The sequence below is a fragment of the Telmatherina bonti genome (genome assembly GCF_933228915.1).
Source record: "Telmatherina bonti genome assembly, chromosome: 18".
Taxonomy (NCBI): Eukaryota; Metazoa; Chordata; class Actinopteri; order Atheriniformes; family Telmatherinidae; genus Telmatherina; species Telmatherina bonti.
Genome location: NC_136616.1, coordinates 26,891,381 through 26,953,734, shown reverse-complemented (window position 1 = coordinate 26,953,734; position 62,354 = coordinate 26,891,381). Strand labels below are relative to the sequence as shown.

The 62,354-nt window shown below is 38.4% G+C and overlaps 4 protein-coding genes across 6 annotated transcripts; 1 reads left to right on the top strand and 3 right to left on the bottom strand.

The window, feature by feature from the left end:
• Positions 1-2,736: 2,736 nt before the first annotated feature.
• LOC306769154 (dynactin subunit 1-like) lies at positions 2,737-17,412 on the top strand. Of its 3 annotated transcripts, none has more exons than XM_079257716.1 (30): positions 2,737-2,855; positions 4,735-4,800; positions 4,907-5,101; positions 5,299-5,380; positions 5,485-5,516; positions 5,728-5,748; positions 7,279-7,419; positions 7,527-7,550; positions 7,920-8,117; positions 8,249-8,453; positions 8,822-8,900; positions 9,092-9,251; positions 9,424-9,528; positions 10,721-10,912; positions 10,999-11,115; positions 11,195-11,347; positions 11,427-11,587; positions 11,720-11,888; positions 12,824-12,892; positions 13,070-13,282; positions 13,380-13,541; positions 14,648-14,779; positions 14,869-14,994; positions 15,073-15,215; positions 15,305-15,471; positions 15,595-15,713; positions 15,809-16,004; positions 16,596-16,669; positions 16,746-16,835; positions 16,931-17,412. In XM_079257716.1, exons 2-30 carry the CDS (start codon positions 4,759-4,761, stop codon positions 17,066-17,068), a joined length of 3,705 nt encoding a protein of 1,234 aa, XP_079113842.1. In that variant the 5' UTR covers positions 2,737-2,855; positions 4,735-4,758; the 3' UTR covers positions 17,069-17,412. The 3 variants fall into 3 exon arrangements, with proteins under 3 accessions (XP_079113842.1, XP_079113840.1, XP_079113841.1); XM_079257714.1 differs by lacking the exon at positions 2,737-2,855 and adding an exon at positions 3,692-3,809; XM_079257715.1 differs by lacking the exons at positions 2,737-2,855; positions 7,527-7,550 and adding an exon at positions 3,692-3,809.
• A 454-nt stretch (positions 17,413-17,866) lies between these two features.
• On the bottom strand, positions 17,867-22,429 carry fam113 (family with sequence similarity 113; the record flags this gene model as incomplete). The annotated part of the gene is made up of 7 exons (XM_079257812.1): positions 17,867-18,003; positions 19,067-19,177; positions 19,551-19,803; positions 20,418-20,568; positions 21,734-21,966; positions 22,172-22,251; positions 22,357-22,429. The coding sequence occupies 7 exons, from the start codon at positions 22,427-22,429 to the stop codon at positions 17,867-17,869; spliced, it is 1,038 nt and encodes a 345-aa protein (XP_079113938.1).
• A 1,780-nt stretch (positions 22,430-24,209) lies between these two features.
• On the bottom strand, positions 24,210-33,471 carry rpgrip1 (RPGR interacting protein 1; the record flags this gene model as incomplete). Its single annotated transcript, XM_079257811.1, has 30 exons — positions 24,210-24,457; positions 24,651-24,778; positions 24,914-24,998; positions 25,085-25,274; positions 25,370-25,455; positions 25,589-25,652; positions 25,789-25,864; positions 26,073-26,266; positions 26,346-26,402; positions 26,545-26,759; positions 26,961-27,076; positions 27,164-27,396; positions 27,802-27,962; positions 28,068-28,413; positions 28,507-28,670; positions 28,857-28,974; positions 29,073-29,252; positions 29,329-29,379; positions 29,472-29,578; positions 29,703-29,920; positions 30,060-30,133; positions 30,238-30,384; positions 30,475-30,498; positions 30,606-30,711; positions 31,424-31,564; positions 31,710-31,812; positions 31,900-32,105; positions 32,271-32,388; positions 32,486-32,539; positions 33,384-33,471. 30 exons carry the CDS (start codon positions 33,469-33,471, stop codon positions 24,210-24,212), a joined length of 4,098 nt encoding a protein of 1,365 aa, XP_079113937.1.
• Positions 33,472-34,735: 1,264 nt separating this feature from the next.
• Positions 34,736-40,340, bottom strand: LOC306769451 (E3 ubiquitin-protein ligase TRIM39-like; the record flags this gene model as incomplete). The annotated part of the gene is made up of 8 exons (XM_079258060.1): positions 40,302-40,340; positions 37,973-38,545; positions 37,756-37,851; positions 37,376-37,609; positions 35,785-35,932; positions 35,623-35,649; positions 35,243-35,388; positions 34,736-35,167 (listed from the first exon to the last, which is right to left on the bottom strand). The coding sequence occupies exons 2-8, from the start codon at positions 38,540-38,542 to the stop codon at positions 34,736-34,738; spliced, it is 1,653 nt and encodes a 550-aa protein (XP_079114186.1). The 5' UTR covers positions 38,543-38,545; positions 40,302-40,340.
• Between the last annotated feature and the right edge of the window lie 22,014 nt (positions 40,341-62,354).

Genomic DNA, 62,354 nt, shown 5'->3' with positions numbered 1-62,354 from the left:
CAAAGTTCATTTTTAAGTGAAAGTAAAATAGTTTCATTTTGTTGCTTGTCTGCAGACAATCCAACTTCCCTGCTCTTGAAAAAAAAGAAAAGAAAAAAACACTCCAAGTACAAACTGTGTCACTTTAGCTGTTCAAACTGTGTATAAATGCATACATTTGTGATTGGACCTAATCCCTATTCTGGTGGAGGTGGAGACACACCCCGAACAAGCAACCTTCACCTTTACGGGTCTGTTCCGGATCTTGAAGGAAATGAAATAAACGAATGACAAACCTGTTCAGAATCCAGACTAAACATGGAGAAGCAGCATTTAGCTGTTACGCTATAAACAAGTGGAATAAACTGCCAGTGGAGATTAAACTCTCACCAAATGTGGAAACTTTTAAATCAAGGTTAAAAACATTTCTTTTCTCATGCGCCTATGCATGCAATCTGCACAGTAACTTTTAATAAATTCTGATTGTAATTATAATTATGATTAATTATAATTATAATAATAATAATAATAATTATTATTATTATTATTATTAATAATAATTATAATTTATGATTTTATTGTGATTTTGTTATTTGTATTTTCTTTTATGTTTTTTTTCTGTAATGCTTTAAATGTTTCATGTAATGCACTTTGAATTGCCTTGTACATGAAAGGTGCAGTACAAATAAACTTGCCTTTGTCTTCATTCAAAAGTTTTAAACTATAAAAAATTTACCGTAATGCGTGCTGCAAAGAAAATCCATCACGAGATTTAACAAGAAATACTATGAGAGAAACACCTTGTACTGTCTAATGCAATGCCTTTGAAGAAAAAAAAGACTATCAGAGGTGCTTCCAGTGTTAGAGGAACCACTGGAAAAAAGTGAAAATAGATAAACAGCAATAATATATAGAAATGAAATGAAAAATACTTCATTAATCCCCAAAGGGAAATTCAATATTGTAGTATATAATATATACTATTATATATATATATATATATATATATATATATATATATATATATATATATATATATATATATATATATATATATACATATAGCAATAAGTTCTCATTTACGTGGATTTTCACGTCACTTGTTGATACTGTCACTTCTTGCAGCGCAGCCACCAGACAGGACAGTGAAACTATGAATGACGTAACGTGTCACTCAAGGCTCCACACCCTCCATCGGGACCAAACTATGTAACTCTAACTTAACTGAACTTTTATCGTTTTCTTGGCATAAATAAAATCTAAATACCTCTAATACATTAAAATAAGACCGGCCAAACCTACAGGACCCAGTACATATTCAACTTACACAATAGTACTGCATAGACTTAAATCCTCACACCATCTAGGCTAGTTAAGTTAGCTAAAACATGCTAACACAAAACCGGAAACAGAGAAAACACCGCCTTCAGTATAAAACTACACAGGTCCAAAAAAACGCCTTTATTGTGTATTTTGAAAGCCTTAGCCGGAAGTTCACGTATTTGTCCGCGCAAAACTGAAGGTTTTCGAGTTGTCGCAGCCGGGATCAAAACAGGCTTAATAAACACCCGGCAAAACTTCACAGAAATTAGTGTTTTAAAGGTTTTTCCAAGTCGTTATGAAGAACAATAAATAATTCTACCTTGTTCTTAACGCACGAGGATGTGAAGTTGAGACTTGGTCCGGTCGCTGTCAGAGCTGTCACCGCCACCGGGCTGAGCTGCGGCCGGAGCTCTCTCCCGGAGGTGTCTGGCAGCCAGCCGGTCCAGGCACAGCCTCTCCTCCACCACATGATTGGTTGGCTGTGGCTGGGCCTCTGGCTAATTACACGTCAATTAAACATTCCCTATAGATTCCAGAGGCCATATCATCTATCCGCTGAGGATTATGCACTGGTTTTGCGTTCAAATAAAGCTACATTTTCTTAAATTAAAAGATTAATTAAATCTAAAAAAGAAGAAGAAAAAGTTATTCTAAATAAGCTTCCATAGCTATTTCCTTTAAACTCTATTTTATTACAAGTTACCAATGTAAATATTGTGATGTATATGTATTTTAAATGGGGAAACCTTTTATTTCACATTTTGCCTAAATCTGAACAAGACGACAATATTAGATTATATTACATTTTAAAACAGTTTATTATTACATGAAAAAGAACTTTTCCAAATCAATCCAGTCCGTCTTCAAATGTTTTAGTATTCCGGTGAGTGAACTAGTATTGGAATTCATTATTCATTCCTTAAATATTTTAATAAATAAATTTAATACATTTAAATTAAATATATGTATTCTAGTCTAAGTTGACTAAACAATAACACAAAAAACACACGAAGTCACGTTTCATGCTATGCTGAGGAATTTCATGTATAGATTTGTGTCGATTAAGAGAGTCAACAATTGCAATTGAAATGGTTATAAATGAGCCACAATTAAGCGCCACAAGGTATTTCTCCTGTTTTTGGAAGCAGTGGAATGAATGCCTGTCTTTACGCATGTTTTTTATAATTATGTGTGTGTGTATAAATAGGCTATGTATTTTTTTTTCTTTTCTTATTAATTGCTGATATGGACCGATGTGTGTGGAATAAAGAATAAATTAAATAAAAAGTACAGAGACAAACATAATCGAAAATGAACATCAACATAAGTAGGAATATTAATGTTCCAGCGCATTAAACAGATGTCATTACCGTACATAACGCATAGGGGCGCTGTAACTTATTTTTCTTCTTCGTGTCTTTGTGCGGTCTAGGTCCCGGAAGTGACATGTCAAAAGCCGGAAATTGCTAACGGATTACTAAACTACCAGAAAAAGTGTTGTATGAGCATTTAAAAGATCTTTATTTAAAGACAGGGATCTCTGTGTATGCCAGGTGAGCCACAATACAAAATACGTAACTTGAATGCTAGGTTCTATGTAGCATTTGTCTGTCACGCTAACCTTATAAACCAAATTAATCAGTGTTTACGCTAACTATTGATACATCTGATCAACCTGATTAACTATTTTAAAATCCACCTGTGTGTATTTATGAATTATGTTAGTCTGAATAATGTGAATGAATGATGTTTGACTGACGGTGTTACATTACATTTATCCTGATTCTACTGCACTAGCCAAAGCTTGCAAATGGTGGTTAAGTATTACAATCCGTTTCTTGTTATTGTTTTGTTGTTTGCATGCTGAATTTGTTTTACGATTGAGTGAAATTGTATCTTTAAAAGACCTATTATTACATTCGCCCTTCTTTGTAGCAGCTCAAAGTGAACAATAAATTAGCTACCATTTTTATGTCAGCTGGTAACTGATCGGATCATAACACGATCATATTGAACGTTTGCTATATCATAAGTAGGGTTGATACCTAAATGCATACCTACTATGTATACCTGGGAGATTGAGTCAATCTGTTGGTTTCCTTATATAGGCTATTACGAATTGCCTTTATTATGTTTTTTTTCCTGTCTGTAAAGCATATTGAGATGAATACTTGAATATTTTAAGAAAAACTTTTATTTATTTTTCTTTGTGTTTTAAATAAAACTACAGCTAGATAAAGAAAAATGTAATCTACATTTTTCCTTTAAAAAGAAAATTTGCTCACTATTTTCCTCTGTCAGCTATGACGTGTTGTGATGCAGCAGTAAGACCCGCCCTGAATTCAGACCCCTTTTCTCTCCTTCCTTTCTTTGGGAAAGAGGAACAGATGAAAGATGATAAAGTAGAGGAGAAAAAAAACATACGGAGCTTTCTCTTTGCATTTGAGTTGAAATCAGAATAGCTTTTAATAATGGCTTTGAGCAGACGACATTCTTATACTCCCAGGGTGAGTAAGATATAATTATTTCATGTAATACAATTTGGTTTGATTAAGTCACACGATAAATAACAAAAAAATATTGCTTTAAAGTAGAGGTACATATGAACGAGTTAGTGTCACTTACCATGCAGTGGATGTAGGATATGCCTCTTTGCATATTATGTCTTCATCTGATCATATACGGTGATAATTTAGCTTTAAGTGAAGGTTAACCTGTGAAGAAGATAAAGTTACTCTCTTTACATAGAACTCATTTTCAAGCTTTCCTCAGCTACCAAAGTTTTTATGAATCTTGAAAAATATCTCCAGGTTGTCATGAAATGATAGGAGGAAACAAAAGTGTTGCAGCTACAGTAAAAAAAACCAACCCAAAAACAAAACCTTTTCTATTAGATTTTCTGCTGGATGGTTTAAAAATATGAGGCAATGTGAACTCACGTGTGTCTAGAGCGCCATATAAGGAACGAGTCCTTACTGCGGTCCTAGTCCATCTTGAATGAGCAGCTTTGTTTGAGTTGTTGTTTGTTTATTAAGACATCAATTTTGTCCTGGGACATATGACTGGGTATGAGTGTGCTTCTGTGCTCTGCACCCTCAGGACTCCCTTGTTATTTAAGCATTTTGACTCATAAGACCAAGTTGTGGGTGTTATGGGATATTACCTGTTTTTTTTTAGCCTGTATTTATACAAAATCTTGGTCCTATTAAGATATGCTTATAGGACTATGATTAACACACAGAAAAGAGCAATGTGTAAAGAATATTGATTATTAAAAAAGAAACTCCTATGTAATGGCCTTGCTTTCTTCCTCTACTTTTTGCCCTTCTCACAACATGCCCATCACTCCAATTGGTGATCAAATTCCCTTTGCTTTTTTTCCCCTTGCATTAAAAAAATAATCTTTTCTGCTTTTCTACTCCCATCTTTTAGCTGACCAGCCCTCTGATTAGCAAAATGAGCGGCGCAGGAACAGTGGAGAGTGGGAAACCTCCAAAGGTAGGTCACACTTTCAGAACAAAAGCCAAAAGTGGATCGACATCAGATTAGATAATCCTGCATAAATTTATGATTTATGGTTTCTTATAATCTCTTTATCACCCAGATTGGCTCCATCGTAGAGGTGACAGGGAAGGGGCAGCGAGGCACTGTCGCCTACATTGGAGCCACCCTTTTCGCTTCAGGTAAATGGGTGGGTGTCATACTGGATGAGCCCAAAGGCAAGAATGATGGAACTGTGCAAGGGAAGCGCTACTTCACGTGTGAGGAAAACCATGGGATATTTGTCAGGCAATCGCAGGTTTGTGAATATTCTCTGATGTACTGTCAAATGTGATCATTGGCATTTGGTGACAATGTTACAGTATTACTGATGATCATTTCTGTCTGTGGTAAATTACCAGCGCCTCTCAGTACCTGCTCATTGTTTCACTTAGATATGATGATTTCTTTGCCTGGTTTTGTTGCTCTGATTTTACTTCTGTGTGACTCGAGCAGATCCAGGTGGTGGAGGACGGCTCCGCTGCCACATCACCAGATACTCCTGAGTCCAACCTTGCAAAGATACTCAAACAAAAAGGTGAGCAGTGACTACAAGTGTCTCTGACTATCATGTTTCTGACCCATCAAATGAAAAGGTTTTCAGTAATAATGGTAAATAATGATTTTTTTTTTCTTGTATAGAGATTCCTGAGACTCCCAAAACATCCAAGCAAGTAAGTAGTGTTTGTCATTTTTGTTGTTATCACTGACAGTGTGTTTGTTTTAAAGCCAAGTCTCAGAAACACCATATAACTAGATAGATTTGTGGTATGTTTCTAACTGCCCAGGTTTCAACTTTTTTTAAAATTTCATGTATTTTCATAAAAAGTGTTTAACCTGTCAGCTTCTGTGCTTACTTGTTATTTTTCTCAATACCTTTTGCAGACACCTGCCAACATTAAGAAGGTAGAAACATTTGAAATCTAGTACTTTTTGCTTGGCCTGGGTTGTTCATTGCACAAATGTAACATCTCATCTTTTTCTTTGAAGTTCTTTTTTTTTTTTGCTTCATCTGCTGGCATTTTGGATGGAACGTAAAGCTATTCTTTGATGTCTGCCATTTCCTCGTTATTTGTCTTCAAAGTCATCATGGTGGATTGTTATTCCTCAGTTCAAAGTTTGCATGAAGTAATGTCCGGTCTCAAGTCATAATGAGTTTTCTTTAAATGGTGCATGCAGCCATGAATGTTAAGTCGGTCTAAAACAACAGTGATTAAAATGCTTCTTAATTGCTGCTAATCTCTAATTATCTTTCACTTCTGGTGTGTGTGTGTGTGTGTTTTGCTGGGGTGTGTGTGCCCATCCTTCTCTCCAACTAACCTCCTCCCCTCCAGTCCTCTACCCGTCGTTCTGCCAAGGTGAGCGCGTAGACAGGACAGCAGAGGACAAATAGCTTTTTTCCCCTCTCTTTTTAGGAAGGACATTTATGAAAATGCATTCTTGAACTAAAGCAACATAGAAGCCCCGAGGTTGTACACATTTGACAAATTCCAGATGAGTTGATGCACTTTAGTCATTAAGTTTTTGAACATTAAGCTTTTTGTTTTATTCCATGCTTTTGGGTTTTTATTGTTACGTAAAAAAATTAATAGATGCAACAGTAAAATCAGAGTTAAAGTAGGTTTACCAAAGTGTTGTTTAAACTTCTGTAAAGGAAAAAAAAAAGTCAACAAGGTAAAGGATCACAATACTTTTAAATTACATGCTGTGGACAATATGTAGCTGTTTAAGCAAAAGCCTGCACAGAAAGACAAAGGATGACAGCAAATATATTTTCTTAACAATCAATCAGGTCCTCAAAGTATACAGAAGTATACAGTATAAATGTCAGACATCTTTAGGGTCAAATGCTTCCAGCCATGTCTTCAAACTCTTTATCTTATTTGATGTTTTTTTTTTTTTTTTTTTTTTTTTTAAAAGCTGGTACTTCTCAGATATTGTACAAGTGTGAGCTTACTGAGGACAGCATGCTTGGTGGAATTGACATGATAGACTTGAGGTTTTGGCATGTAATCTGTAAGTCCTAACACAGACTTTATGATCACCTTGTGGCAGCTGAGTACACCCCATCTCACACCAGCTACCTCCCTCCCCTCCCTTTTGGTGCGCCCCTATGGTCGCCTCAGCCTGCCGCTCAGGGTATGCTATGTTGTGTCAGAATTTTGTGTTACCTCACTGAGTTTGGTGTGAAAACGGTTGAATTCCTCGTCCTCTATGGAACAGGGGCACTGGTGTCTATAAGAACTGGTGGGATACTGGAAGGTGATTCCTGTAATATACAACACAATAAATTTCAGAAATGTAGCAGTTCACTGGGTTCATCCGGGTTGCATGTTCGCTTTGCTTTGATTTTCTTCTTTTTCCCTTTCTTGCTTTGTTTGATCAACTTTTCCAAACTTTCACCACTTTCTGAAACATACCTGCTTTTGTCAACAGGCTTCTCGCGAGAGCCTTGCATCCTCTCTGTCTGACGTCAGCGAGGTGAGCCCGTCCTCCCAGCAGGCTGCACTCGGGGCTCCCGTCGTGCCTCAGCCCAGCGGATCGCCTGCAGCTCCGGTTCCAGCTACTCCAAGCAAGGTAGGTCGCTGCCTGTTGGAAGAATGCATTCTTCCCTTTTATTTCCCATCATAATAATCATGTTCATCATTTGTTCCATTTCATCCCTGCTGTAACTGTTTAACCAGGTGGAGCCTGTCATATCCAAGCAGGTAGTGTTTTCTAATGGCTACATGCATGCTGAAGACACCCAGCATGAGTTTACTAACTTGGCAACACAGAGAAAAGAATGACTCTCAGACCACAATCATGGTGCTTCACTCTGTTTTTGTTCATGTCCTCACGAATGTGGTGGTGATGATAAACGGTTTCACACTCTAATTCACTGAAATGAAACTCTACAGATTCCATCTTCTTTGAGGAAACGAGTCAATCTTGTTTTTGCATTTGTGTTATATGCAGAGGCGGATTTTTCCTTTTTTTTTTTAAAATTCAATTTGTTGCTCAACTTTTTTTTTTTAATAAGCCAGTTATTGAACTAGACTAATTCTGTACCTTCTTCTTGGCTGTCACCATTTCAGGAAGAAGAGTCGCTGCGAGCGCAAGTCAAGGACCTGGAGGAGAAGCTGGAGACTCTGAAGATGAAGCGAACAGAGGACAAAGCCAAGCTGAAGGAGCTGGAGAAACACAAGATCCAGCTGGAACAGCTGCAGGAGTGGAAGACCAAAATGCAGGAGCAGCAGGCCGACCTGCAGAAGCAGCTCAAAGAGGCGAAAAAGGTACCCAGAAATAAATGTGAATTTAATTTTCAGTTCCAAAATAGAAAATGATGCTATGAGCTTGTAAGAATGAAATAAGTCATCATGGTAACCTTTCCGACTGTTTTTTGTTGGGTTTTGTCATCGTGCAGGAAGCTCGGGAGGCACAGGAGGCCAAAGACCGCTACATGGAAGAGATGGCAGACACAGCAGATGCCATAGAGATGGCCACGCTGGACAAAGAGATGGCTGAAGAGCGAGCAGAGTCGCTCCAAGTGGAGGTAGACACCCTGAAAGAGAAAGTAGAAGAACTTTCCATGGACTTGGAGATCATCAGGCATGAGATTTCAGAGAAAGGTGAGTGAGATTCAATTTAATTCAAATTTATTTATACAGCACATTTAAAAACAGCCCCTGCTGACCAAAGTGCTTCACAGAACAGAAAACACAGAGAAAATGATCTCAAATATGATAAAAATAGAAAAATAAACTGAAAAATAAACCTACCAATAAAATGCAAGTAAATGTACAAAGTATGAAACGATATAAAAGCAGTAGGAAAAGCGAATGTGTAACCAAAAAAAGTTATTCTAAATGAAAGTAGAAAATGAAAGATATGAGGCTTAACAGGATATTTCTCCTGTATGTTAACAGTCTTCCTGTTTGTTCTTTCCTCACTTTCTTTTCATGCTTCCTCTTCATTTTTTCTTTCTTCTCTAATGTAGGTTCAGATGGAGCCGCCTCCAGTTATCAAGTTAAACAGCTGGAGGAGCAGAACAGCAGACTGAAGGAGGCCTTGGTCAGGTGTGAAAATGACTCGTAAAGGTTTCAGTCAACCAAAGGAATACATTTCCAAAACACAAATACTTAACTCCAATGTTAAAAAAATCCAGTATAAATAAAGTTGTGTTAAGTTTAAAGAGAAAAAAAAAGAGGCAGTAAAATGCTCCATAAAACAATCCCACATCAACAAGGATCTCCGGCCTCCTCTGCAGGATGCGGGATCTGTCGACCTCAGAGAAACAGGAACATGTGAAGCTGCAGAAGCAGATGGAGAAGAAGAACACTGAGCTGGAGACACTGAGGACTCAGAAGGAAAAACTGCAGGAGGAGGTGAAACAAGCAGAGGCCACAATCGATGAACTGAAGGAGCAGGTAGGAAGTGCCAGGGAAGAAGGATTTATCTTTAGAACCTGTGCTTTCGAGTCTCTGCTGGTGCTTAGAAATAAATGAACATTAACATATAAAACTATTTTTAACAGGATGTTTAAAGAAAAGAAATCCAGAGTTGTTTTTCTTAGAGCTAAAGTTGTGACTTTGTCTTCAGGTGGATGCTGCTCTGGGGTCAGAGGAGATGGTCGAGACCCTGACGGAGAGGAACCTTGACCTGGAGGAGAAAGTCCGAGAGCTTAGAGAAACGGTCACCGATTTGGTCAGTTCAGATATGTTTCTGTCTCTTTTGTCTAGCTTCCCCCCTTCTAAACAATATTTTTATTTATTTTTTAAGATGTTGAATAATGTTCATTGACATTGAAAGGTCAAAGCACAATGAGGTCTTTTTTTATTTATTTATTTATTTATTTAAATATTTTTTATATTTTTCGACCCAGATTGGGAAACCCAAAATAAGAAATCAAGAATTCCAACTTTTATCCAAATATTTTCAAGATATCAGGCCAGTATTTCTGCATCTTGTGGCATGAATAATCATAGCAACTTCCATCTATTTAAAACTCATGGGTGAAAGAGCTGCGTAAAGCACGTTTTTGTTTACACCTTGGAGAAATGTGTATCTTCTGTATGATCTTCAGCTGTAATGATTTGGCAAGAATACCAATTTAATTTAATTTGGCTTGTTTCCAAATAATCTTCCAAACTTCACAATAAATCATAAAGGCTCGTTCATTTTCTCATGTCTCATGGAAACAGGATGGAGAAAACGGGACATTATAAAACAGTAGGGCTGTGACGATATGCTTTAGTCTTGATTCGATTCTGATTTTTTTTTTGGGTGCCGATTTGATTTAAATTGCGATTCTCACAATTCCTCGATATTACAGATTTTTGTAGACTAAAAACAGAAAAAAATGTAAAAAAAAACTTTTTTTGCTCGTCATTTTTCTTAATTTCAATTAGGAAAAAACAACACAGTAGCCAGACCATCATTCTGCTGCAATAATGCCCATGGAGACAAGTAAAAAGATCAATAAAAACAATAAAAATTACTAATTTTTATCATGGATTATTTTTCTGAATTAGAAAAAAAAAATCTTTTCAACAAAATTTAATCTATTTTAAATTTGTAAAGCAAAGAAAAATCCCAATATTCAATTTTCCCACCCCTATAAAACAGCCTGATAAAAACAGGGTTATTCAGAAAAGGGGTAGAGATAGAAGTTAATTTTGATCTTCTATGAAAACGTCACAATAATAACCTTGATTGTGTTATTACAGGCGTGTCACAGCTCTCATCAATATCCTTAAAGCTTTTACTGAACAAGAAATGACTGTATGCAAAGCGAGGCCTCCACAGTCACCCAGTCTGGACTGTTTGCAATCCCATCAAAAACATACACATGAGCAAAAAGCTAATATACTGTCATATCTGGTGGATATTAAAACAGGAAGCCATCAATGAGATGAACGATGAGCTTCAGGAGAATGCCAGAGAGACGGAAATGGAGCTGAGGGAGCAGTTAGACCTGAGTGCTGCAAAGGTCAGAGAGGCAGGAAAAAAGGTGGAAGCTGCTCAGGAGACTGTAGCTGATTACCAGCAGACCATCAACAAGTACAGAGAGCTCACAGCCTCACTTCAGGTCAGTAAACACAAGAGAAATGCACCTGCGTTGGGATGGGAAGAAAGAAAATGGCACTGTACGAGTTTTTTTTTTCTGTACATCAGGAGGCCAACAGGGAGCTGATCAGTCAGCAGAGTGCAAACACTGAGCAAGTTCAACAACCTCCTGCAGAGCTGTTCGATTTCAAGATTAAGTTTGCGGAAACCAAGGCTTATGCCAAGGTAGGAGATGCATGACTGGGCAAAGATGACCAGCGCTGGCTGTTATGCTCATTTAAAACCCCTCCCACCGTGTCTCCAGGCCATTGAGATGGAGCTGAGGAAAATGGAAGTGGCTCAAGCAAACAGACAGGTGTCCCTCCTCACCTCCTTTATGCCAGACTCCTTCCTTCGTCACGGGGGAGACCAGGACTGTATTCTGGTGTTGCTGCTCATTCCCAGACTCATCTTCAAGGTATGAAGCAGTGAGATAGTCTCTCTGAACTGCACTGCTGACTGTTTATAAACTAAATTTTGTGCCATCTTGCTGGAAGGCTGAGCTGATCAGTAAACAAGCCCAGGAGAAGTTTGACTTGAACGGGAACCTGGTCCAGGGAGCAGGGCTCAGAGGACCTCCTGGAGAACAGCGTAGTTTTGCTGCAGGACTGGTGTACTCCCTCAGCCTCCTTCAGGCTACTCTACACAAATATGAACAGTAAGAACTCTAAATACATCAAATTGAGGATTTTAAGTTTAAGTAGTGAAATTAAACAAACTGTTGCGTTAAAATGATAAACCTGATTTACTAATGGACCGTTTTCTGTCCTTGTTCCTTCCTTGGTTGCAGGGCTCTGAATACCTGCAGCGTGGAGGTTTTTAAGCGGATGGGTACACTCTACTCCGAGATGAGTTTCCATGAGCGATCTTTGGATTATTTCATTGATCTGCTTCACAAGGACCAGCTAGATGAGACCGTACAGGTGGAACCTCTCACGAAAGCAATTAAATACTATCAGGTAATTAAATTTAGTGTATTAGGTCAAAATGCCTGAGTGACTTGTTTGTCCAAGCTGACAGTCGACCAGATCCACTGATTTTATCGTATTCTTTCCAGAAAAATGGTTCAATCCAATTTCTTCATGTTAAGATTCTCCAGAATCCATTTTATAAAGTAAAAATAAGCCACAAGACTCTTAGGAGGAAATTACGCAGCTTTAGGATGGAATTATAAAACCATAAATATTCATCATTCATCTTTAAATTGAGCTGCTAAAAACCTTTCAGCAGTGACACCAACAGTTTCTCCTCGGGTAGTCCACACCATATCATACTCCACTTTTAGTCAATTTAGCGTCATTGCAAACATTTGAACAGTAAGTAAATTAAATGGCATGCAACGTATGACCTCTAATGTCAACCAAATGTAAACAAAATAAATGACATTATGTGATCACTAACAATCATAGAACACACCACAAATCACAATTTGGTATCCTGTAAAATTATTACCGATTGTAGGATCTGTTATTGGTTTTCTGAAAACATTTTTGTGCTCCGAGTCTCTGTCATTTTTTCTGTATGTAAAATCTTTTTTTATGCTCAATACATGTGTCATAATTCCTAACACTGCTTAATATTGGTAAAGTAGCTACATTTGTGCCTCCATATTGAGCACTTCAAATGTCTCGTGAAGCTATGTTACGTTTTACTATTTATGCTTACATGTATACAACATTAAACAACAGCGTATACACACAGCCCATCTGGTAAGGGAAATAAAAGAACTCAGCTTCCGATTATGATTCTGATTGACCTCCTCAAGTTAATTATATACTACAATATTGAACTTCCCTTTGGGGATTAATAAAGTATTTTTCATTTAATTTCATTTTTCATTTCATTATAATCAGATATTTATTGTCAAACACCTCACTGTTGTTTTGTCTCTTAGCAACTGTACAGTGTCCATCTGACAGATCAAAGTGAAGACTGCACCGTTCAGCTGGCTGACCACATTAAGGTACTGTAAGCTTTAAAACGGTTCGAATTAAATTATAAATCTCAATACCTGCCAAACAAATGTTTTCTCCCTAAATCTTTACCTGCAGCACCAGTAAACACATCTATATGTCACAACTAGATGAGAATAGTTAAAACTGTAGAACTATAACCAGTTTATGCCTCCCTCTCACCTCAGTTTACCCAGAGTGCTCTGGACTGCATGGCAGTAGAGGTAGTTCGTCTGCGGGCGTTCCTGGCAGCAGGACAGGAGAGCTCCAGCCTTGCTGTTCTTCTAAAGGACCTCGACACTTCCTGCTCTGATATCAGACAATTCTGTAAGAAGATCCGCCGTCGAATGCCTGGAACGGACGTGGCAGGAGTCCCTGCTGCTCTCAACTTTGGACATCCGGTACAGAAAAGAAGCATGGATGTTGGGTTACTGGCTCTAAACTAAATTCACAGATTGACTTTTTTTTAATCAAAAATACCTGGCATGCATTTGGCAGGTGTCGGAGATGCTGACAGAGTGCAGGCGGCAGCTGACCCGTGTGGTTGCAGTACTCCAGGAGGTGGCTGCAGCTGGAGCTCAGATGATTGCTCCACTGGGAGAACAAGAAGGTCTCAATGCTCTAAAATTGGAGGATATTGCATGCAAAGTTGTGGAGCAGGTAAGAGTCAATATGTGGCTTAAATCATATCAACATACAGCTTTTTTTTCTTTGACATTCAACAATTCACTTCCCAGTCGAAGTTTTAACACTAAAGATATATATACTGTATATTCAGGACTATAAGTCACTCCAGAGTATAAGTCGCACTAGTCTTAATATACATAATTAGGTAGGAAAAAACATACATCAGTTGCACTCGAGTATAAGTCAAATTTTTTTGTGTGTAATTTATTTTGCAAAAACAGACATCACGTCATCTTGGAAGGCAAGTTATAACTTTAATAAAAGAATAGAGAAGAACCTGAATAGCTGTAAGATATGCTAACACCATGAAGGTTATTCAGCTACAAGAAAATAAACATGAAACATGTTCAGTGTTTATGTAACAAACAGTTTTACAGAACTATAGCCTAAAGAACAAAACACGTGTACCTTTACTGTAATTAATAACACGCAATCTAACTCCGCATCACTAAGTCAGTTGAATTCTTCGTCCTCTGTGTCACTTCTGAATAACTCTCAGCGTGAAGACGTAACTGTACCGTTGACAAACCTCTCCCTGCAGCACGTTGCTGAAGCACCCACTGGTGAACTTGTTCCTCTAGCTGTGGCCATCAAGCTTTGAGCCCGCTATTAAGTCTCTTTTGTTTTCTTTATCCCAGTAAGAGTAGCCTCCGCTTTACGCCAGTATCTAACAAGTTTCTCACTTACACCAAACTTTTTCTCTTATGCTCGATTACCATTTTTAGCTGCAGATTTTTACTACTTGCAGCTTTTCGTCTGCAGAATATAATTTTCTTTTAGGGGGCATTTGTGTTCAGTTGTCTTTCTAAGCTAATGTTTACTGTTTAAATGTAATTGTGAAGAAGTAGTAGATATCGGTGCGTAAGTCCACGGTGCCCTCTTGTTGCTGTCAGTGAAATTATATATATATTTTTTGTATAAGTCGCTCTGCAGTATAAGTCGCTGCAACAGCTAACCTATGAAAAAAAAGTGCGACTTATAGTCCAGGAAAATACAGAATATGTGTTTTAGCTGCAATTGCAAACTGATGGTTTCTCCAATTGTGTGCTACTTCCCTTTATCCTAACGTTTCCTCCAAGGTATATGGCTCCCATGGTGTGAATGGTCCAGAGTTTCTGCGCCAATCCTGCAGCTCTGTCATAGCAACCATGAACAAGATGGCGACAGCCATGCAGGAGGGAGAGTATGATGCTGAAAAACCACAAGGAAAAGTACACGTCTTAACTTTTTCATATGAATGTAGACCATGATTCAGTCCTTTAAATCCCCGCCTCACCCTCTGCTTAATTCTTGTCTTTAGACTCCTCCGGTGGAGACGAGAGCATCCACCGTCAGGGCTGAGATGACTGACGCAGAAGGTCTAGGAGTCAAACTGGAAGACAGAGAAACTGTCATTAAGGAGCTCAAGAAGTCTCTTAAGATTAAGGTAAAAGGTTTGATGAGAACTGGTGTCAGAAATGACGGCTACATCCGCGATGCTTGTGCTGACTGTACGTTTTCCCAGGGTGAGGAACTGAGTGAGGCCCACGTTCGCCTGAGCCTCCTGGAGAAGAAACTGGACACCTCCACCAAAGACGCTGATGAACGGGTGGAGAAGATTCAGACCAAACTGGATGAAAACCTTGCTCTACTCAAGAAGAAAGAGAAGTGAGATTGAGGATGAGCAGATGTCACACTTTTCACATCTTTTGTCGTCACACTTATTTCTCACGCTTTTTTTTTTTCCACATCTGCAGGGAGTTTGAGGAGACAATGGATGCTCTTCAGGCTGACATCGACCAGCTGGAGGCTGAGAAGGCAGAACTGAAACAACGCATCAGCAACCAGTCGAAGATGACCATTGAAGGACTTAGAGCTCCACCTGCCTCAGGAATTGCCTCTCTAGTTCATGGATCTGCAGCAGGTGATTTATTGGGATTATGGACAGTGATAAAATATTACTCATTCAGCAGCTACAAGGAGTTTCAAGCCCACTGATGTATATTTTATACTGAATTAATCCAACTGAGTTTCCTTCACCCTGCAGGTATGCCTCCTTCTGTGGCAGGACCCATGCAGGTCGTGGACTCTCCTCTCCTCAAGCAGCAGGTTGAGGCTCAGAGACTGGGCATTAAATACCTCAAGAATGAAAACAACAGGCTCAAGGTACACAGATTTAAAATCAGCATTTTCTTGCAGAGCTACGGGAGCTCTCTAAAGCTGTGCAATACCTACCTGTACTGTATGTATGTGACTTACAGGCGGAGAAGATGAGGGCTCAGCTCGCCTCCCTGCCTCCACTCTGCCCTCCAAAACTACCACAAGTGTCCAAAGAAAGCTCCACGCCTCCAGAGGGACTAAACACGGGGATTTATCGTAGAACTGACCAGCTGCTGGCCACTCTGCTCAAGCTTAGTGCAGAAGTTAAAGTGGTGGACATTACTGGGAAAACAGCAGGTATGCACTTTTTGATGTAGATACACCAAGACTCCTTAAAGGGGCTCTATTATGTTAGTTTTAGTTTTCTGACCTTTCTATAGTGTCGACTACTCATCAAACGTATAAGCGGTGCCGTTTTTAATCACCTAAACGCATTTTTGAGTTTTCCAGCACTCTCTACGCTCTGTTTCCATGGCGATGGAAACTATTGGTTTTAGAGAGTTTTTTCTACTTTGAAATTTTACTAATGTCCCGGGGTAGGGACTCAGTGATTGGTCATCTTCCCTTCGTTGTGCACGTTCACAAGAAGAAAGCCACACCCACCTTAACCGCTCAGTATAACTACTCCTAGCAGTTGACCAATCAGATGCAGCCTGCAGGCAGGACATAGGGCGGAGCTTTCTCTGTTCCTGGCAGAGGCTGATCTGAGAGGATCAATACAAAATGAAGGGGTTTGTGAAAAAAACTGGATTATTTCCTGCCCTTCTAGACTTGCATATTAAAATAAAATAGACTGAAATGTGCATAATGGAGCCACTTTAAGTAATCTCAGACATGTTTGCATCTGTTGCCTGTAGTTGAACTGCATGAAATTCTCATTTCTTATAGTCAGTGCTAGCACTCAGTTGCTGGAGCAGACGGCTCGATTGAAGAATCTCAGTGATGCTCTGGACAAACTTAAGGTGATTCTTCATGCAATCATATTTAGCAAATCAATAAACAGAGAAAAATATAACAAAACATAACCTGTTGTTTCAGGGTGAAGTTGCCGAACATGTGGTTTCACGTCAGCCTGGAGCTAAGGCTTCCTCAGACTTTGCCACATTCCCAGTGTCCTCCTTTGTAAAGGTACCTGCATGTAGTACCATAGACTATGAGAGACCTGACTTTATAGATTAACACATAAGACCTGGTACATGTAAAAATTGTTTTTGTGGTTTCAGGCAAAAGAAGAGAAGCAGGGAAGAACCGTGTTTGTAGGCCGTGTTGCTGTTCCATGTACTCGTGGACAAGAACAAGTTCACCGTCTCATCCTATCACAGCAGCAGCTGCAGCAAGTTCACCATCTCCTCATGACCTGAAACTGAGACTGCACATCAAGCTGCTTGCCCACCTTCCCATTCCACTTTTATTTCCCCTCATAGCTCCAGCTTTTTTTTCCCTTCAAATTAACTTTCACTAAGCTGTATTGTATAACTTCAACATTCTAGCACTAATACTACGTACCAGCAGCAAGTCTTTATATTGTCAGTAATTTGTTTAATCCTTTTCCTAAGACTTCTGAATGTGACATTTTAAAGATGTCTACAGTTTCTGTACCAATTGACAACTTTTGTGAGGAGGAAATAAATTGGGCAGTTTTAATTTAATTGGGACTATCAATGCCCTCTTTTGTAGTAATTCAAACAATAAAATGAAGCATTTAACTTAAACGTCATGGTTTCTTTCACAGAGCAATAAAAAGCTTTTTCATGGCTAACAAACATGAATAGGATTTTGTATACCAAGTTTAAACTTTATTCTTTATTCACTTAAATGCTTATTTCACAAATTGGTCGAGGTGGGGCCTTTAAAAACAAGGAATTGGCATCTACTTCAACAGAAACGGCATTATGTTTTGACAAAGCATTAACTTTAAGAGCGAAACGATCCGTTCTCAAATGATCAAAAGAGAAAGCTGCACCAGACAAATGATACTGTAAAATTAGATGTTTCAAATAAATGTCAAAAACTCTGTATTGAAGGGGGGGGGGGGGGGGGGGGGGGGGGGAAAGCATACAGAATTTTAAAAAATAAAACAAAACGCTACAGTTATCTGGTCCAGAAAGCACAGCAGCTGGAATGTGACCATGTCTAACGCTTAAAGATACATCTTCGGTTCAGTAGTCTCGACGGGCTTTAGATCTGTGATGGGTGTATGGAGCATAATGGTGTCTTGTGTGTCGGTTCCTCATCACATAATGATGATGGTCCTCTCTGTAGGGCTCGAGGTGGTGAGGATGTCTGTAGTGAAAACCTACAGGACAGATGGTAAAATCCAGATTAACAAAATCGTGGCATTGACTCTGTAGGTTGAAGACAAACCATTAAATGGTAAAGAATGCATTCCAGTATTTAAATGGTCTAAAATAGTGTAATATTCTAACAAAATTATGAAAAATTGAACATTTAATTGCAGCTTATAATCAATATAATGCACCATTTGTCAGTGCATGACTTCCTGGTGCACTAATTCCAATGATGCACATGTCAGAGCTCAACTGAGTGTTGCCAAACTTGCTACTTAGGTGCTTAATGTAGTAAGTATTCAGACCCCTCTAGTGACAACATTTGAAAAAAAGAAAAGCAACTTGTGACAAATATAGTGACATTTTTGGGCTTAATGGAGACAAATATGAATGCATGTACACCAATGGGTGTTGCCTCAGGACCTTCCTTTGGCCAAAATCATGCACTAGAGCCTCAGTCCTCGTGTCGACAGCACCAAGCTGCCTTCAGAGCTCCATTAACTAAACACAGAAGTTTCTACTGGCTGATCTGGCCCCGGCTTACTGTCAGATATTGATGCCTATTACTGAAGTTTGGACAAATAATTCAGAAAGTAAAAAAAAAAAAAACCTTATGTGTAGACTCTTTCAGAACTGCTAGATCTACTCTAAATAGCACTTTTAACTTTAGGTCTGTTCTATTTTGGCCATGGACATTTTCTGTTTCTGCCGTTGTGAATTGAAATACATATAAAAAGATTTTTCAGAGATTACCAGAGCATAAGTTTATAATAATGTTTTTGTCTATTATTTGATTCAGTTTTCCACTGAAGTCCTTTCAAATCACAAAAATTTTTTCTGGGGCAGCTGTCAAGGGATTAATCAAGATTAATTCCCAACCCTCTAATTATTATTATTATTTTTTTTTAAATTGAGTTCTAATCTTACTTTAGACTTTAATAATAAAAAATTTATATTTAAAGAATGTGATTGCACATTTACCATGACTCTCTTGTTCAACTCGACACTGATGTCTTCGCACTGGCAGAGGCTGTGGTTGGAACGAGGTTCTGAAATTTCTTGGAGGCTCACAGAGATACGACTGTTGCCAAGGCCTGTTGTCTGAGAGGAAGCGGGGCAAAGACTGGGAATTCCTGAAGAACTCCTCTACGTCATTGTAATTCACTGCTGTTGAGTGGCGCTCTGAAAAAACAAGATGGGACAGCAGAAAAAAATACTGATGATCAGGAAAGGAGGTATCGGAGTGTGCAAAAGCACGGTAAACAAGATGAACTAACTTCTTGAATAAACGCTCTAATGATTTATCTGAACCAAATCTGGTTCAGTAAAAGTAATCTGGACACCATCATCTGAATTCTTAACAGCTACTTTTGGGAAATTGATGCAATCTAGTTGCCGTTCAGTTACTTCTATGTGCCCAGAAAAACACTAACTTGTGTCAAATTAAAAATTACATCTTCAGTGCAATAGAAGAGACTTGTTCAAGTATATTCCCAAGTAAGTCTCATTTTGCAGAGAAGCTTTACGGAATAATATATCCACACTAAAACTTTACCCTCTTCAACAGTGATCGGACGACTGGGTAATATCACGCCCCAAGCTTGAGCAAGGTGTTGTAACAGAAGACAGGTTATCCTGCGGTGGGCAATGGCGTTCCAGTGCACTCCATCCTTCATACGATGCTGCAGAGAGAAGCGAAACTGGAAGTGGAGGTCCAACACATCTTTCTCATAGGCGTCCGCCAGAGTCCCACCGAAGAAGTTGGCTTCAACCACATCATATCGCAACTGGGGAGCTTTGTGCTCAATCTGAGGTGAAGAGAGGGAAGGAAGGGAGAGAAAAATGACTGAGAAAGCAGCACAGAAGTGGAATATTTAGCCTCTTACCCTCCTATGCAAAGATTTGAAAACTGAAAAACCACTTAATCTGGAGGACAAAAATCTGTCTACAGCCTGTCAAAAAATCATAACTTCAAAAATTTTACAGTGGACAGATAGCATGGAGCAACCATTTATCTGCACCATTTTCTTACAGTATATCATCTGGATGTAATCTATTCAGAAACTATTTGTATTAAATTCTCATTATGCAGCTTTAAATCGGCTTCATTATGCACATTTCAGTCAAATTTAATACGCAAGTCCAGAAGGGCAGGACATAAAACATTTTTCACAATCCCCTTCATTCATTTTGTATTGATCCTCTCAGATCAGCCTCTGCCAGAAACAAGTGAACAGAGAAAGCTCCGCCCTGCGTCCTGCCTGTAGGCTGTGTCTGATTGGTCAGAAAACTAGAAATAGCATAATAGAGCCCCCATTATCTGAGGAAACCACAAGCTGAACTCGGCTCATCTCCCACAGTTTAACTCCCACTAAAAGGCCCAGAAAAAATTGAATAATGATTCGTTTGGTGATGAATGTACCTCTGGTACCAGGAAACCACCTTTGATCTTCTGTCCTAATGGCATTGTGAGGTTCCATATGACCAGCGTCTCCTCTGGGAGAGACTCACTCAGTGCATCAAAAAACTTCCGAAGGTTCTCCTTATAGTCTTCAAGCCAACAAGAGTTATATCTATAAACCCAAACGCACACATGACACATCAACAAACTGATCACACACAAGTTCGGGGCCTTAAAAGTAACTGAGTGACACATTAAAAGCAGCTAACAGGAGACTAGCAATGTCAGCTTTTTTTTAGGAAGGATTTAATTTATATATACACACATTTCACACACATCATAGGGATTTATTGGTAGAAAATTACATAAAGCCCTAGTACTAGACTAAGAATACTGTTGTGCCTCACAAGTGTCAATCAACTCTGTAAACAACTTCTATGACAGTAAATATTTCTGTAAAGTAAGTGTTCATATTTCATAAAATCTTTGTGAAACCAACATAAGCCCTGTTGTAAAAACATGTAATTGTTTTGTATGGCATCATCCAGTTATGACTAAATTGCAGCTTTATCGGTCCAGCAGTGGAAAAAAAAAATTCAACTATGAATAAAAAACAAATGTTTATATGTCCCTAAAATTGCCCATGTCCTTATTTTTTCAGATCCCAGTTTGTACTCATACGATGCCAGCAAGTTCATAAAAACTGAGCATCCCCCCCCCCAGTCAGACCTAGATCATCATTCAGTTTTACATTTTTACGTACCACATTTGGATCAAACCTGCAAAGCTGTACGTCTGCTGCAACTTTTATCAACAAGTCAAACATTGAGAATTTCCTGTCTGCTTCAGTGTTTTAACAAAAATTAATTGAAACAAAAAACCTTAACTTAAGGCTTTGCACAATTTCTTTTCTATTTATGACATGTACTGATAACACTTGTTAGATTATACTATATATATTAATGTGCCTTATGATCTAATTTCTTACCCAAAATGAGTGAACTTTATAGTGTCATACTGTCAGGATCAACACACAAGCTTTTGAATTTGGGATCATCGTGTTCACACAGCATTTCCTCACAATTATGTGAAATAATCAGCATTTATTTCTATGCATACACACTGGATTTATAGTCTTCGTTTACAGCAAGGCTACAAATATTTCTTAAACTCCTTTATTGTAATTCTAAGGATGGATCATCTAAAACTCAGGCAGATAAGCTGCGCTAAGCCTACCAAAGTATGATGGTTTCCACTCTGAGCTTTTTACAGTGTTGAACCCAAATCACATTTTGAGGTCACAAACATCACCACTATCATTTGTACTTTTTACCTACCTTGAAATGTCCCATACACAGGAGTTGACAATGACTACATCTGGCTTCAAGCCATGGCGGAAATCCTCTATGATGCTTTCCATGTATCGGGAGAACACGCGGGTCACAAAGTAAAATCGAACCAGGTGGTGATCAGACTGGAACTGTCGAACCTCTCTGTACTCTGTCCCATTGGTCATTTGACTCAGACAACCCCCTTCGACCAGGCAATCCTGTTCAAAGCTCATCTCACCCTGGAGGGATGCATGTGCAGAACAAAGATCTGTTACAGCATCAACAATGTCCTGAAATAGTCATTTTATTTTGAAAAACACAGCTTGATTCAAAATACCTTTGTAAAGCAAAACATGGTTTTTATTTATTTAAAGTAATGATTTTTTTTTAAATGCAACCAATTAAAAAGAAAAGTATGTTATTTGTATGAAGTATAGTGCTCACCTTGCTCTTCAGTTGTCTTAAGGAAAGGTATTTGTCCTTCTGCAGCAATAAAACAAGATCCTTGTATACAGACCGCTGAACTGGGGAGTAAAATAGACCATACATGGGTTAGTCTTACTGGCTTCACACAAAACTTCAGGAAAAATAATCCTGAACTTTAAAACAGTTTCATAAAGGTAACTTACTGGAGTCTCCCAACACAACAACAAACTTATTGTGAAGCAGCTTACTGGTCTGCTGCTGGTTCACACTCATCATTTCTCTCTGCAAGTAAACAAAACACTTATTTATCCTTTAACAGCTTGAAAATATTAGCCGGTACATTTAATTTAAACATTATACACAACTTTTAGCTGATTTGTGCTTCCAGGGGGAATCTCAACCCCTTGCTAATGAGCTATTCTTTAGCAAATTGTGTGATGTTAAAATAATGCAAAATATACTTACCATCGTTACGTTTTGAAATAAAATGGGGAAAATATAAATCAGTTTATGACAACTGGTTTTAAAGTTTACGTATCTTTTCCTCCCAAACTAGCTCAGCTGAGATTAATAGACTTGAGGGGAGAAAAAAAAATCACACTCATAGACTGTTTTTAGTCCAAGAATTAAGGTCCACGAGGACGTTAAATGTCTCCTCTGTTTTGTTTCTAAAAATGCCAAATATTAAAAACTGCGACGAACTTTTTATTTTGATGACGCAAACGACAAGTCTGCCGTTATTTAGTTCAAATGACGCAGGTGTAGCCAATTTAATGCTGCGTTCAAAGGGCGTCGGGAAATTCGCGCACAAACTGTGCCAGTGTTGCAAATGTATACATTTTATAAATTAAATCATATTATTTATTTGTTTATTTATCTATTTATTTACCCATTTATGTATTGATTGATTTAATGAATGAATGAATGAATCCTTCATATTTAATAACATCTTGCTTAAGAGGATCAAAATGTTCTTGTGATCTCTTAAAGTAGTCTTAAGCAACCGTTTTCTAAACTTCTTTTTCTCAGGACTTGAAGATGCTTAAATTTGTGTCATTCAAGCACTTAACAAGGAACTAACTATAAAGCACTGATACCTTTGCAAAAGAGGTGGAATTTGGCACAATTTTTTCCAATTACAAATCCAACAAACAAACACAACTGCACAGGCACAAAATAGTGTTCTTGCACCATTAGAGTGATTTCCAAAGGCATATGTGCTGAAAACTTTGCATATCATGGCATGGTGTGTATAAATTTGTTTTGTTTGTTTTTTAGGAAACTATACAAGTGGAAGACAAAGTTGGCAACCGAAGACCCTCAGTGCACACTATTTTAGCCATGCAGTTTTATGACGCATCCAAAAATACAGATGAAAACTACAATGGAATGAAATGATAAATGAGCTGGGCAAACGTAGCCGCCTTCTCCGAGCACATCGCCATACTAGATAGACTGAGGTAAAGTGACTACTATTTTGTAGTTTGGCAATTGCATTTCTTCCTTTTTAAAATAATGGAGGCCATCTCCTCCAGGCTAAAGAAGTGAGGAACTGTTTGTCTTGCAATTTGTGTGAAAATTAGTATCTTTAATAATAACGTTGCATTAGTAAACATAAATGAAACCCCCATATGTGTAACCTACTGGTTGTGAAGCAACCAAGCAACATACATTGCACACTACCCCCTTGTGACTTTGTTGGAATGTGTGGTTGAGATAAAATTAGTACTTATTTCCAACTTTTTAAATCTCTGTTTCAGTTTTAACATTTAATATATTAATTTAAGAAAATACAGGATACAAATGATGTGATTCTAGCTTCATTCACATCCCCGTCAACCATTTTGAGAAACTAAGGTTGGAATGTGATTAAACGCTGATGCAGAAACCTTTTTAGGTTAATATATAAAAAGATGTTGTCATTAAGGTGCACAGTTAAAAGGGTGGGAAAGAGAATTTTGGGGGGAAAAAAGCAGCATATGTGTCTTTCAAAGGGAATCTTTATTTAGTTGCTTTTTATTTAGTTGGAGGGTAAAACAGTTTCTTGTTTGTAGATTCAGTAGAAGTCGCTGTCATCATCATCATCATAATCCAGAACCTGGATTTGGTCTTTTTTCTTTTCTTCTTTTTGTTCCTCTTTGCCTTTTTCTTCTTCTTCTTCTTCATTTGCCTCATCTTTCTCTTCATCTGTCTCGTCCTGCTCTTGTTTATGAAACTCCTGGTAAATCCCAGTCAGTGCTTTTGCTGCCTCCAATGACACTTTTAAATTTCCTATTACTTCCTTGTCTTCATCCACACTCACAACTAGAGAAAAGAGAAAAAGGCACATTACTTCAAGACATTATTTAACCATTCATGTCTGCCCTATAAAAGTTATTTTTATTCTGTTTTTTCCTGACAGATGTTTTTTTTAATTATCATTTTTGCTTACATTATCGATCAAGACAATTTTTTTAAATGCCATTTTCGCACAGCATCACACAAACACAAGACTTACTATCGATTTGTTGTTCGATTACATTATTTCCTGTAAGCAGCAGCTCCTGCAGGTCAAGGAAAGCATGTCCGACGTCCACACACTCTTCATCATCGTCCATGGGCTCACTGACTACTGTGAACTTTAACCTGCCATGACACACAGCAGCATATGAGCTTACATTTTTGTTCTTTGTACAAGAGATATCAAGAAAAGTTCAGACAAATCCAGATGTTCTCATGTTTTAAGATTATATGAAATACCAGGATTATAGATGGTACTACCTGCCCTGGTTGGGGTCAGTGCCCTCCAACATAGTGTAAAGATACTGTCTGAGTGGAGCTGACTGGGAACCATCCACATAAATCACTGGGAGGGACAAAATAAAGATTACAGGGTTTATTTATGATTTCTATTATTCAAACCTCATAGCCACTGAGCTCCTCATCTCTCACCTCGTGTGAAGTTGTAGTGAACCTCCTCCCCTTTCACAGGCTTACGGAGGGACATTGGTGTTTCTGTCGTCTCCATGGGAACGCCCAGCAGCCGATATTCCACATAAACACGTTGCACCGACTTGTCCAGCGCCAATCGTGAGGATGGCTCAAATGTCAGTGACAGAATCTCAACTCTTAGCTTGTCTCCCTGAAACACAGCCAGACTCTTGTAATTCATATCATAGTTTCAGAGTTTCCTCTGAAAAACGACATTTTCCTCTTTCACTGACAAATGCTTCATACCTTTCTGATTTTCCGTCTTGGTGGTATGATTATGATGTCACTTTGTGAGGAACTGGACTCTGAGGACTCAGGGGCTTCACTGTCTCCTGTGTTGAAAAGAAATGGAGAGACAACTTTAAAGGTTATCAAACCCTGCAGGCATGCAAACGTTTTAGCAAAGGCAGAATGGATCTTTGAATGATGCAAAAGCTAATTTATTAAATGCATGTGTATAACTACCACTGTCACTCCTCTCCTCTTCATCCCCCTCCTCCACCATCGACACCTCCACAGATGGAAGGTCCTGAAAAATCAAAAGGAAAAAAAAAGGATTCATGGCATCTTTTCACTCTGCATTAGGAGACTTATCTATGCACTTGATTTTTATGACTAAAAAAGACAAGGACCACAAGCTGTTTTTAAAACCGTGGGACGCTGACCTGAACCCTGACATCGCTGACGGAGCTCCTTGATGGTGTGGTGGGGGACTGTCTGGGAGATGTTTCCACTGAGGACCTTCAACAGGAGTAAATGTTATTGTCAATTAGTTTTCTTACATTTCGTAAGGATTTATATTTAGTATTATTTATATTTAAACCTGTTAACATTTTTAAAGATGATTGAAATCCACTTTTTTTTTAGACTCTCTGTACAAAATGTATTATTAAAATGTATCTAGTGGTTAGCATTGCTTTTTGCATAAAGAAAGTCATCTGCAACTTACTTTGCAGTTGGCCGATGAGATGGTGTGGCCAGTCTTGGCTCTGGTGTCAGATGAGGGCTTCTCTGGTAAAGGTTAGGTGAACTCTTGGTGGATCTGTTCCTGTTTATTGATGGATGAGTACTCTGTGGCTTCACAGAAGTGATTTTCTGTGATCTTAGATCCTGTGAGCTTTTCTGTTTGACTGGAGGCCGCGGCTGTAACAAAAGAAACACGTATCTAAGTGTGCAAATACCTTAAAAGCTTATCTACATGTAATTCTGCTCGGATCTTTACCCAGGCTTTTGTCTCTTTCTGTGCAGCTGGAATTCCTCTGGGCTCAGGTTGCTGAGCCTGTTGTTCATGCACAGAAAAAAAGCAGGCGTTAAGCCACGAAGCAGGAAGTACACACTAACTAGTATTTACACATATTTAGTGGAGCTACTCAGAACAGTTCTTCCACATATTAAGCACCAGCAGGATGAAATAACCTCACCTTCACTCTGGGCTTAGCCGTGGGCCTCTGTGGATCTTCCTCTTTTCTTCTCTTCTCCCTCTCAGTGCTTTCTATCACCCTGCTTTGCTTATCAACTACTCTCCCCTGGCTAACATGCAGAGCATCCATCGCTGGCTGAAAGGGGTACTTCCATTTCACCATGACTCTGACCATACCTCGAGGTCCACCAGCTGGATCCCTCAGCACATAGTCACCTGGCAGAACACAGGAAGCCATTTAAAACTGCAGAAGAGGGGGAGTCAGAGTCCAGCCCAGTGATGAGATGCCAACTTGATAAGAATGTTTAACAGGAATCAATAAATTTTCTATATATTGTGAGCTTTTTTATATGAGGTCAGACTGTGACAACAAGCGGGTTTCCAGGAAGTCTTCCAGCTGATTGACTTTTCTCTCACCTCTGATTTCTCTGCCTGTAGCTAGGGCCAGCAGTGGGATGGGGGTCTTTGCCAGGTAAGCTGGTGGTATCTGGTCATCACCATCATCAAACACATACACCCACAAACTGCTGGACCTGGAACAGAAGAGGAGTCAAAAGGTGGTTGTTCTGAAAACCCAAGATCTTATTTACATTGCGTAATTAAACAGTCATTCAGCAAACCTGAGGTACTGCAGGACATCAGCTGACACTGCTAGAGGGTAGCTGGTGACGTCATTGAACACAGGATCAGCTGTGCATTGGACAGTTTGAGACACATGAGGTGGCAGGTCGTAGAACCTGTATGTCAGGTAGGCATCAGGAAGGAGTCCTGGCCAGCGAGCACTCAGGCCCACACAGCGCTCCAGCATCACCACCAACTCATTGGGGATCCCACCACCATAGTCATGTAACTCCTGTAAATCAGTAGAAGTAACATTTGAACTCTTTCTGATTAAAAACAAAGAATTGTAGTTAAAAATATCAAAATAGATGTGTAAATAGAGTGCAGTAAATGCCAAATTCCTTTTCTTGAGGCTATTCCTCTCTTTTGCAAAGGGAAGATCCCATTTTTTAAAAGGGATCAAAGAGAATTGATAGCGTCATCATCTTAGTGTTCTCCAGAGTCAAATATAAAGGGCAAGATGAAGATAGTTTTTTAATTCCTTAAAGAAATGAGGTCACTTTCTTTTGTAAAATATGGATAGTGCCAAATGCTAGCGCCAGACAATGCAATAGATACTTTTGTTCCTTTACTCCATGAATGTGGGAAAAAAGTCCCCTACAGGCATGAAAGGAACTCATTCCTCTTGCTGTTTTACCTCATGACTGCTGTCTTGCCAGCCAAGAGAAATCTGCACAGGACCCCTCTGTGTCACTGTTCTTCTTTCAGCTCCACTTTCTGCCACAGTGGCAACAGGCTCTGCAGGAGGGAATAAGCGTGCCCAGAAATCTACCATGCCAACAATTTCACCCTCATGTCCTAAAAGAAAGAAGAAATGTTTGAAAGAAATATATAAATAAAATGGTTTTCTTTTGCTTCACACCAGTGGAAAATACCAACCCCTTTGTATGCACCATAACTCACCTGTAATGGTGGCACGCCCACTGATTCGCTCTCCTCTCTTCTCTATGGCGCCCATGAGCGACATGTGTCCGCCTCCATGAGTGACAAAGCGAATGCCTCCTAAAGCCTGATGGAGCTCCACTTGGACCCTTGACCCCTGACCTCCCAGTCTGCCCAGATCCCTGACCGTCAGAGCATAGCGAGATGTGAACCCATAGTTGGGTTGGCTTCCTGATACAAGAGGAGTAGAGTGCATCTCAAAGTCCAACAGGCAGTAGGTACAGAAAGTCACAATGTCTTCATTTTTGTCTGCTCCTGTGTGGATGTTGCTCATAGTCCGGAGCCCTGCTGGGGTGAAGGTAGCAGCCTGGAGATATCAAAAACAACACATATTCTCTGAGTTTTCTGGGAAAACCTGAACTTATTTAACATATTGAAGACTTAGAGATTTTCTTTTTACTTTAAGGTGAATCTCCAGTAGTGACTCGCCAGCCTTCAGCTGAGAGAAAGACAGGTCATCTTCAATAGGCTGGATCACCTCCTGATCTCCAGCCGGCCAAGTGTACTGTACTGGTATGGTTCGCTTGTAGTTTCTAGGACTGTATGCCAACTCTTTCAACTGGGCTTAAAACACAGAAAGGAGCAGAAACACTTTGAAAGACACTCTAACTTGGGATGCCATTGGCTCTTTGATCATTTAAGTGATGCATTGATGTAGACGGTTGAGTCATTACAGCGCTTGTTTTCAGTCGTCATCTCGAGTTCTCTTCATCCTACTGTCTCTACAGAGATGGAAACAGGTTGTCATACCTTGCAAAGTGTTGATCTGTAGAGCTCTTTTTGCAAGAAGTTTGTCTTTCTCTGCTATTCTCCTTCTGTTCTCCTCCCTCTCTCTTTCCACCCTCTGGTTGATTGTATTTAACTCTCCCTTGGAGAGGAGATGTTCAGAGACAATGATAATCAAAGACAGAGAGGCAAATTTCACCTGATTTCTAGGTAATGTATGTATTAAAACAGTTTATGTACCTGCAGGTCTGTAGTAATTTTGTGCTCCAGAAGCAGCAGGTTTCTGGTTTTCTGTAGCTCGAGCACAGTCTCAGCATGCGATGCCTGGATGTTTACCAGCTCACGGGTTGCATCTTCCACCTTCCCATCAGCCAAGAGGAAACGAAGGCTCTCCCTGCTCTCCTGTTGCATCCTAAAGGCCTATATTGAAAGGGCAACACAATGTTTAAAGCAATAGCCTGGGTCTCTGTTGACAGTGATTCAAAGACGTACACACCTTAATCTGCACAAGAGTTTCACTGAGATCCTCAACACTCATGTCGAACTCCTGGATAACATTGAAACTGTGTCATAATATGTAGAGCAACAGAATAAAACACAGAAATGGTACACATTAATTATTAGTTGCAGATTTCTGACCTTGGTGACTGAATCCAGTCTGTCTTGCAGAGTGGAGACTTGCTCTCTGTACTGGATAACCTCCCGTTCGAGGTGATCTTGCTTGTCTCTCGTTGACAAAGAGAACTCTAAAAGTAAATGTTGTCAAATATGGAGTTATGCTGAGGATTTTGTGTGACCATCAAGGTTTGGGGTTTATTTGGTGAAAATAAATCTAAAAATGATGATGTATCTTTATCTGAGAGTCCTTACCTCCCTCTTGCTCCCTCCGCTCCTCCAGCATCTCCTTCTCATGCTTGAGTTTCTGCTTCTCCAGCTCCAGCCTGCTTCTCTCCTCCCTCTCTGCTTGCAGCAGTTCCTCCAGTCTCTGAATGTCCATGCTGTAGACATTTTCCACCACAGTGTCTCTCTTCTCCTTTTCTCTCTGCCTTTCCTCATGGTCATCGTGGTCGCTCTGGGCAGATAAAGTACTACAAAACAGAGAAGGTCTGACCACCTGAACATAACTACATAGGAGATTTCAACAACTTTAGCAAATTCTTTTGGATTTCAAAATTCTAGTGAGAAACCTCCAGTTTATTAGAGGATACTTTCTTTTCTAAACCTTACCTCTGTAGTAGGGTATCATAGTTTTCTTTAATCAGATCCCTCTCCCCCTCCAAGTCTGATATCCTCTCCTGAAGCTGAAAGACATAAAGTAGTTTCTTTGGTTTTTTTTTTGGAAAATCTGTCTATTTAGATCAAGTCTTGTATTTGAGATTTAATCTTACAAATGAAGATACTGTACCTTGTCCAGGGTCTGTAGAGACAAAGACGTGGTCGTAAGCTGTCCCTCAAGATCCAGCGCTCTCTGCCGTTCCTGCTTCAGCTGCTCGGTCAGCTCCTCCACCTTCTCCAGCAGAGCTCCCTGGCTTTCCCTGAGTGACCTCTGACTCTGAAGCAAACACATGACACAGTCATCATTTCCATGAGCTCAAGCTACACAAGTCAGCAATATTCATTGTGAATTTTCTGACACTTTTACCTCTTCTAGCTGTTTCTCGTATGTCTAGAAAGAAGAACAGCAAAATGCAATTGAAAGCATCTGACAATAAATTCCTGGAATATAACAGAAGAGAGAATATTTGCAGAACAGATGTGTGACGGACGTCTCACCTCCTGCAGGTCGGCGAACTTCTCCTGAGTTACTCTCAAGGCAGCACTTTTGTCTGAAAGCTGCTTTTGTAGACGAATTAGATCCACATTCTCTCTGATAGTTATTCTGACAAAGAGAGAGTTTATTTGATGATGTTTGATCACATTAATCAATTTAGGTTTCTTACTGTTTTCCACTTCCTTAAGATAAATCATAGAGTAGAGTTGTCAATAGAATAAACTCTAGTTAGATGCTTTGGAATGGGTAATAAGGCTTTAAAGGTGCTGTGTGTAACAAAATAAAAGGAGAATGACAATATGTTCATAATGAAAATATGGTAAATACTTAAAAATTGGGTTCCTATTGGTGTCTAATTACTTTAAAAACAATAACATTTATGCTTCTATTCTCTTCTATTGAGCCATTTGTCTTCTTGCAGTGGGTCAACATACATGGCAGCTGCCATACGCTGTCTCTGGACGGACAAACCGCCCTGTGAGCTTTAAAAAGAAACCAAAAGTCGTGCTATGCAGTGCAGTCAGTGCTGCACCCAAGGCCACCAGATTCATTTACACATAAAACACATTTATGTCTCAGAAAAGTTTGGTCACCTATGGCCACCGTACATTCACAACAGTGCTTGGCATTTGAATTAAACTTTGTATTCATCTATGCCACTAGATTCAGGTAATTATGACACTCTGTTCCTTTTTTTTTAATCAAAAAGTATAAAGATAATTAGATGCTGCTTGATTAAAGTGTAATGACAATGAAGCGATACAGATTTACAGATGTGGAAATGTAACATCTTATTGTAACATCAGTCTGCTGGAGCCACCTGTGTCTGTCCGCCTGCTGCTTTCTCAGCTCTCTAACCGTCCCCTGGATCTCCATCTCTCTCTCCCTCAGTGTGTCTCTGAGCGTCTGAGCAGTCAGCTCCAGTTCTGTCATCCTCAGCTGATCCGTCATGCCAGACCTGCTGGATAGGAGAGAGATGACAAGAACAGATAAGACAGACAAAGATGTGTTGTGATTGTATTAATGACAGTGAATAAAGTTTTAGAAATGGCTCTAGATGAAAGATGGATCCAAAGGCTGACATGAACTTTGGGTTTTTTTCTTACAATCTCTCCACCTCTGTCCTGGTATCCTCCAGCGTAAAGCCACATCGGGGCGGTGCTGTCTGAGCTGCCCTCCTGACTCCACCGTCCCCCTCAAGATTTTTACCTACCAACATGAGAAACATGAGATTTTACATGAATTAGCGCCCATGTGGGAGATTTTCTGCACATCTTCCACTCTGTTTTTATTAACCTTTGCTGTACTTGTAGGGCGTACGAGCTCCGAGGTCCAAGATGTGCTGCTTGGCCAGACTGAGTTTGTTCTGTAGCACTACTTTCTGGCTCTCCAGCATTGCCACTCGAGCTTCCAGCTCCTGTATTGTGTCCTCCATGTCTCTGTCTTTCACACCACTGGATCCAGGACGGGGGTGACGAAGACGCATGAGCCTTGTGGACATTCTGGTAAAAAGCAGCCATAGATATGGACATGTCTTCTGAAGAAAAATGATCATCTATCTGCATAAATCTTTTCAAGCAGGACTGAGTGTCCCATCTTCACTTAATAAGATGCAATTGATACGTCTGTAGAGCTTGTGTGTGTGTTTCTGTGTTGGCTTGTGTTACTTGCGCAGCCTGTGCTCCTGTGTTCGTGTGTGTTGTCTGAGCACGCTGTTCTCCTCCTGCAGTCGGAGACACAGATCCTCCAGGTGCTCTCTGGGAAATCGAAACAGCCGCTGAGGGTCTGACATGGACAAAAAGTACAATCATGTCGAGCACAGCCACTTCCAAAGCACTTGACTTTAAATGTACAAGGGGGAGTTCAGAGAAAAAGGTTTTGCCTTTTGTCTTCAAAACATGATGCTTCTTCCAAGACCTGACTTCACGTAGGGTATCTGGGGAAAATAGCGATGATGTCATGTGCAGCACACAATAATAGACTATTATAGTCAAATTTTTATTTATTTTTTTTGGTCTAAGCCATCTCCACTTCCATATTAATGTCTGCTCTGAATTTTAATCCATGCTTAAGATAAACGTAGTCAAACATTTATTTTCAGGTCAAACATGTGACTTTATTATTTGAATATATCATATGGTTTTAGGCATGTTAAGTGATCTGATATATATATACACTTGTACTATTGTAGAATCTTCTAATAAAAACAATGACTCAAAATCACTATTTACCATTTTAAATGTAAAAATTATAGTGAAAGCTTGTGTTTTTTCAGTCCTGCATGTTTTAGCTCCAGCTCCAGTGCACCTGATACCCATTAGTTGAACTGCTTGGGAAGTTCTTTGCAAGACTGATGATGAGACATTGATTTGAGTCAGGTATGTCAAAGCATGGACACGTCTAAGACATGCAGGACAGTGGAGGAGCAGAACTAAGAAACTGTAATAAATCAATCAAATATTTGAATGAATATCAGTATCATAAACAAAAAAAGCAACCTGAAAATAATAACTTAATAAAGTAGTAGAAAATAACATTTATCAAAAGACATTTTCAGGTGAACCAGTTACTTGTGCTCTTTTTTTTTAAGTTAAAAAGTGTGATAATCTAAATATAATTAACTGATTAAAGCCTTGACAGAGTTATCCCTGTGTTTCTACGTGTGACAAAGTCTGATTAAAGTTTAAAAAATTGATTAAATCTATTGCTACTCATTACTGTTTACTATGTCAGCAGGTGCTAAAACATCCAGACAGTGACATGTTTCCGTCAACACCAACCTGGTACAGCTGGCATCAGTCCTCCTCTCATCAGCCCCACATCCCTGACCGGGAGGTCCCCGGCCGTCTCATCCACCACTGGTGACATCACAGCTCTCTACACAGACCCAACCAATCAGACAGCTTCAATTTGTCAAAACGGAAAAAAAAAGTTCAGTCCTGCTTTTTCTCTCTGTAAAAAGAAATGAATAGAGGACCTGTTTTATGAATGTTGAGCCTGTGTCATTATGGTAACTTCTCTTTATGTTGATGAAAATATTTTTTTTAAAAAGACCAGGAGAAGCCATTTTTGATGCAAAGGCAGGAACTTTCTGATCTCAGGTGTGATTTCAGTGTGATTTTGAGCATCACATAAAATCCTTTATGCAAGTAAAATGGATCAACCACCTGCTTCACAACACAAATACCAGTCATTTACACGGTCCTGGCGTATTACTGTGCAGCTGATAAAACAGAAATCTTAGCCAATCAGCCAACAACACTGAAATTCATTTGCCATCAAAAATACTTGACTCACCCTTTTCTGTGGTTCATCCAAATGATCTGGACCTCTGCTAAACAAATGTGCTGTGGTCCTGCTTTAGCCTACAGGCTCACTGCATGTGTGTCTCCGCCCTGTGCCCGGATGGCAGCAGTTTTAATCCCTCACTAGTCGTTCTTCCCTCATTCTTTCCTGACTTTTTTTTTTTTTTTACATAAATCTTGATAGAGTTGCTTCCAAGATTAAATTTGTGGAATCCAGAATCATTAAATATATGTAAAATAGCTCTGTTTATGTGCATGAATGAAGTTCTGCGACACCATGGATGTATTATATATGTGTGTAATGCCTTCTCCCAACATTCAGAGCTCAGTCTGTCCATGTGCTCCATCTGCCTTCAGGCTAATCCTATTTCTGAGTTAATCTGATAAGCAAGTGTCAGGTTGCTTAATCTAAGATATGCTCTGAAGTCAGTCCTGTTTGTATACTGAGGATAGCTATTTTTGGAGGGAGGTAACTTTGTAAAGCAGCCTGTGCAACAAATAGAGGGAGATGAGAGTAAGCATATGTAAAAGATTACAGACGAAGGAGGCAAATTCAGAATCAAGATGATCCATCGGTGAAAGAAATGACTCCAGGATAAAATGACCCACAAGCTATATCACTGGTGCTTGACACAACAAAACAAGTATTAATTGGAGAAAAATACACATTTATTTTATTATATGCTTACAAAATGCACACATTTAAAAAAAATCATTGTATGACTGATAAAAATCTAATACAGTTTTTGTAGTTGACAAAATGAACATAACAGTAAATATAGCGTTTTCATGCAATAGAATAGTAAAAAGAAGATTCGGAACTAACATCATATTGTGATATCGTCTAAATCCCTTTCTCCATACACCTCACTGACAGGGCGGATGATAAGCGGTGATTTATTAGTGCCGCTGTCATTCATATCCGGGTTGAAGAAAGGAAACAAAGCCTCAGTGAACTGGAACTCTGTAAATGAATACATGTGAGTTTTGGCCTCTGCATCATAAAATGACACTGTCCCGTCTTCGTAGTCCAGAAAAACCCCAATAACTCGCGGCCTCTGAGGAAGGCAGAGCAGCTGTGCCTGACCTGCACATGCCCGGTACTCACTGCCACTCCGCAAGCAAACAGTCCAATACCCGTCCTCAGGGCTCAGTGTGACCACACCTTTCCTGCTGACAGACTCTCGAGCTACACCCAAGTCCCACGCTGACTTATCTCCCACATCAACCTCCCAATAGTGCCTCCCAGTGGTGAAACCCTGCATAACAAGAAAGCGTCACGTGAGAGGAATAGAAACACACGTACACTCCTGCAGGAACACATCTATATTTACCCTGACAGCAAGGACACACGGTGCTGTGTCAAAGCGCTCTGGTGTGTCAGGAAGGCTTTGTTCAACTTCTCCATCCTGCACTTGTCTCCCGTCTTCTGACAGAACCAGCCATGGGTTGGCCGTCCTCGGGTCCAGGTGGACATCAGCTGGCAGACAGGAAGTTTACAGTATATGAAGGTTGTTATCTTTCATTCCTGAAATAAAAACATGCTTTATCTGTGATAACTGCTATAAATTCATAACTAATATATCAGATTTGTCTATTTAAGTAACTACGTCTAAAACATAAGCTGGGTTTTGTGCTAAGTTATGTTTAATTTTCTAACAGATTCAATCTGAGACAACATACAGGAAGAGCTATGGCAACCACTGAGCTGTACCTGCATAACGCTGGATCTTTTCATGCTCTGGAAGTCAACAAGACCATATGATTAAAATAAAAAAAAAAAAAAAAGTACATCCTTGTGTTTTATCTTGCATTATTAAATGGGAGTTGTGGTTTTGCCATGGCATGATGAGCTGGTGTTGGGATCTTTCCAGACCTTGAACAGAAAGCTGTTTCAGTTCTGATTGGAGCTGATGTTGAATGTCGGCCACAGCTCTCCTTAGACTTCCCAAACATGTGTCTGAGTGGACGAAGATGTCAGAGCACGCTTTGGCAGGTGGAGGACAACTCAGAGCTGGAAACCTCTGACACAAAACAGACAAAAGCAGACAAACACACCTGAAAATACAAAAAGGGGCCACTTTCCACAAATTACTTTTTCCCCTCAACAAAGTTCATGGATACATTTGCTTTTAGAATGTTTTATCGCTGCACGACTCCCCCTGTATGATGCAGGGCTGAACTTTTGCTGAACAAAACGGGGACCTACATACACACAAAAGCAACTTCCTGTTCGCGGTTCTCTGCAGCGAGAACTGCAAAGGGCTCGACAATGGAGAAACCAAACAACCATTCAACCGTCACATGGTTCAACATGGAGAACCAACTCAGGATCAAAGACACTTGTGAAAACCACAATGGTAAAATCTTGGAAAGATAGGCATGTGGTTTGACAGAGGAGTGAAAGAGACAGTCGATGTCAAAAGAGAGGAGGACTGAGACATAATCTCTACCCCACCTATGGCATCATTTCAGAAGACTGACACTCATTCACACAAGGTCTCAGGTGAAGGTCTGGACAAAAGTCTCTCTAATGAGACCTGAGGTGAGTCTGGACTTAATGATGGTCATAGACTGATGTTGCAAAACATCTTGAAGAAACTCAACCCAGTCCAGTTGACTTGACCTATGCTATGTTGGACGTGTGATCTGGATGAATAGATACCTTTACAGACACCACAACTAGATGTTGCTACGTGTGTTTTCCAGGTTCCTAATGACTCGGCCTTTTGAATATGTTTGACTCAGTCTTACCACAACTCATCACTATGAACTTTATTTTCAGTTTGCATGGCCTGATCTGGCAACCCGTCAGCTTATATGGAGATTTGTTTATCTAACAGAAGGCAACTGACTCTGGGAACTGATAAAAGACCAGATCCAGCAGACCTGAGAGGTCTGATAGGTTCATAACGGAACAGTAGGTCATTGATGCGTGTATTGATCCTAAACCATTCAGGGCCTCATAAACCAGCAGCAGAACTTTAAAGTCTGTTCTCTGATAGACAGGCAGACAGTATAAAGACCTCAGAACTGGACTGATGGGGTCAACTTCAGTGTGACTGCCTTCATGCTTTGTACAATCAGGCAATAAACACATTAGCTGTGTTGACACAGTGTGGGAAAACTGCATTTCAGTATTCTAATCCTACAGACTGGAACGGTCCACCAACATTTTACAACTTCAAGACTTTGTCTCTTAACCCTTTTAAAAATATAATAAAATTAAATAACTGGGCTGTTACTATTTTTTTTTTTATCCTGGTTAAATTTCTTTTTTTAAAATTTTTTTTTTATAGTTTTATTGTAACTATGTTTGGAATTGTGATTGTCTTGTTTGTGTCTTGTGCTTTCTTCACCATGAATCCTTTGAGAACGAAATCAGTGATTAAAGTGGAGCTTTCCTGGTTAAAGCATAAAATAAAATAAAAAAAAACAACAACTTTTCAGTTGTCCATCTTGCTGACCTGCACAACATGGAGATGATCCTCCGTGTGAAAAAGCTGCTGCATCTCACTTCTCCTCCTCTGCAGTTCAGTGATTTCCATCTCCAGCTCGGTGATGAGCCGGTCCGCCCTCTCCTCTGCTGCCGCCTGCTTCCTCTGGATCATCTCCACCAGCTCTGCTCGACTTTTCTCCATGGTCCGGAACAAAGCTGAGAAAACTTCTGTGCTTAACTCAATTTCCCTTTTTGAGTTTTCCTGTTGAATGAAGAAGACAATTCAGCTGACTAACTGGAAGAAAAAAGACTAAAATGAGAAGTAGACAAAGTTGAAGAAGTTTAGTGTTTAAGTTTTCATACAGGACGCACTAGTTAAATCAGTTCCAGGGTTGAATATCAACTCACTTTGTAAAGCTCAACATTGTGTTTGATCTCTTCCACCTTCTGCACTCTCTCCTGGATCATATTCTGAACACGGGCTTCCACCTTCTTCATCTCAGCCTGAATTTCAGAGCAAGAATGACAAAAAAAACCAAAACATTAAGCAATAAATCAGCATTTTAATCTAAATATCCATGTTTCTATTGCAGTTTCTGTAACAGCAGAGGATTTAAGACCTCACCTTCTTCTCTTGGCTCTCTCGTTCCACTGGGACGGTGTCGTGACATCGGTGGTCTGTTTCAGTACACAGAACACACACACACCTCTGGTCACTTCTGCAGAACAACTCCAGCAGCCTCTGGTGCCTTTTACACATCCTGTTCTGCAGCATGGCCACAGGTTCGATCAGCTTGTGAATCTTCAGGGTGGAAACTCTCCGGTGAGGCTCCAGGTGACTCTCGCAGTATGAGGTCAGACACACGAGGCAGGACTTCAGAGCTTTGGTTTGCTTTCCCACACACACATCGCAGCGTATGGGTTTTCCTGCCACTGACATCACACCGTTCTGCCTCCTGGCTCGGATCTGCTCGGACATTTCTTTGGCAAAAGAGTTTTCACAAAGCTCTGGACGTTCTTCAAACTCTGTTTGACATTTGGGACAGCTGATGGAGCGGCTGTCATCCCAGTGAGATGTGATGCAGGCGAAGCAGAAGCTGTGACCGCAGGGGATGGAGACGGGCTCGGAGAAAACATCCTGACAGATGCAGCACTGAAACTGCACTGCTGAAAGAAGAGCGCTGGGGGAGGCCATGAACTGAAGCAAGAACATCAACGTTAACGCAAACAGAAAGGGATTTATTTTAATCTGATTAATCCTCACATTAAGTCAGTTTTATTCACATTAGATAGGCTGGATATTAGCTTCTATCAGGTGACACACACCGTACAGATCACCAGTTCATCACAGTAAGCATCAATGTGAACACATATGAAACATCTTGAAAAAACTCAAATACGCTTGAAAGTAGAGATGTCCAATATTACTGGCTGATATTGACATTAAAATGCAATATTGGAAACTATTGGTATTGGTTTTTAATTTTTTTGATGACGTAACTTTTACACAACATAGTCTTCAGCTCCGTCTCTTCTAACTCAAAAGGACAAAATTGAAGAGATCTAATGCATATTTTTTCTAGATTCTCCAAAACTATTGGTATCACTTGACATCGGCGTTGGAAATTAAAAATTGTACAAGATTGATATATTGAATAATGTAAATAAAACCAATATCGAACATTCCTACTTGAAAGTCAATATGGTCACCTTTAACACAATCTAAGCATCCTCAAGCAATGTTTCTTGTAATTTTTTTTTTTTAAAGTAATTTCAGAATATTTTCTCAGGTTTCTTAAAGACAATTTAAAGCTCTTTGGATATTGGCTTTTTATTTCATCCTCTGTCCAGATGATCTCATCTTGCTTCGACCTTTTAGAGCTCAGGGCTGTGAGGACAATTCATTACTGCATGAAACCTGCTGTCACTGATTTTCAGTCCAGTTCTTGTGTAATTTGACGTACGCCTTTCATCTCTGTTTTTTCTTTAGATTGGCTTCTTGTCAGCTGCCTTTCCATGAAGACCATTTCTGACGATGCTTTAGTTAACAGCAGATGGATCAGTTGAACGGTCAGATGCATTTCTCAAGTCCTGTGACATAACTTTTCTGCCTAGCATCGCTGACAAGATAAAACCTTGTCTACATGTCATGTCTACTAATATGTGTTGTTAAAAAATTTTTGTAGATACAACTAATGAAATGGAAACAAATGTGTCTTTGATAGTAACTAGTTGCCTAAAGATCCAATTTAAAAAGGGGCTGGGTGCTTTTGTTAGGCTTGAATGATTCATAGGTCAACGTCAAGTGGCATAACAAACAAACACACATTCCTCTGAGGATAGTCGAGTACAATAACTTAACTGAAAGTGAATAAAAAAAAAAAAAAGCCAGTGACCAAAGGTTAACTTAGAAAGGCCTTCAGAAAGTCTGCCGACTGCTTTAAGATTACAAATGTGGCTCTCCGGAAGCAACTTATTAAAAGATTGGCGTTTCGAGACATGAGCACAGTGCTGTATAAAAACATTTACCAACAAAATAACAGGTAAAATGAAATAAACCACATTTTTTTTCTTTATTGTGGACATTGTGAGCATGCCTGTTACAGCCAGACACATCTGATCATTAGCTCGAAACGACTCAAAGCAGCTCACTGGCCAAAGTCCAGCTACTCATGATTCATGACTCATTCCCCCTGTTCGGTCAGTGAAACACCAAGTAAAAGTAAAACACCAGCATACTTCCTCTTTTCTTCCCTGAGTAATCTGTCATCTTACAAAAAAATGTAGTATACCACATAAAACAATCCACTCTACACCAGGAATAACAGCTAAAGGCTTTACATATTAGTCCCACTCGACATCTGATACTTTGCAGCACAAAACAAAGCAGACTTATTGACATAATTGCATTTATTCATTCAAAATGCTGAAACATACCCGGCTTTCATCCAATCCTTTTTCCTGAATGTGAAAGATGACCTCTGAGGGAGCAAAGGCAAATAATGGGATTGTGGTTGTGAAGCCAAAGTCCTCCCATTCAGCTGTCACCACTCCCTCTGAGACTCATCTTGCATGTTATTTGAAGGTGGGAGGAGTGAAATCTGGTTCAGGTGTAGTGCTGGATTTGTTTGTGTGATATCTCTTTGTACTATATGGGTATATTTGAGTGTAGGGAAACTATTTCAAACAAACAAACCACAAGAAAAAAGTGAAACCAATGCACAGAAGAAAGCTTAACATGGTCATGGTTACCAAGTTGCAGAAGGTAGTTAATCTGACAATGATTTTATTGTTACAGACACGCAAAATTAAAAGACTGATATTGTATAATTATGTAATTAAAAATATTCCCATTATCGATTTCTGTTCACATCAACGAAGCACGTTAGAAAAAAAAAAAAGAAAGTTCCTCTTCAGTCTTCTCATTACTTCACAGACAGGACCTTTACGGAGATCTGTGGCAGAATCCCATGTCGTCTAAAGAACTGCATTTTTAAAGATAGAAGAAAAAGAGCCACACACATGCATAGTTTATACGTTTTTACTGTATTATTATATGTGCATTATATTTATTGTAAGTTAATGCCAACTACTGAAGTGAACTAAAATGAGAGCCTCACCTCTGCCACCACATCTTGGAGCTCCGATTCTGACAGTGCAGTAGATGAGGTTAATTTCATTTGTAATCCAGCAACAAAATCTGTTGACACAAATATACAATATGTTAATGACAAAACATTAAACTGCAGTTATTCAAAGCTTTCTATCAATCAGGTCATGCCTTTAGTTTATTATATTTATATAACATTAGTGATAATGCATATAAAGCACTTTTTATACATAAAGATGCAACTCAAAGTGCTCTACATTAAAAGCCTGAAGAACATGCCCCACATCTTTTCTCATCCTGCCCCATCAAATTTACCATTGTCACATTAATATAAACATAGTTATATAAACATATAAATATAAACATACCCGCGCACACACGCGCAACATACACGCTAACACCCATATACACCCATGTATGTAAAATAATTTCTCACAATGCTGTCCTACACCCCCCCATTCGTCTGAGGAAAACCAGTACACTAGAGACCAGATGTAAAAACTGAAAAAATATAGGATAAAACATATACTAAAATACTATTAAATAAGGTTTTGAATAAGACTAGAAAATACCCTTATAGTTCAAAGCAATAATAATTAAAACAGTGAATCTAAGACTTTCTCTGCAAGAAATGCATTAAAAAAATCATAGTACTATCCAAAACCAGGATGATGTAACATGTTTCAATAAAAGGCACTCTGAATAAAAAAAATAAAGCTTTGTAATGAGTGAAAAATAAATGAACTTACTGGGCCCTTTTATTGTAGTTCAGACAGTTTTTTTTTGGCAGGATGGTGTTTGTTGACAAGAAAAGAAGACAGTGTTAAGACTGAATTTTGTTTTGTTTCATAACCCACCAATACTAAGTGACATTTCAACAGGAAATGACTGAAAGTAGCACAAGGAACAAGGAAATGCTGATGCTATCTCACATTTAAATAAGTAAGCTGCAAAAATTAAAATAGTAAGTACTGATGATGTTTAACTGATAAGTATGTAAGAAAAGCGGCTGTGTAGACATCTTACCAGTAGATGCAGTGATGTTGACTCCACTGCTTCTGATGTTCGCAATCACAGAGAAGAGAGTGAATGTGTATTCAGTTTTGGCAGTGAGAGACGAGACAGTGTGAGTTACTGGTCCAGCTCCATCTGGTGCGCTGATGTTTGTCTCGGTACCATTAAACCGGAGAACAAAGTCAACATTGCTGCTGACTTTGCTCCACTGCAGAGTGATACTGGTCTCATTTTGTCCTGCTGGTCTGAAGTCCTGAGGATTTGAAGGCACTGAGACAGAAAAGGAGCAGTGAGATGATGTTATAATCACTTGCAGGATTACTTTATTGTTCAAAGAAAATTTAAATCAACTTACCAGTAACAGCAACAACATGAACTCCACTGCTGTAGATACCCATGAAATATGAGTAGAGACTGAATGTGTATGTAGAGCCAGGTGTGAAACCTGAGACAGTATGAGTCACTGATCTATTTCCACCTGGTGGTGAAAAATATCCATACCAATACCCATACCCATACCAATATGGATATAGGTAAAAACTAACATTGTCATTTATTCCATTCCATGCCACAGTGACACTGGTCTCATTTTGTTTCAACACTCTGAAGTTTTTTGCATTCTGAGGAGCTGAAATAAAAAAGACAAAAGTAAATTACTTTAATTCAGGCTCAGTCATTTATGCCATCTGTTAATATTGGTCGGGTTTTTATTTTGATCCCAGGACTAAACTTTACTCAGACATCTGTCATGATTCAAATCAAGTACACTGTCTCTGCCTTGACTTGTTGCTATACTGTATTTCATTATTACATTATTCACTGCTTCAGTTTAAAAATGGAAACCTCTTCCTTTCATACACATTATTTCGGTGTCAGTCCCTACAGATGTGGACGGCTCATAGCATAACACTTCCAGACACACACAGGAATCAAAGTAGTTTGGATTTACAGTACAACTGTCACTTGCAGAAAGAGCACTAAAATAAGTCACTTGTTTAAATCTCATGATGTTTTGTCATCATCATTATAGCACGTCCATACTAAACTGGAGTGAAATGTCTTACCAGTAGATGCAGTGATGCTGACTCCGCTGCTTCTGATCTTCTCAAACACAGAGAAGAGAGTGAATGTGTATGTGGATGTAGCTGTTAGAGATGAGACTGTGTAGGTTACTGGTCCGTTTCCAGCTGGTGCACTGATGTTTGTCTCGGTACCATTAAACTGGAGAACAAAGCTAACATTGCTGCTGACTTTGCTCCACTGCAGAGTGATACTGGTCTCACTTTGTCCTGACACTGCGAGGCTGTTTGTGTTTTGAGGAGCTGAGACAGAAAAAGGAGCAGACATGTGATGCAACAACCACAGTATGAGAAAATGACATTTGTTATATTTAGTTAATCGTATCAATAAACAACTTCCAGAGTAGATGGAAAGTAAAACATGTACTTATGGAGAGATGTTGGTGTAGATTTTCAGTCATCCAGGTTGTATAATCATAGAAACTTAAAGACAACTACACTTCAATTTCTTGGGTGTTTCAAGAATCAAGAAGAAGAAATCCAATTCCATTACTGAATTCTTAGAGTAATTGTAGAAGGTACAAATTTGCCAAAACATCTGCAAATGTCGTTCTGTTGACAATCAGTGACTACACCCATCTGACCATAAGCTAGTTGCTCCAGTTACAATCTAAAAGCGCCATGTTCTCGTTTTAATCCACTTGTTGCGTTAAAGCAAGAAGTCTTGTTGAAGCTGACTGGTTGGTGAATGTTACTACTTGATAGAAAAGCTTTTGCATGTAGTACCACTGTGTCAGACTCACACTAGAATCTAAAGCTTGCTTTCCATCAGAAATACAATGAAAAGAGTTTAACCTGGTTTAACACATTAATGAGGTTAAATATGTTACCAGGCACTGCAGTGATGCTGACTCCACTGCTTCTGATGTTCTCAAACACAGAGAAGAGAGTGAATGTGTACGTAGCTCCAGCAGTGAGCGACGACTCTGTGTGGTTTACTGGTCCAACTGGTGCATTGATGTTAATCTCTGAACCATTGACCTGGAGAACAAAGGTGACGTTGTTGTTGTCTTTACTCCACTGCAGAGTGACACTGGTCTCATCTTTTCCTGATAATCTGAAGTTTGCAGCATTTTGAGGAGCTGAGGCAGAAAAGAGAGCAGGGTTAAGTGACAAAAATTCAAGTTTAGGAGCCAAAATGAAAAGCCAGAAAACCAGAAGGAACATATTTATGACAGAGACCCTGTGTTGAAGAGTTAACACGTGTTACGTTTAAAACAGGGAAAAAAAAGATCAAACTGAAACACAAAACTGCTAAAGCAGCTTGTAGACATGGATGTTTGTCTTCTCACACAGTGTAAAACTCCCAACAGTGTAAACTTGTTAAAGTCGACGTCTCAATATGACAATAATGGCACAAACTGACCTCAGACTTTGATATAAAAAAAGATTTTCTGTAGAAAGCAAAAGTAAACCTTTTGATTAAATCTGTATTTCTGTCACAGCTGGAGTACATGTGTGACTTAAAGCCTCCATCATTTCAGATGATTAACACACAAACATCACAAGTCACCAGAGATGTCGCATGAATAAAGTGAAAGATCTTACCAGTGACAGCTGTAAGTTGTAGTCCACTGCTTCTGATGTTCTCAAACACAGAGAAGAGAGTGAATGTGTATTTAGTCCCAGCAGTGAGAGACGAGACAGTGTGAGTTACTGGTCCATCTCCATCTGGTGCACTGATGTTTGTCTCGGTACCATTAAACTGGAGAACAAAGCTAACATTGCTGCTGACTTTGCTCCACTGCAGAGTGATACTGGTCTCACTTTGTCCTGACACTGCGAGGATGTTTGTGTTTTGAGGAGCTGAGACAGAAAAAGGAGCAGACATGTGATGCAACAACCACAGTATGAGAAAATGACATGTTATATTTAGTTAATCGTATCAATAAACAACTTCCAGAGTAGATGGAAAGTAAAACATGTACTTATGGAGAGATGTTGGTGTAGATTCTCAGTCATCCAGGTTGTGTAATTATAGAAACTAAAATAAAGACAACTACACTTCAATTTCTTGGGTGTTTCAGGAATCAAGAAGAAGAAATCCAATACCATTACTGAATTCTTACAGTAATTGTAGAAGGTACAAATTTGCTAAACATCTGCAAATGTCGTTCTGTTGACAATCAGTGACTTCACCCATCTGACCATAAGCTAGTTGCTCCAGTTACAATCTAAAAGCGCCATGTTCTCGTTTTAATCCACTTGTTGCGTTAAAGCAACAAGTCTTGTTGAAGCTGACTGGTTGGTGAATGTTACTACTTGATAGAAAAGCTTTTGCATGTAGTACCACTGTGTCAGACTCACACTTGAATCTAAAGCTTGCTTTCCATCAGAAATACAATGAAAAGAGTTTAACCTGGTTTAACACATTAATGAAGTGAAATATGTTACCAGGCACTGCAGTAATGCTGACTCCACTGCTTCTGATGTTCTCAAACACACTGTAGTTTTTACCATGAAAAGTCCTTTATAAATAAAATTGGATTTCATTTGATCAGGAAATAAGATTTTTTCAACTTTCAAAAATGAAATGTGTTCTCAGCACTCTCATAAGGCTTGAGTGATAGAAGTTTTTTTTAAAATAAAAAGTTACACTTTTACTTTTAGTTAAAAATGTTAGACTAAAATTAAATAATATCTATGAAATAATAAATATGTTTCTAGTGATGTAACCGATCCTTGACATAATTCACATCTTTTCAAATCTTGCTGCATTGTAATCGTTGCAGCACAATGCAGCTTTTAGGCGAGTATGTTGTTGATGCAAGTCTTAAAAACGACAGTAGATGGCACAGTAATGCTTTTGGAAAAAGAAAGTCAAAGTTCACTTTAACTGAATTGTATATCCACGATAATGTAGGAAATGGTATTCCTTCTCATGTTGAAACATTTATGACTAAAAGTATTTCTTTGAAGCCTCAAAACCCCAAAGGTATCAACAACTGTCCCATAGATTCCAGGACAAAGATGGGATTTATAGTATATAGATTTATAGTATATATAATATAACTGGAAGAGACTGTTTTAAACTCAGTTTAACTCACATGAGCCTGAAATAGCAAAGGTTTGACAAATGTTTCTGGTGAGCTCAACATCCACACTGCAACCACTTTAAAGCTCTTCACAGCTGATTGACTTTTAGCAAGGAATAGCATCTGCATCTCTTTTGTAATAACACCCCAAGACACAGACAAAAACACAGACACACAAGGGACAGTATCCATCTAAATACATTGTCCATAGATCTTACCAGTGGCTGCAGTGATGCTGATATGGGGTATTTTTGGGCCAACCAATCTGGGATGTTATATTTTTTAATCTTACCTTTCAAACCCCTATTCAATTTCCAGAGTATATTATGATTCTTTAACCAAGTTTTAACCATGAAAATCTAAATTTGACTCAGTCTATTAATTCCCCAAGATGTGTTGAAGTGTCTTTTAAACAACTTTAATGAAGAACATATTTAGTCTGTAAAGTAGATACATTACTTGGTCTGTAACAGATGAATGAAAAATTCTGGCCACAGGCTTCATCTGACCATTTTCCAGAGTTATTAAATCCTGCTGTGACACACTGTTGTAAGCCACTGTTTGGTTGACCATCGGCCCAGTGTTCAAACACAAAGCTGCTGCCGTCAGACCACACTTTTCGCCGGTACAAACCGATCCACACAAAAGCTCCATCTGTTAGGTTGCTGATGATGTCCTGTTCAGTTTGGTTTCGTATGCTGTGAAGGAAAGAGCAGGACATTAACATCAGAATTAACTGAGGAGTAACACAACAGTTTGTCAAAGGTCTGCAGCGTTTATTAATTTCAAATTCATTTGATTGATTGTTAAAAGATGAAATCACAAATCACTTTCAATATTCTATCAATCTGTATAAAATGGCCTCTAAAAAGTAAAGATATCCTGATAATGTTGCAGTTCGAGGTGTTTGATTTTGACTTTTTTTATATTGATTTCTAGTAAACCAATTTTATCCATTTCTTAAGTTCCAATACCAATATACACCTATACCAATATTTTTTGAGTGAGTTGTGCCAATCAAGCAAAATTATCTTGAAAAATATACATGACATCTATTTAATTTAGTCATTTCAAACAATTTGAATCTTAGGTGAAGAGTTTTATATATGATATGTGCATGTTGTGTTGAAGTTATCTAAAAAAAATACCGATAATTTTCTGATTTGGTTTTGTAGTGTCAATATTGGCCAATAATATCAGTCTGCTGATAATATCGGTCTGTTGATAATATTGGAAATTTCTAGATGCAGGATTGATTTCCACAAAACACTAATTTAGTAAGCCATGATTAGTTCATATTTGCAATAAGAAGTCTGATTTAATAAAAAAAAAAAAAAAAAAAAAAAAGAGGAGCTGTTATATGACTTTCAGGGAAAAAGTGTTTGTGCTTAAAGAAAGAAATTAAAAATTTTGGTCTGAAGAAAAAGGAATAACAACCACTGCAAAATATACAACTGTCTACTTTTATTCCTTATTACCCTATTTCATTAATCTGATCAGTTGGTGAAAATACCCCAATGCTTATTGTGTTAATTCATGTTCTAAATCTTTACACATGAAAGAGATATTTAGACAAAAAGTTAGTTATGTGGCTTCACAAAAAAGAAGACATACTTCATATCAGAAATGCATCTGAGTATTCATTTGTGTTAACTGTACCTGACCAGATCAACATAATTCTCCCTGCAGAATTGTTGAGCCGCAGGCCAATTTAAGGACAAGCTTTGATTGAAAACAAGGGATAGTGTGCCGTTCACTGTGCCTGTAAAAATATGGATGGAAAGAGAATCTGTCAAACAGACTAAAAAAAAAAAAAGCCAATATCATATCTGCATAAAAAACACAGATTTATCTGGAAATGCGACATAAAAGAGAAATATTAAAAATCATTACTGTCATAATAATATTAACACTAAAATTTATTAGTGTAACTGATCATTTGTATGCTGTAGAAACTCACCATTATAGCACACAAAACGATGCTCACTATTGCAGTAATAGTCGTCCCAATTGCCATTAGTTATAAGCCTCACACAATACTGTTGTCCATCAAGATTGTTGGGCTGGCCAGATGCCCAGTTCCTAAATGTCGTCTCTCCGTCGCCATAGAAGCTGCTGTCATTTAGGGACCATCTCCAGCTGTTTTCCAAGTCGTCATGGAGACCTATCCAAGCTTTGTCTGGAAGGTTTTTAGTTTTTTTTTTAAGTAAAAGAGTTGCAGTGCAAGATTTTTCTCTGTCACAATTCATATAATAATTGTTGGTTTTCTGTGTTTGTGAGTTTATTAAAAGATGTGGATGTCCCCTGGTGGAAATATACAAACTGTTTGTTCACCACTCAGAACTCACCTGTAAAGTTTGATGTGGTGCTAAGAGAAGCATTGACATCAGCTATGTTTTCTATGGTTGCCAGATCAGTGAAGTCACGTCTGCAGACACTCTGAGCACTTGTCCAGTTCAGCTTTGTGCTCACAAAGTAGTACTGACGACTCTGGGCGAAGGCAACACTGAGCAGAGCTCCTAAAACAAAGCATATGCAGGTTTTTGTTACAGTTTTTGTTCTCCAGCTCTGTGTTTTCGCTGCCGTCTATAATTCCTCAGATACAGCAGTTAAAGACTGATTTAGATTATTCAGCAGCTAAATGTCAACATCAAATGTATTTATATAGAAACAGTTCAGCAGCTAAATGTCAACATCAAATGTATTTATATAGAAACAGTTCAGCAGCTAAATGTCAACATCAGATTTATTTATGGAAAACAGTTGAGTGAAGTGCCTCGCAAATTACACCAGCAGTCATAAAACAGCAAATAAATTAAAGCAATAACTAATAGACACTCAGAAAAATGTTGGTTTTCTTTTATCAGTTGAAGACCAAAGAAAATACATACTTTTTTTTTAATGAAATACATGAATGATTTTATGTGGAAGTAGAGTATCCTACAGTCTGGGAGCTGCCACATTGAGTGCTCCATCATTTCTCTCTTTTAACTTTTAAATGTAAAATGTTGTCTAAGTTAGATTTCCTCTTTTCTGTGACAGCTTCAGGAAACTACATATAAATGTGTATATATATATACATATATATATATATATATATATATATATATATATACATATATATATATATATATATATATATATATATATATATATATATATATATATATACATATATATATATATATATATACATATATGTATATATATGTATATATATATATATATATATATATATATATGTATATATATATACACATTTATATGTAGTTTCCTGAAGCTGTCACAGAAAAGAGGAAATCTAACAAAGTTCTAGTAATGAAACAAAAGGCACTCACCTGCGAGCACAAAGATGGTCAGCTTACAATCCATGACTTGAACCTTTGAAAACAAAAACCCCAACAAAATACACAAAACAAAACATGTATACTATTAATTAATTTTAAGATTTACAAATAACTTTAAACAAATTCCCAACACAAAATGATCTTAAATGCATAAAAAGTGGATACCTTTCTTTTTAAAACTTCTGTCTCACTGAAAACACAGCTCTCCCATCTCTCTTCAGTCCCAGTAATGTGTGCTGGAGAGAACTTATGGCACTCACGCACTGGTTTGAAGTGCCAATGTGCTAACAGAAACATTTTTATCAAACTATTGTAGAAGCGGAGGAACCAGGAAATGAGGGACAACATGACAATTATCTGTCTTAGGTATTCCCCATTCTGCTTTCATGGGCAGGTATGAGGATATGGTTATTTAAAAACATCTACTGTCTCACACAACAGGTATGATGTAGCTTTCTGCACCTTACTGGTTCTGCATACTATCGGGCAGTCATGTTATTTCATCCAATAATCTTTAAGCATTGGGTGAAAAACCCTCATATATTCTATAAAGATCATTAAAACATAAGTAAATAGATGTATCTAGACTATGTCAATGCACAAAGGGGTAAAGAATGTTGCAACATGAGTATTAAAAACATGCACAACATTTGCCTTTATAAAGTGTAGTGTAAGGTGTTTTTTTTGTGTAGCAATGAAACATATAAGATAGGGTGCAGAGTTCTCCACCGGCCATCGGGTGTCACTAGAGGCTAGGGAAACAAGACATGGTTAAGCTAGCAGATGAAGTAGCCACTTTTACACCGTGTTCATGTCAAGACAGAGGTGGTAACCTGTCCGGCTTATTTCCTGTAAGTCTGTTTATGTTTCACTACTGCTGCTAAGCTGATTTAAGTTTCTACGTTATGTATTAGGCATTTCTATGGTGAAATTGCATTAGTTTACGTTCATACTGTTGTAATGTTACAGGGCTTCCTCATTGTTGTCATTAAAGTGGTCTGACATCGAGGAGTGTGTTTCTTCATAGGGTTGCAGAGCATTTTTGTATGTTTTTCTCAACTGTTTTGTTTAGTTATGATCATCAGTTCATTCCGGGCACATGGTGGATGACCAGTTGACCTTTAAGGTCCATGTTGCCTTGGTTGCCCGTACCTGCCGATATGCTCTCTACAACATCAAGAGAATTAGACCGTACATGACAGAACACACGACTCAGCTTCTGGTTCAGGCTCTGGTCATCTCATGCATCGATTACTGCAATTCCCTACTGTCAGGTCTGCCTGCGTGTCCTGTTAAACCTCTGCAGATGATCCAGAATACTGCAGCGTGTCTGGTTTTCAACCAACCCAAACGAGCTCATGTCACTCCGCTGCTAATCGCTCTTCACTGGCTTCTGGTCGCAGCACGCATCAAATTCAAAGGTTTGCTTATAGCTTACAAAACAATAACTCAAACAGCTCCCGTCTACCTTCAATCCCTAATCCAGGCCTACACTCCCTCTCGACAGCTACGTTCCACCAGTCAAAGACGCCTCATGTTACCACCACAACGTGGGACTTAATCACTAGCTAGACTCTTTTCCTCTGTTGTGCCATGATGGTGGAATGATCTCTCAAACTCTGTCCGCTCTGCAGAGTCCCTGACTAATTTTAAGAGCAAGCTGAAGACTCAGCTCTTCAAGGAGCACTTTAACACTTAGTATAGCTATTTATTGGAAAGTTGGAGAACTTAGCCCAGTTCCTTGCAACAAACTTTATATTAATTCTTTGTGTTGTAACATAGGTGATATTATGTGGTGGGAAGGGAGTAAACAAGAAAAAAACAAAAACAAACAAACAAAAAAGCCTGTAGCACTTCATGCAAGGATCTGCATCCAACTGGACAGTCCACTAGCACCTTCCTACGATGTCCTCTATTGTTTGATTTTGTGCTTGTGTTGTTCTCACTCATATGTAAGTCACTTTGGATAAAAGCGTCTGCTAAATGACTGTAGATTAGAATAGAATAGAATCATCAGCTTGTGGCATGAACATTTGCAAGATATAGGCCTACATATTAACATATCTTGCAAAATTCAGAAAAAACTGTCAACAAATTTGGGTTTAAACGGAGGCATGGTACTGATTTATGTATCTTTGCACTAAAAGAAATTTTAGACAAATATATCTGACAAAATAGGTGGTTGCCTTTTCCTGACTTCTGTCTGGCACTGTGTGTGCGGTGAGGTTACATACTTGGGCCATGTTAATGCAAATGTCTGATGATGAAGATTTTTAAGGGCAGCAGTGGAAGATGTATGCTCAGGCAAATGTGCTATGTTGTAAGTTTAGCATGTCTTCTGTATCAGTGAATACCTCACTTTTTAAAGCCTATTTTACACCTTTTTATACTGCAAATCTGTGAGACTGCTGAAGAGCAGTCTTATACAACCAAGTGCTGTCTTATACAACCTGATCCATATGTATATATATATATATATATATATATATATATATATATATATATATACAATATATGTATATATATCCCCTTTCCTCACTTAGCTTTTTATTGTTACATTGTTGTTTTGTTTAGCAACCTTAGCAGGAAATAGGCCAAATGAGATTTGCATTCCTCTATGGTCAGAGAGTTTGATTTTTATCACTTCATCATCTGTCTGTTGTCAGTTCGTGTCTGTGTGGTACCTGTGTGGTTTGTTGAGTTGCCATTGGAATTTGTAGGAGGAAATAAACAGCACATTAAATAGACCTCGAATAGGATGGTGTTTTTGTCAATGCTTTTGTTTCCAATCACTGTGTTCTTCCACTTTTAACTTGGGGTGAGAAACAGAAATTATGTAGATTGATTCTGAATGATTAATTTAAAAATGACCCTTTTGTTCAACTAAATATCTTTTTGAGCAGACAATAGAAATAAATGATTTTTAAACAGACATACCTGCCAGAAACATAATAATATCTGTTATTTTAAATGTAAGAAAGCCAACAGTCTAATGACTTATATTAGTAACAGATTATTGTCGTGGTACAGGAAAAAAAAATCCTTTGAAGATGCTACAACTGCTGCAAATGTAATGACATAAGACTGCAGTTCTCAAGTTAAAAAAAAACACAAAAAAAATCTCATCAGTTTTTAAGAAGTTTACCCATAAAAAGTATGATTATATCATTCACAAGTTATTACTTTATTGGTCTAGATAGGAAAAGTTATTTCTGTGACAAATGAGCAAGAACTTTTGTGAAATTCTACTTAAATTTGCTTATGGAAATTGCAAATAAATTCTATTATGCAGGTTACATGAAGTGTCTAACATTTAGGAAGTATGGCAGGGTCTCTAATCACCTGGACTTTACTATGAGTTGACCAAAATGGTATGCAGCCAATTTCTGCTTTTCTTTTTTTTTTTCTTTTTTTTTTTTTACATAAATCACTTTGTAGTGAATCGTCAATGCAATAAATTATTTGACACTTTATTTTATTTAGGCTTTTTTCTTCATGAGCAGAGATTGTTTTTACCGTGTCCATACATGCCTCAAACTGTGCTGCTTCTGGGATTTACCCCGGCTAACCCACATTCCTGTCACCGGAGCGTGTTAAGTGGCAAAGTCATTTGTTTCTATTTGAACTTGTGCTACCCACATACGTTCTGCGTGTGTGTATGTGTGTATGTGTGTGTGTGTGTGTGTGTTTACAAATTCAAATTATGAAAATTAATTTATTCTTTTGAACGAATCTTGCTAACATGAGTCACAAATACACCGTTATATCAGTAGTGAAAGAGGAGAAAATGACACTGACAATTCACCATACCTATGAAGGCATTGTCATGTTTTTCAGGTTATTGGTGATCATAAATGTTGACAGATTTGTCTGTAAATGGGCCTGGACCGACACAAGGTGAAGGGGGATAGTCTGTGTAGAAAATTGGCTCCAAGTTTATGTTTTGCAAGCCTTGTAGGTGCATTTTTTGTGCCCAATGCGAATGTGTTACAAAAACTTGCTCAGTAATAGTAGAGGCTCCTTGAAATATTCAGAATGTTTCATGAAAAATATTTTCCTTTTTTTCTTCTCTTATTTAATGGACACTGAATATTTTATTTAAAAAAAAAGTGATATCATTTCAGAGTAGTGAAATACAAGCATTTTACATTAAAAACTATAAAAAAAAACAAAGGATTCAGTGATGCCAAGGTGGAATGTCAGTCAAGGAAAAATCCAAAATGATAATTATTTAATTATTAACATAAAAGACCAATTTCTACATGTGGAGCCAATCTGCCCAGTATGATGTATTGTACTGGAAAGTGTGTTGAAAGCAACACGTTAATGTATCAGCTGTGATCAGTGCACTCACTCCAGCTGTCATGTCTCATGACATTTTTGAAGATGAGAGAAAACAACACGGAAGTGTGCCCCTGAAACAAATAATTTTTTTAGTTTAAAACAAAATTTGGTTGCAACTGAGATCTTTGTATCCTAACTTAACCCTGCAACCATTTGGCTCAGTATGTTCTGTATTTTCTACCATTGTATCAACAGACAATGACTAATGGAGACGCCTTAAAGTCGCACTATGGAACTTTGGCACCTCTTCATGGAGGCCAATTCTTGCATCCTGTTACTTCTCTGAGCTCTCCAGGCAGTAAAGAGTCACTTTCTCTTCTTTCATCACTCTTTGGAAAAATGTCCTCTAGCCTCTCTTTGATTGGTCAGCCATGATGCATGTTCGAAAATGTCCTTGTGTTGTTAATTATTCCGATGGCTCATTCTGATGTGCATATCTGGACTCAAAAACTACAATTAAATGTTCTAAAAATCATCTAATACCCATCTAACCCAAGTAGTTTCTTAAATTACAAAGATGTATTACAGACATCAAGACCTGGATGACTGAATTTTCTCCTTTCAGACTCCAGCTATGTAATTAATCTCGATGGCATTAATCTGGCCTCCAGTACCACTGTGAGAAATCTTGGAGTCATTATAGACCAGGACTTGTCTTTTAGCTCAAATTTAAAACAGGTTTCTTGAACCGCCTTCTTCCATCTGTGTAATATTGCAAAAATGAAGGGCATCTTGTCTCAGAAAGATGCAGAAAAATGAGTCCATGCCTCTGTTACTTCCAGACTGGATTACTGCAATTCCTTATTTATGGGTTGTCCCAAATATGCCCTGAAAAGTCTCCAGCTGATCCAAAATGCTGCAGCGAGGGTTCTGATGAGAGATCATATTTCACCAGTTTAGCCTCTCTACACTGGCTCCCTGTTAAATCCAGGATAAACTTTAAACTACTTCTCCTCACATATAAAGTTCTCTATGACAAAGCTCCATTGTACATAAACGATCTTTCATATATTCCAAATGAAATCAGACTGCGGGTTTACTGGTGGTTCCCAGAGTCTCGAAGAGTACTATGGGAGGAAGAGCCTTTCGCTATCAGGCTCCTCTCTTATCAGCTCCCACTGTGGGTTTGTGACGGGGTCAAAAGCATGGTTTTTAAATGTAATTGTTTTATTGCATGTGTTTTTAACTTATTGCTGTGCCACTACTAACCTCCCTGGAGGCCAGTCAAAGTAAACACTAATTGTTAAGTGGGAGCACCTGCGAGTGTCTGGAGCAGACGAGTTAGGTGAGAGGAAGAGAGCAGGACAAGAAAGGAAGGGAACAGTGCTCTTGAAAAGATGGAAGAAGAAGACGACAACGACGACGAGGAGGAGCAAGGGACTGAGGGGCCAGTGACGACAGGTCCCACCGCGGCTTGGCAGTGGAAAAGCAGGAGCCTGAAGTGCAGCAGCCAGTCTAGACCCTGTGGTTCAGCTACTCAGTCCTGGGCCTTTGGATATTTCTGGCCCAGAACCAAGTGTGAGTACAATGGCTTAGTTTAGGGTCCAGAAGGAGAGGCTGGCTGCAGGGCCAGGCAGGAGGGTTCCCCTCTTAAGATTGTGTCCTGCCGTGTATGCTCCTCTCTGCAGGTCCTGGGATGTGATGCCGCAGAATGGAAGGCTGCAAGACTGGATCTGTCGCTGCAGAGAAGAGGACCACCCCAAGCTGCACAGTGGCCATTTTGAAGGACTGGGATGGAGGATGGGGTTTTAATATTTTAACCTTTTAATCTTTTTTTAAAATTTTTTTTAAAAATATGTATCTTTGTTTAAATAAACGTTTTTTTCATTTCTTTTTTTTTTTTTTTAATGAAAGCTCAAGCTCAATGTGGTTGACTCTGCTCCCCCTGATTTTTAAAAAGAACCAAGGTGGCTGGGAAGACTTTTTTTTTTTTTTTTTTACCTGTGTTTATTTTCTTTATTTTTATGATTTAACATGCACTGGCCACCATGACAGGTTTGGGAGGCTGACTTCCTCCACACCTTTAAGATCAAGCTGAAAACCTTCCTTTTCCACGATTCCTATAGTTAGGATATGAGCATCTCCTGAGTTGGAGTCTGCATGTATGGGACCCAACTGTCCAGGTTATGCTTATTGCTCTTATAGTTATGGGTAGTCTAGCCAACCACTACTTATGTAGCAATGGGGATGTTACCTGATGCACTGAGAAGTATGTATTAATGTATAAATACATGCCAATATTGCCGTCTCTAACTTATTTGTCCTGCTTTCCGCAGGTCTTTCTGAATAAGTGCAGTTGTCCATATTATTCTATCTTTCCTGTCGTCTCCACCCCAACCAGTCGAGGCAGATGGCTGCCCTCCCTGAGCTGGGTTCTGCCGGAGGTTTTCTTCCAGATAAAAAGGAGTTTTTTCCTTCCCACTGTCGCCTCGTGCATGCTCAGGATGGGGGATTGGATTGCAGTCATGATTCGATGCAATCAGTTGGTTTCTATTATCGGCTATGTATGAAATGGCTTGAAATTATGTGTATGTAAAGTGCCCTGTGACAACATTGTTGTGAAGTGGCGCGATACAAATAAAGCTGAATTGAAAAAATTTAATCTACCAATTCAGTTTGAATGGCTATGCACGTAAAAGAATATATTTTGACTGGAAGTTTTGATGTATATAAATAATTTAGAAATGAAATTGTTTGAATGTTTCTGTATCAAAGGTGAAAATGCTTTCATTAGTAAGTGTTGCATTTTTTAGACTCAAATCAAAAGTACAACATTGTCTTCTTGCATCAAATAACAATACAGGGGTGTCAAGCTCAAATATAGAGTGGGCCAACATTTAAAATTGGACAAACTCACAGCCAAAATTCTTCTAGATATGACAGTGAACCTTATAGATGGGTGGCAAAACCACATGTACATTCAGCTACTGTGTTTCTGCAAAGGCTTTGAAAAGGCTTGTTGTTTGTCTGGACACATGAGCTCACAAACTTCCATCATGCACTTCACAAACACACCTCATTGAAGGGTTGTGCTTATTTTGCTATCTCTGCTGCAGTAGCTTGAAGATGCAATGACAACTGTCTGCAGAGGAGACGTGCCTGTCCTGAGTGATGCTCAAACCCACCGCTGGAGCGTTCTGGGGTTTGCCCCCCAGGCAATCTATGTTCTAATACCTTCCAAAATGTTCAGATGGACGGATAGACAGACAGAAAAAAAAAAAAAGAACTAGATTTATTGATTTTGTCACAACATTGAAGAAAAAAATATAAAACAGATATTAAATTGTAATATATAAAAGACAAACATTCACAAATTATGGTACAAAAACCATCAGATATAAACATTCACAGTTAAGAAATATATTAAGGTGCTATCAGTAACAGGTATCTGCTGAAAAAGAAAGCATGCATAAAAATGTAAAACAGAGAAGTTTATGTTTGAGCAGGGAATGTTTTATAGGTAATTACTCATGCAGCCTCTAAAACAACCTTAGTAAGCTGTTTAAAAAAAACAGACTTGCTGGTTAGAGGAACTGTTAACTCAGAGCAACTAGTACTTGAACTACACTGATTTCAATACAATCTACTTCTATCAGCAGTGATTTGATGTTAACTAGGGAGAGTGCATCCCCCTCTGCATACACATTAATCTGTACTACATTAAGATGGCAATAAAGTAAAATCTTTAACTTAACAAAGTTAGGATAGATTTCAGCTGTATTTATGTTTTTTAGCTAAAACAACTTGTGAGTCATGATCAGCTGAAAAAAACTTGAAAATAATGAAAGCAAACTTATCTTTACAATGTATATTATTCACAAGTAAATGTGAATAATAGCCTCAAGTTTTTTCAACTTTTTATAAATTTGCCCTACACCAGGAAAAGGAATCATTCATGCTCACACTCACTTCTAAGGGGAATGTACAGCAACTAATCAATCTTACTGCTTGAACCCTGACTGACTCGTAGGTATGGGTTCTCCTTACAGATGCTGGAAACCCAGACTCTCTGAAAGACGTGAAAGATATATTTGAAGGAGTTCAGGACATGTTGAAAACCCTGTTTTCACAGTGTAAATAGCATACAACATAAATCAGGGAACAGTACATTGCAATAAATGTTGCATTTATTAGCCACCTTGAATACATGCATTTAAAATGAAAATTTCTACCTGTGAAGATTTCATGGTTCGGCAGTGCGAACCTTCAGAGGAAACATCTGTTTTGACATAGCAAGTTGTTTAAGAAACTAGATTTAAAGAAAGAATAAGAAAGAAACACAAGAGATAATAGAGAAAGTTAGTGAACAAAATAGTAGCATATTATTTAAAGTAATATTAAATGTAAGAGAAGACTGTCTCACCTCCACCAACTCATGTTCTAAGTTTAATTTTGACAGCTCAGGAGATGATCGTAGTTTCATTTTAATTCCCAGGAAATAACCTGTTTGCAACACAAGTAAAACATGTATAAGTTAAAAAAAATGATATGACAATGTAGAAAGTTTAAGAGTAAAACAGTTTTTATGCAACAAATAAAATTTAAGAAAATAATTTGCACTTAAATTATAATTATAAACTTTGCAAAATCAAACAAAGAATGAGCAATATTCTCTTTGAAAAAACTTGAAAATGACATTTTTGAACAATGACATTCAAGAACAACCACATACACATTAATAAAAATAAGAGCAAATACTCACTTGGTCCTTTAAATGAAGAATGCAAATGTATAGCAAGATGGTGTTTGTTGAAATAGAAAGGAAACAAATAATTAGTGAAAGTATTAAACTGGAAACTCTCAGTATGATGTAAAACTAGTTAAAATATAATAGGAAGTGGAAATTAAAGGGACACTGTTTAACTTTTGACCATAACATAAGGCATGAGGGGATGTGGGAACTTACAGAGAAACTTACACTTCCATTTAAAGATAAACTTAAAAATAAAGACAATAAATAGGTCATAAGTTGATGAAAAAATTTAATTTAAAAAATATCTAACCAGTAGCTGCAGTGATGTTGACTCCACTGCTTCTGATGTTCTCAAACACAGAGAAGAGAGTGAATGTGTATTTAGTCCCAGCAGTGAGAGACGAGACAGTGTGAGTTACTGGTCCATCTCCATCTGGTGCACTGATGTTTGTCTCGGTACCATTAAACTGGAGAACAAAGCTAACATTGCTGCTGACTTTGCTCCACTGCAGAGTGATACTGGTCTCATTTTGTCCTGCTGGTCTGAGATTTGCTGCATTTCTGGGAGCTGATACAGACAGCAAAGACAGAGGTGATGTAGTAAATACCAATTTGGAAAAATGACTTGCCCTATACAGATGGTATGCCTTTAATCGGGATCTCAAGAGTTTTTTTTAGCATGAACATAAAAATGATCCAAATGACTCATTAAACTGTCGTTAGCATATTTCATTGACTTTGTGCTTAAATTACATGCCTAGTTCAATTCAAACTGACTGATGTATCATCTCCAGTGATAAAGTCATTTAAAAAAATGGCAATTTCCCAAAATGTTGACCCTTATTTTATTCCATTTAGCACTGACTCTAACATATTCTCTGCACAGCCTTTGTAAACTGGTTAGTTAATTTTGACCACAAACAATTTAAGTTCAGTAACAGTGTTAGGGTTGCCACAATTAGCCAATTTTCTTCTGTTCTTCATCAAAATTTTGTCCAGATAAATGTATATGGTGTAAATAATGAGCTATAAACATTAATAAAGTGAAAGATCTTACCAGTGACAGCTGTAAGTTGTAGTCCACTGCTTCTGATGTTCTCAAACACAGAGAAGAGAGTGAATGTGTATTTAGTCCCAGCAGTGAGAGACGAGACAGTGTGAGTTACTGGTCCATCTCCATCTGGTGCACTGATGTTTGTCTCGGTACCATTAAACTGGAGAACAAAGCTAACATTGCTGCTGACTTTGCTCCACTGCAGAACGATACTGGTCTCATTTTGGCTTGCTGGTCCAAGATTCACTGCATTTCTGGGAGCTGATACAGACAGCAAAGACAGAGGTGATGTAGTAAATACCAATTTGGAAAAATCACTTTGGCTCTATACAGATGGTATGCCTTTAATCGGGATCTCAAGAGTTTTTTCAACATGAAGGTAGAATTGATGAAAATGACACATTAGCCTGTCATTAGCATATTTCATTGACTTTGTGCTTAAATTACATGCCTAGTACAATTCAAACTGACTGATGTATCACCTCCAGTGATAAAGTCATCTAAAATATTGCAATTTCCCAAAATGTTGACCCTTATTTTATTCCATCTACCATTGACTGCAACATATTCTCTGCACAGCCTTTGTAAACTGGTTAGTTAATTTTGACCACAAACAATTTAAGTTCAGTAACAGTGTTAGGGTTGTCATAATTAGCCAATTTTCTTCTGTTCTTCATCAGAATTTTCTCCAGATCAATGTATTTGGTGCAAATAATGAGCTATAAACATGAATAAAGTGAAAGATCTTACCAGTGACAGCTGTAAGTTGTAGTCCACTGCTTCTGATGTTCTCAAACACAGAGAAGAGAGTGAATGTGTATTTAGTCCCAGCAGTGAGAGACGAGACAGTGTGAGTTACTGGTCCATCTCCATCTGGTGCACTGATGTTTGTCTCGGTACCATTAAACTGGAGAACAAAGCTAACATTGCTGCTGACTTTGCTCCACTGCAGAGTGATACTGGTCTCATTTTGGCTTGCTGGTCCAAGATTCACTGCATTTCTGGGAGCTAATACAGACAGCAAAGACAGAGGTGATGTAGTAAATACCAATTTGGAAAAATCACTTTGGCTCTATACAGATGGTATGCCTTTAATCGGGATCTCAAGAGTTTTTTTTTAGCATGAAGGTAGAAACTGTCAAAATGACACATTAGCCTGTCATTAGCATATTTAATTGACTTTGTGCTTAAATTACATAACTAGTACAATTCAAACTGACTGATGTATCACCTCCAGTGATAAAGTCATCTAAAATATTACAATTTCCCAAAATGTTGACCCTTATTTTATTCCATATACCACTGACTGCAACATATTCTCTGCACAGCCTTTGTAAACTGGTTAGTTAATTTTGACCACAAACAATTTAAGTTCAGTAACAGTGATAGGGTTGTCATAATTAGCCAATTTTCTTCTGTTCTTCATCAAAATTTTGTCCAGATCAATGTATTTGGTGCAAATAATGAGCTATAAACATTAATAAAGTGAAAGATCTTACCAGTGACAGCTGTAAGTTGTAGTCCACTGCTTCTGATGTTCTCAAACACAGAGAAGAGAGTGAATGTGTATTTAGTCCCAGCAGTGAGAGACGAGACAGTGTGAGTTACTGGTCCATCTCCATCTGGTGCACTGATGTTTGTCTCGGTACCATTAAACTGGAGAACAAAGCTAACATTGCTGCTGACTTTGCTCCACTGCAGAACGATACTGGTCTCATTTTGGCTTGCTGGTCCAAGATTCACTGCATTTCTGTGAGCTGATACAGACCGCAAAGACAGAGGTGATGTAGTAAATACAGATTTGGAAAAATCACTTGCCCTATACAGATGGTATGCCTTTAATCGGGATCTCAAGAGTTTTTTCAACATGAAGGTAGAATTGATGAAAATGACACATTAGCCTGTCATTAGCATATTTCATTGACTTTGTGCTTAAATTACATGCCTAGTACAATTCAAACTGACTGATGAATCACCTCCAGTGATAAAGTCATCTAAAATATTGCAATTTCACAAAATGTTGACCCTTATTTTATTCCATATACCATTGACTGCAACATATTCTCTGCACAGCCTTTGTAAACGGGTTAGTTAATTTTGACCACAAACAATTTAAGTTCAGTAACAGTGTTAGGGTTGTCATAATTAGCCAATTTTCTTCTGTTCTTCATCAAAATTTTGTCCAGATCAATGTATTTGGTGCAAATACTGAGCTATAAACATGAATAAAGTGAAAGATCTTACCAGTGAAAGCTGTAAGTTGTAGTCCACTGCTTCTGATGTTCTCAAACACAGAGAAGAGAGTGAATGTGTATTTAGTCCCAGCAGTGAGAGACGAGACAGTGTGAGTTACTGGTCCATCTCCATCTGGTGCACTGATGTTTGTCTCGGTACCATTAAACTGGAGAACAAAGCTAACATTGCTGCTGACTTTGCTCCACTGCAGAGTGATACTGGTCTGATTTTGGCGTGCTGGTCCAAGATTCACTGCATTTCTGGGAGCTGATACAGACAGCAAAGACAGAGGTGATGTAGTAAATACCAATTTGGAAAAATCACTTTAGCCCTATACAGATGGTATGCCTTTAATCGGGATCTCAAGAGTTTTTTCAACATGAAAGTAGAATTGATGAAAATGACACATTAGCCTGTCATTAGCATATTTCATTGACTTTGTGCTTAAATTACATGCCTAGTACAATTCAAACTGACTGATGTATCACCTCCAGTGATAAAGTCATCTAAAATATTGCAATTTCCCAAAATGTTGACCCTTATTTTATTCCATATACCACTGACTGCAACATATTCTCTGCACAGCCTTTGTAAAC

What these genes read in the sequence shown, in the direction of transcription:
- LOC306769154 (XM_079257714.1), top strand. Translation starts at nt 3,774, where the DNA reads ATGGCTTTGAGCAGACGACATTCTTATACTCCCAGG. An exon ending in AGCTCAAAGAGGCGAAAAAG is followed by an intron (nt 8,118 to 8,248) that starts GTACCCAGAAAT and finishes GTCATCGTGCAG; the next exon opens with GAAGCTCGGGAGGCACAGGA. An exon ending in CTGAAGGAGGCCTTGGTCAG is followed by an intron (nt 8,901 to 9,091) that starts GTGTGAAAATGA and finishes CCTCCTCTGCAG; the next exon opens with GATGCGGGATCTGTCGACCT.